The 71,317-nt window shown below is 48.3% G+C and overlaps 1 protein-coding gene across 4 annotated transcripts; it reads right to left on the minus strand.

Annotated features, from left to right (window-relative positions):
* Positions 1-12,617: 12,617 nt before the first annotated feature.
* Positions 12,618-54,003, minus strand: SNX19 (sorting nexin 19). Of its 4 annotated transcripts, XM_090027135.1 has the most exons (12): positions 53,771-54,003; positions 51,668-53,418; positions 50,930-51,068; positions 50,064-50,164; positions 49,278-49,397; positions 48,022-48,152; positions 46,387-46,483; positions 45,395-45,581; positions 41,423-41,552; positions 20,161-20,345; positions 18,775-18,862; positions 12,618-18,090 (listed from the first exon to the last, which is right to left on the minus strand). In XM_090027135.1, the coding sequence occupies exons 2-12, from the start codon at positions 53,363-53,365 to the stop codon at positions 17,955-17,957; spliced, it is 3,012 nt and encodes a 1,003-aa protein (XP_089883261.1). In that variant the 5' UTR covers positions 53,366-53,418; positions 53,771-54,003; the 3' UTR covers positions 12,618-17,954. The 4 variants fall into 4 exon arrangements, with proteins under 4 accessions (XP_089883261.1, XP_089883263.1, XP_089883262.1 ...); XM_090027137.1 differs by lacking the exon at positions 20,161-20,345 and having other exon boundaries at positions 17,954-18,090; XM_090027136.1 differs by lacking the exons at positions 12,618-18,090; positions 18,775-18,862 and adding an exon at positions 38,292-38,433 and having other exon boundaries at positions 20,211-20,345.
* Between the last annotated feature and the right edge of the window lie 17,314 nt (positions 54,004-71,317).

Raw genomic sequence — 71,317 nt, forward strand, 5'->3', positions numbered from 1 at the left:
CACTTATATGACTTTCATTCGCTCCTGGGGGAAAGGTGGGGACTGCTCTTGTGTTTGCCCTGTGGTTCTGGTTAGATAAAGAGGATGACATAATGCAGCAAAAGCTGAGACTTGTCCCATTTCCACCCCAGCCCAGTCTCTGTGTCTCCCGCACTTGGTTTTACACAAGGGGCCACAGGGGAGTTGATGAGACCGAGAGAGGAGCAGCGAAGCACTGAGTGTGGAAGTTTGTTAACTCTAGCTCAGCACCAGATTTTATTGCTGTGCTGTAATTGCACATGTAGATGTGCTCAGTGAGACCTTTATATACAAAGCACCATCACAGGTCGGAGAGGAAGGTGAGGCATATATCATGTCACGTTAAAAAACAGAGAGGTGGGATGCCTTGCTTTGCATCCTCCCACACCCTGATGATGTCCCTTGCCGCGGACCCATTGGCCACTCTGACCTCACTTGCCCTTAGGCGCTCTTTGTGACAGACATCAAAGGTCTTAAATTTTGTCCTGATATAGAGCTGGAAATGTGTTGTAATCTCAAAAAAAAAAATAAAAAAGGCCAGGGTAACAGGAAGCGACTCCCCACCCAGCTCTAGTTCCTATTTTGCTTTTGCTCTTCTAGATATTAGGAGTTAGGACAGCTCAACTGACAAGAAGCAGCTCACACCGTTCAACCGATAAGCGAGCATCCAAGTACATTCGGTCCAACCTGGGCGTTGCAATGGCTAAGGCAACATCGCCACCTCCTGACTTCAGTGGTCGCCTCTTGAAGCTTTAAAGAGAAGACTGAAGGCTCCCTCTTGTGGTTTCTGCTGTGAGCAGGTAATCAAGTCAGGAGAACAAGCTTGAGGACAGGGTTCTTGGTTGTAGCCGTTTGGGTCTAAGGACATAGGCAGACAAGGTTCTTCGGATAGATGTGGTATGTTTTATTAGAGCAACTAAATAGTTGGAAATATTGTTCTTTGCAAGCTTTTGGGCACAGACACCCTTCTTCAGGCATAGAGTTGTGAATTGAGGAAGGGGGTTTTCAGGAGAGCCTGTCACTGAGCTCCAGTGCTCTACCGGAGATTAAGAGCTGCAAAACTCCAGAACTCTTGGTTCAGAGATCATATCTTTCATGAGACCAACTAAGAAATCGCACAAAAAAAATCTTTTTTTCTGCAAGCTTTCAGGTGCACGCACCCTTCCTTAGGGCTCAGGGAAAATTAAAGATGGCAAAAAATCCCCACAGGTAGAAAATAAATGTCATTTTTGCACAGAGGAAGCCGAAGGAGGAAGTCCGTTCCTCTGGGTCCATGAGGGTGTCTTTGTGAGTTGCTCTTTGATGTGCAGATAAGGCAGGATTTCAGATGGCAGAAAGGCAGGGAGGTGTAGAAATCTCTCTTGTTGTTCAGCAATGATATTTAAATCCCAAATTGGCTAAAATTCGGTATCTTCCATGTTTCAGGGATGTATTTGGTAGCCATGTTGGTCTGAGATGAAAAGAAATGCAAAACTCTAGAACTCTTGGTTCAGAGATGATCCCTTTTATTAGACCAACTGAGAAATCACAAAAATAAATCTTTTTCTGCAAGTTTCCATAAAAATGAAGTTTATTTTCTACTTACGGGGACTTTTCCCCATCTTTAATTTTCCTTGAGCCTGAGGAAGGGCACATGTACTTGAAAGCTTGCAGAAAAAAGATTTATTTTTTTTTGCGATTTCTACAGATGATGCAGTCTGGTTTGAGATGATGCAGTCAACCAGTAAGTGTGTTGCTGCAAGTCACACAGGGAACTAGTCCAGCTCTGGGAAGGTGAAGGTGAGATGTGCCACACTGGGGAGGAAGGTTTCTTAATGTCTTGTTTGGGAAGCTCTGGACTCGTGTCTGTTTTTCCTGGGAGCTAATGAAGCAGATCAGTGCCAACGCATGTGGTGAATGAAAACGTTGCCTTTTGTTGCAGGAACTTAAAGATGGTTTAAGCTATTAAGTACTCTTATGGCCAAGATATCACATGTGTAACAACAAGAGATTTTAAGAGCCCAGGGAGTTTTCCCCTGAAAGTGCCTTTGCTGAATGACCTTCTGCCATGCCATTGGGGCCTGTAAATAAAAAGGTCATTTAGGATCATAGTCTCATAGAAAATGAGGGTTGAAGGGACCTCAGGAGGTCACATCTAGTCCAACCCCCTGCTCAAAGCAGGACCAGCTCCAGCTACATCATCCCAGCCAGGGATTTGTTGAACCAGGTGGTAAAAACCTCCAAGGATGGAGATTTCCACCATGTCGCAATTTCACCAGCCACCTAGTGAGAAGGTTTTTCTTAATATCCAAGCTAAACTTCCCTTGCTTCAACTTCAGCCCATTGCTCCTTGTTCTGTCATCTGCCATCGCTGAGAACAGCCCGGCTCCATCCTCTTTCGAACCCCCCTTCAGGGAGTTGAAGGCTCCCCCTTGGTCTCCTCTTCTGCAGACTAAATAAGCCCAGCTCCCTCAGCCTCTCCTCACAAGTCACGTGCCCCAGCCCCCAAACCATTTTTGTTGGCCTCTACTGAACTTTTCTCCAACTTGGCCACGTATTTCAGGAATATGTCTGCTGAACGTGTTTCCTCACATAACCTTGACGTCTGCTACCTGCTTTTTAACAGGTCTGTGCGAAGCGGCTAGTTTTCGCTTCGGATTCAGATTCAGCCAGTTCGGGGGGCAGTGCTTCAATGCGGTGATTCGTGTCACCGTCCCGACTTGATTTGGCCGAATCTCCGAATTGGCCAGGCCCATCTCCTGCCTGCTCCCCCAGCCCTGCAATGGCTGCCCTGCCCGCCCCAGCTCCTGGCTCTTTGGGGAAAAAAAAAACCCAAACTCACTGTCTCCTGCCCAGTGGGAGGCGACTGGGGGAGCAGGTGGGGATGGAGCCTGGCAGGGGTGTCCCCACGGTCCCCTCCTGCCTCCTTCAGTCCCCCTCCCCTGCCCCCTACTTACCGGCGTGAAGTCCGGCTCCAGCTTCCTGCTGCGTCAGGCGGGGACTGCCCAAATCACTGAAGCTCTCCAAATCTTTTCTGAAGATTCGGAGACCTGCACTGTAGTCTTGAATTGAGACAGGGAAGCACAGTCTATTGTTTTAAGTGGTAACCTATGACGTGGAGGCCTGGGTTCTCTGCCACTGGCATCCTGTGTGATGTTAGGTAAGTCACTTGAGCTCTCCTGTCTTGGTTTCTCATCTACAAAATGGAAATATCAGCCCTGCCTACCTCCTAACAGTACTGTAAGGATAATTACATGAAAGGCCCTGAGGTGCTCAGATACGTAGCAGTGGGGCCAATAAGTACCTGCACTAAAAAGCATTTCAGCTTTTCCAGTCTTGCATCTCCACTCAGTTCTGTCCATGCAGCCAGGTAGACCTGGTTTCTCCAGTCCCATTCCCATTCTACTCTGAGATCTGCCAGTGCACTTCATCCTGATATAGGTCATTTCCATTGCCTTCTACAGACGGTCAGATGCCAGTTGCCAATAACTTCTTGTGACTTATACAGCATGGATGTTAAATGCATGAGCAGCGGCCCTTACCACTCCAACCCTCTGTGTGCATTGTTGTTCTTTAATTCATATTGGATACTTTGGTACGTGAGGAAGTTTCTTAATTCTGGCAATTCTGCCAGACTGCTGTTGCCCCTAGTGCTGCCTCCACCAGAAATCTCCTAGCACTGAACCCACCATTCAATGCTTATCATCCAATAAAGGCAGCGACAGAGGATATACTCCTTTGTACATGTTTTCGACCTGTAATCTGGCCAAAAGGCAGCTGAGCTGAGTTCCACCACATCACATAGCATCATTTATTCTCAGGCCACGGGAGGGAAATGCTGCCTTCATCCCTGTTCCCCTCCGTCTATCCATCCATAAACATCTGTTTTCAGCTCTCAGCCCCTCTGTTGCAATCTTGTCATCGTGACTCTTCCTATCCCTCCATAGCTACCTTCTCAGACTACCCTGGGACAGAGTCCTAGGCTGCCCTGCTTCTACCTGATATAGAAACTTGAATGAGGCTCACAGCCAGGACCTTATCACATGTGGTTTGCTAACTTGAGTTAGCGTGACTAGTTAAATCTCTGTTCTCACTTCCTTCACCAGGCAGCTTGAACTTTCCAGGGAATATCATACCTGGGGGCTTGCCAGCCCTGTTCACTATCTATGAGATAATGTCTTTTCATTTTGGGTCTGTGACATAGTAGCATTCAGCCTCATTTTCTCGGTGCTAGCATTCCAACCTCAGGACAGAAATTACTGGAGAGAAATGTGAGAAGTTAGTGACATTCTTGGCTCCAAAATCAGCAGCCCATCGTGGAAAGGAATGCGATCAGGAAGAGATACTGGTGGTGTTTATTTTAAAGTCCTTGATGTGTGATACACTTTAATATACCCTGTTCTGCTGAAGCTTTTCGGCTTCAGGTGAACCTTGCAGATGGGACATCAGTAAGTTATTTTTGTTGGAGGAATGTATCAGGTCACGTACAGGCCATAAAAGGACCACAGGATCTCATGCCTATATATACTCTGGATACAATATTCCACAAGACAGGAGAGTCAACTAATGATGAGACATTGAATTCTTACTTTCAGACATAGGTGGTGGCAGAAAGATTCCTAAAACATTGCCAAATGAGATTAGCAAGTGTCTGTGTCCTTGCATAAAAAAGCCTTTAGATGCTCCATCATGGCAGCTTCCAAGATGCATGTGATTCCAGATTGGAGATTTCTTCCTGAAGAAGGCAATTGTGTGGATTTGTGACTGGAGCATGTTCTACAAGTCATGCTAAGATAATTCATTAGAGCTCGTTTCAGAAAGTGGGGAATGAGGCTTGTATGGATTTGGCTTAAAAATGGACATAACATATTTTGGTACAGAGTTGCGGTGGGAATTTTTTCTTAGCCCTAGCACTAGAGACAACTTGGTGCTCCCCGTTTGGATGCCCAGGAGGCAAACGTGAGGTGCAGATGAGCAATCCCTTTTGTGTCAGAATTTTTCAATGATCCCAGCAGCATCCCCTGATGGGACTCTTTTTTACTTTCAAGGCTACATCAAGGCCAAAGCAACCAAAAGTGCTTTGAATCAGACATAGCATATTGTGTTTTCATTCTTTCTTGGTTGCCTTCAAAGTGTGTGTGTGTGTGTGTGTGTTTGAGGAAGGAATCCATCTTATCACTAATGAGACAAAAATGTTGATAAGATCTCTGAATATTCAGAAGCATACTCAATTAACACACAGGAAGTCCTTAAGTAAGGCTTAGTATGCATGGTATATACCAGCAAAGTAGCCAGTCACAAGTGGAAAGTCGCAAGGGATAAAGAAATTGTTCATGCTGTGGAAAGGTCTACCTGACCTGAGCTGTTATAATGGCCAGAAGCATGTGAGGAAGGGAATGCATGGCCAACACTCAATGCAAAAGCATCTGGAGTGCCACTGCTTTGTGTGTTTCTGGCTACAGGATAATTACAGGGCTACTAGGGTGGCCATCATAGAGGACATTCTGGTTTTCTGCTACTCTGTCCTCTATTTGTATGAAACCAGATGCCTTCAAGAGAAAAATAGAGGACATAAAGGCATTGGGTTTCATATCAATAGAGGACAGAGGACGACTGGACTGTCCTCTATGATGGCCACCCTAGGTGCTGCCAATCCTTGTATTTTAGGGCATAAGCTAGGCACCATCTAGGGTCAGGTAGAAATTCCCATATGATTTCATGGCTTCCCTGGAGGGCATGCGAGTGAAAGGACACTAGCTTGACCTGATTAATATTTCAACTTACATTGAACCCCTTTATTTATTGGTGCTTAAATTGTGGTAGCACCCCCAGCTTTCCTTTAGCATCAGGTCCACATTGTATTATTGACTCTAGACACAAAGGCGGGCACTGTTCCTACCTCGAAGAGCTCACAGCCCGATGTGAGACAGACAAGGGGAACCAAAATAGGAGGGAGTAAGCGAGAAGCAGATGGGGGGCCATGACCGCCGCTTTCCCAAGTCAATCGTCCGTGGGCCCCTGCCTCCTTACTGAGAGCTGATGGGATTGCACCTCAAGGTGTGGAGGCAATGTGTGCATGTGTGTCAGTGACTCATAGTCATCAATTAACGCTATTAAATATCAAGTATTTCCCATGAAGCTGACATTTCTAATCCCTTTACCGCCTTCTCCTTTCACACATCAGTGACTGAGGCCTTTCCCCACTGAGAGAGGCTTTTTCCAATTTCTCCAGCCTTATTGCTCCCTCCCACTTCAAGAGACATAATAAAGGGCCCTTTAACTGGAGGGGAAGAAAAAGCCGGCCCCTTGTTTGAGCCCGGGATTCATCTACTTCTCCCCGGGGAGATAAAGAGGCCCTTTCACCCCAGCAACCACAAGGTTCAAGCTGGATATGTGCTTACGAGATAGGTGGGAGCTGCCAGCCTGGGGCTTACTTGTGGTGACATTTTTACCTCCGATTAGACAGTACGTCTCAAAACGCATTAGAGCCAAAGCCTAACTGGTTGCTGGGGAGACAGACCCTTCATAAGGCTGCAAGTTTGAAGGAGAGCTGCTGTATCTATGAAACCAGGCCTCAGTGTGGCTTCAGTGCCTGCTTTTCTTCAGATTAAGGTTAATAACGACCATCTATGCCCACAGTCTTCTCACAGCGGAGGCCAGACCGAACCGAGGCAGGAGCCTCACGCTTCTAATATCCCCACCGGAGAGCCTGCTCCTACCCTGCTTTTGTTCTCCACTTTTGCTGAGTGATTTTCATTACAAATATCCTCTTACAATGTGTGCATGGGGAGATAAGGAGGGGCGACTGGGCCCACACAAAGAGAAGGGAAAGGCCACTCACCGGAGATCCAATAATGACGGCGCTCTGACTTTCCTCGCCAAAAAGCTGCAAGGATTCATATGGATTCGACATGGCCCGGTTTCACACGCACAGCCCCTCCAGGAGGGGCGAGTGCTTGTTTGGATTTCATTACCAGCGGCTGGGATACAAGGAGAACTTTTGCCCCCAAAAGACTGAGCTCGCAAACATGGGTTTTTTTTTTTAGTGTCTATTTCTTGAAAGCAGCTTGGCCAACTTTGGCCCATGACCTGTTTTCCCAGAAGCCTTTGTGCTTTCTGGTTCTGCTTGGGATGGAAAGACTAAAATGCTATGAATTGGGCTTGTTAGTCCTGGGGTGCAAAGAGGGTGCTTCCAAAAACTTACAGGAAATCTTACCTCTCCGGATGAAGGTGCTTCTAGTCCAGTCCATCAAATTCTAGTCCAGTCCATCAAATGCTATGTGCCTGTAGGATTCCCATGGCCACTGGACATGAACAGCTCACAGCGTTGAATGTATTTAGCATCACAGCGTTTGTGCGAGGTGGGGAAGTACTATGATCTCCAGTTTACTTATTAAAAAACCTGAGACAGAATGATTAACTGATCACACAGGTGGGCTAAGGCAGACCTGGGAATTCAATGTACTTTCTGAGCCTCAACCTAGTCCTTAATGGTCGGTCCTTCTTCCCTTTCATGACTCTGGTCCTCCTACTCAGTTCATTGCTGGTGATAGGAAGGTACTGCTTTTAGTAACTCCATCCCACTGCCCTCGACTATGAGCTATGGGTCCGGACTATGCAAACAGGGGGTCATTTGTAGAGGAGCTCCTAAAAGGTAGTATATCTTCATGGCTAACATATTTTCTGTTTAAAAAAATGTGCATCTTTGCCAAGCTACTTTGCATTTGTGTGTTTCTATATTGTGCATGACAAAACAGGTGAGGGGAATGATCTAGCTCTGTAAAGCACTTCTAAATCTCAGAAGAAAGCCATAATAGCAGTGCAAGAAATGTATGATTATTACTGTAACACCACAGGAACCACTCCTGCAGTTATAGCTTCACTGTAAGAGAGGGAGTTCTTGACCCTGAGCTCTCAAAAACTAAACACAAACACCCACAGCTATGCAAGGCTGTATCCACTAGTCTTTGGCCTACTCCACAGCTGCGAAGTTTGGATTGAGATCTTGGTCTGTGTCTCCAAGCTTCCCAACCTACCAATAACCCAGTGCCAGAGGAGCTGATCTGGCTTAATATAAAGACAGGGCTGTTTACAACATTGAGATGCAGCTCTGGAGGTCAGTTTTCCAACACCCCAAAACCTGGATGCCAGGGTCCCCCTCTGGACCCATCTCAAATTTCCCATCACCTTTATTTTCTTCCTTTTTACACCTGTTCATTTCCATGATCTTAATTTCCTGTGCCCTGAGACCTGCCTAGGTTGGCCTCTGCCTACGTGTGATCGTGCATTGCCGTCTTTTCCTCTTCAGGGAAAGGTCAAAAACGGAGGTTTAGTGTTCCAAGAAGAAAGGCAGGAGCAGAGAGACAGAGAGTGCTCACAAGGTTCTGGCTGTGAGCCTCTCTGAGAAAATGCCAGGTTGGGACGGCTATAATAGCCTTAAGCTGCAGTACAAGGGGATTAAAGACCGTTCTCACAGGACAAAAAAAAAAAAAGAGCGAGAGAGAGAAAGGAGCAGAAGCGGAAGGAGCCAAACAAGGAGGTAATGGAGGCTGCAAAGGGAGAGAAAGGGGAAGTTAAAAACTCAGATATGAAGAGCATCGGGATTTAAAGAGCTCCATCCGTTGCTATAATAAATGTGAAGTGGCCGGCGTGGAAGAGAGGCCTTGCTTTTGCTTTTCACACTAAGCACACACACTTCAGCCATCTTCAATCAAGGCAGCCTGTTATGTTTGGCTCTGTTGATTTTCAAAGGCAAAGGAGTGGGAGGGGGAACAGATCATTAATGAGTTTCTGCCAGACTCAGCACTCAAGAGCACTGGTGGGTATTATTTTTAAACACCGATTTATGGTCTTTGATCCTCACCACTTTTGTTCCCCCGCTGGAATGGCCATTAAGTGCCCTGCTGCACTTGAGTATGTTAGAAGAGGAAAGAGGCCTGGGAACAGGAAGGAAACAAGCTGTATTCTGGGAGAATTTGGTCAAGTGCTGCTTGAGCAGCCTTTTGACCAGCTCAGTGAAGCAAGGAGGTAAAGGGAGTGCAATTGAAAGGTAAAAGGAAGGAAGGGACTTTAAAGGCATTTGAAAAATCATTCATGGGTGAAGATGGAAAGGCTGGTGAGTCATAAACGTCATGAACAACCTGCACTCACTGGAGGCTGGGTGCTGAAAGGTGGCCAGGACCCTCACTTTATCACCATTTGTATTTTAGTTTCCTGACTTGTCTTCTTTGACAAGCTCAGGAGGCTTGTTGGCGAGGCCCTAAGGGACCACGATTTGAAAGGGAGGGAAGTTCAGAATGAGTGGTTGCTTCTCAAGGCATTCAACACCAAAAAATGCAAGTTACTCCACCTTGGACCCCACCCCCCCGCAGGACTCTTATAGGCTTGGCAGTGCTACGCTTACTAGCCAAAAGGGACTTGGGGGGCATGATTGACCACAAGACGAATATGAGCCACCAATGCGATGTTGCAGCTGGTAAAGCGAGTAAAACTCTGGCTTGTATCCATAGATGCTTCTCAAGCAAATCCCAGGATGTCATCCTCTTGCTGTACTCCACCTTGGTGAGGCCGTGGCTGGAGTACTGCATCCAATTCTGGGCTCCACAATTTGAAAAACTTGAGCGAGTCCAGAGAAGAGCCACGCACATGAGCCACGGGACTCTTCAGCCTGGAAAAGCCTGGGGGACCTGATGGCTGCCTATAAGTATATGAGGGGTGTGCATCAGGGTCTGGGGGAATGCCTGTTCACCAGAGCGCCCCAAGGGATGACAAGGTCAAATGGTCACAAACTCCTCTAAGACCGTTTCAGGCTGGACATAAGGAAAGACTTATTTACTGACCGAGCCCCACAAGACCTGGAATAGACTGCCTCCAGAGGTGGTGCAAGCACCTACTCTGGACCCTTTTAAGAAACATTTGGATGTCTATCTTGCTGGGATCCTTTGAACCTAGTTGACTTCCTGCCCGTGGTGCAGGGGGCTGGACTCGATGATCTTCCAAGGTCCATGAAATCTTGGGATCAAGGCCCCTTCATGCTAGAGCCAGGCACACGTTAAAAGATGTGTCTATGCCTAAGTGCTTACAGTCAAAGAGCTTGATCCTTCACTGGCTCACAGATATATACTTACCTGGAGGCACTGTTAAAACTCCCATTAAAACCAGTGGGACAAGTCAAATTGCACTTAAGTCTTCTAAGGGGAAATGGCAAGGTAAAGTGTTATTCCAAGATCACACAGCAGGCCAGTGGCAGAGCTGGAAAGGAAACCTAGATGTCTCTCTTCACAGTGTCCCATCCACTTGCTTATAGTACCTCTCAGCAAGAGGCTTCCCCATGCCTTTTCACTCCAGGAAGAAGTGGGTTATACAGGTTGGAAATGGGTTATACAAGATGTACAGAGCAGCTGATCTCAGAACACAATTATGGATGACATCCATTGTCCATCCTGCTGTGATTGGGACAGGTGCCTCTGCAGCTATTTCCATCCCCCAGGTCTTTAAACTCAGCCTTTGCTGGTTAAACAAGGTCTGTTTATGGATGCAGGAAAAAAAAAATCCAGGATGCTGTCAAAAGTCACGCTGGCAGTTTGATGTTTCCTGGTAACACTATAGACATGTTAGAGTAGGAATTAGGGCAGCATGATCCAGCCGAGACCAGAAGATGGAGTAGTGCTAAGGCAGGACGAACATAATTACTAGAGCTGGATATTGCCCATATCAGAGTCATCACGTCAGCTCCACTCCCAGTAGCCTCAAGTAATGACTGCAGTGCTCACTCCCAAACACTGACCTTGGCTCATTTGACTTCACTTACGAGCTCTGTTGATTGTTCACCATAACCGGCAGGTCCATCACTTATGGATTCCAGCAAGACTATGCCGGCATGTATTGTACAGTAGGAAACTATGTCCTACTATTCATAATCCTCAGGTGTGCATTCAAATCACACTCAGTCAGAGCTACAGCTATAAGCAAGTCCTCTGGAGTGTAGCCCCTAGTTTTATCTGGTATTAATTATCCACTGTTCTACAGAGATAAGTACTTAATTCTAGGGCTGTTGACACTGGAAATGGACCAATCTACCCTGAGGTGGATATTATAGAAGGGAACTTGGCTTTACCAGCTAAGCCCACGTCATGTGCTGTGCAAATGTTCACTTACTTGTAGGTAATGGATTTCATAGACCATATGGGATCTTTCTGTGGCAAAGTTAATCTAGAATAATATATGACCCAAGCATTTAGTTGTATAAGGTTTCTCTCTCTCTCTTTTTTTTTTTTTTTAATGTGATTTTAATCCCTAACTGGAACTTTACTTTTCTTGCATTTTACCTTCTTTTCGCTGGCCTTACCAGATTCTCTTCTCTGGGGTGAAATACCAAGATAAACCTCTTTGGCAGTGACAACCCTAGGGGTTTTGAAGGTCTATGTGAAATAAGAAAGACGAGTCAGCATAGGTCCCTTCTATCACTGGACAATATTTATATGCTTTCCTGTGCTTTTTTTCACCTCCAACAGCTCTTCAAACTGTTCTGCCAGCTGTAGGGGAGGGCTCTGATTACTAGTGACCCTGAGATGTGGGGGCCAATAGATAGCAAATGAGAAGCAAAGCAATCGAAAAAGGCAGAGTAGAACTAGAACAAAATGGTATGAACATGTCTAAATCACTGGCGTCTCATATGCCCTCATTCCTGTCCAATCCAGAGAGGCTACACAATCTATTGCAAACTTTACCTGACTCAGATGGCAGCTGGTCAGGCTTTTGGCTTTGGAGGTTCCCCAGTTCAAGTCTCAGATAAGTACAGATTAGGTGATGGTCTTCCTCTTAACCAGTACGCCAGGGACTGTACCGCTAGCTGCTACCACTGCCCTTTTGTAGCAAGCACACCCGCAGTCCATCTCGCTTGTCAAGTTCTTTTACCTTCCATGCAAGTTGCAAGCAGCACTAATGTCACGCCGTGTTTTCCTGGCACTCTCACTGCAATGTTAGCTTGTTTGTTTGCAAAATAACTCAGTTTTGTCCTGAAGGACACCCTAGGGAAAAGCAGATTATATTGGGGCTAGTAAAGAAAAAGCATTTTATTGTAAGTCAACATTTAAAAAAAAAAAAAAAGAAGCAAATAACATTTGTTCTTAATGTTTTGGGGTTTTTTGTTTTGGAGGTTTTGACAAATGTTTTTTTTGTGGGGGGAAAGGTAGTTTTTTCCCCAAGAAAACTTGAAAGTTTTTATTGAACCAGAAAGCCAGCTTTGGACAAGAAATTCTTTGACAGTAATTGCTTTGGCCAGCTTCAACTATCATCACCGCATAAAGGTGCTTGAATTGGTGAACTTGGCAACCTTTTCTCTCTCTGGTCCAAGTGGCCAATATTTGCATAACAAAGGCTGGTGGTTCTGCTCAACTCCAAACTATTGGGCTCTCCTCTCTGAAAAGATTTGCTTCCTAATGATTTTACAATAAGAGCTATCAACAGCATCCTCCATCACTTCTCACCCTTTTCTTATTGTCCCCCCACCCTACCCCCTTACTTCCATCTGTCTTCATAGCAGGTGCTTTATAGGGACACTTGTTAGCCAGTATGCATTTTCAATCCAAGAGCAGAAATACATTTTAAGGCAGGGTATTATTATATGCAGCCACAATGAGAACACAAGTCAGAACTATTTGGTGCTGGATTTTATTTTACACGGCTCCTTAAGACAGCGTTGTTCTACACAAGGATTAGCTGCAGTACTTTTATACAAAACTAAGTGCACAAAGAGTTGACACAGACATTTTGTATATGGGGATTTGGTGCAGATGTTCTGTACTTAGTTTAAGTGTGCAGCTGTCATTTTTCTGTACATGAATGAGTGACTGACATGTTTCTGGGCATAGGATTATTATTCACATGACAGTAGAGCCTAGAACCTCTAACCAACATCAGAGCCTCATTGTACTAGGTGCTGCACGTAACAAGAAACCGAGCCCGCTTGTACCGAGCCTACAGTCTGAACAGAAACACAGTAGGATTGGGAACAGACACAGTGGGGTAAAGTGATTTGCGTAAGGTCACCCAATGGGTTAGTGGCAGAGATATGAACTGAACCCATCTCCTAGGTACAGTAATGTGTCCACTTGATCGCTTCCTCGTGTGGATCAAGCTGAACACCACTGCTTACTTTTTTTGTTTCTTTTACATGATAAAGAGCTCATCGATAAAGCTCCTCTAAGGTATGGTCTGATGCCTGCCCCCCCGAGCTGTTCTCAGTTCTATATCTTATAGTTTCATAGTTAGTAGGGTCGGAAGGGACCTGAGCAGATCATTGAGTCCGACCCCCTGCCATGGCAGGAAAGAGTACTGGGGTCAAACGACCCCAGCAAGGTGATTGTCAAGCCTTGTCTTAAAGACCCCCAGGGTAGGAGCCAGCACCACTTAGCTTCAAAGTTGGTTCCAGATCCTAGTTGCCCTGATATCTAGCTTAAACCTCCCCTCTGCCAGCTTGTGACTGTCACTCCTGGTCACTCCTGGCAGTGCTTTGGGGAACAGGGACTCCCCCAATGCCTGCTGGTCCCCCGACTAGTTTGTAACAGGCCACTAGATCCCCCTCAGCCTTCTCTTGTGGAGGCTGAACAGGTTCAGGTCCCGTAGTCTCTCCTCGTAGGGCCTGCCCTGTTGTCCCCCTGATCATGCAAGTGGCCTCCTCTGGACCCTCTCCATGCTGTCCACATCCCTCCTGAAGTGCGGCGCCCAGAACTGGACGCAGTGCTCCAGCTGCGGCCTGACCAGTGCTGCATAGAGGGGGAGGATCACCTCGCTGGACCTGCTCGAGATGCGTCTGTGGATGCACGACAAGGTGCGGTTGGCCTTCCTGACCGCATCCCCACACTGCCGGCCCATGTTCATCTTGGCATCAATAATGACTCCAAGATCCTTTTCTGCCTCTGCCCTGATGGGAAGGGAGTTCCCCAGCCTGTAGGGATGGGGCTGGTTCTTCCTCCCCAGGTGCAGCACCTTGCACTTGTCAGTGTTGAATCCCATCCTGTTCTCATCCGCCCACCCCTGTAACCTGTCTAGGTCTGATTGTAGCCTATTCCTCCCTTCTAGCGTGCCCGCATCCCCCCACAGCTTAGTGTCATCAGCAAATTTGAACAGGGGGCTTTTTACCCCCTCATCCAAGTCACCGATGAAGATGTTGAACAGTGCGGGTCCGAAGACAGAGCCCTCATATGACCTCATGCAGGGCTTTTGTCTATATATGACAAAACAGTGAAGGCTTTCCTTGTCACACTTTAATTCCTACCAGTGTCCTTTTTTAGCAGACTTAGAAGTTTATTAGAGGCCTCTCAACAACAGAAGGCTGACAGATACAGAGAAGAACAGTGTGGATTAAAGCCTTTTAAAAAGTATAATTACAAAAGTATTATTTATGATTTTCAAACATAAATAAAAGAGATAAAACTTTCAGCTCAAGCCAGCTGACTCTAGGAAGCTGCTTTTCTCCAACTGGACTGCATTTGCAAAAGATGGGAACTTGAAGAGAACATTTATCTTCTAACTATGATTTGTGTTCCTTAAAGAAAAAAATACAGATTGTGGCCGGTAAGATGTCCCAACCAGCCGAATTTTTAACTTTCACCCAAAGGACAGAATATTTTGAGGTATCGTTGGTCTTCTGAAGGAGAGAAACAGGGGGTTGACGGATTGAATCTCATAGTTAAGAGTAGAGAAATGGGATGGAAACTGCATTTTGCGTTGTCCCTCTCAGCGAAAGGGGGTTATGTCTAATTGTTAAACCTGAGGCCTTGGGTTCAGGACTCCTGAAGGCTATTTCTGACTGCCACAAAATCACAAAGTGAATGTAAGCAAAGCACGTCTCTCTGCTTGAGCTCCTTCCCAAGCAAACATAGAGATAACACTATCACTTTACCAGGCAGGTGAGCTCCAGAGCTGAATTCAAGTCTGCAAAGTGTTTTGAGATCCCTGGATGAAAGGTATAAGCACAGTGTAAAGACAAAGCAGCAATGCAATACAGCAGCGAGTAGCTGACACTCTTCGGCTCTGCACATCTCAGTTCACCAAAGGAAATCTCTTGCTATTTCTATCAGGAGGAATGAAAACGAATTCACTCAAGTTGTGCCACAGCTCAAGACAGGGATGTTAGAAGTTGAACCCCTCCCTCCCCTCTCCCTGCTGCCAGACGGGAAGCCCCGGCTTACACCCTCTGCTTCCCAATTCTGTTTCTGGTGGCTTTGAGGAGGGCACGTATTAGACGCTCTTCCATGTGTAGAGTGGCAAGCCTGCTTTGCAGTTAGTGCCTAGCCCAACCTTCCCTTCAAACGGCCTTTTTACAGTGTTTTCTCTGGCATGTGGTGAGTTATGACTGAATATTCAAAAACAGAAGTCACAGTGATGGAAATGAGCTCAACGAAGCAGACCAGAAAAAAAACAGGGGAGGCACTAAACTAAGAAGCACCAAGCCCAGCACTTTTGCATTGTGCCTTGGCTGATGGGCCTCTTGTTCACTCCACTCAGGCAAGAACGGTCAGGACAGGCTGCAAAACAAACTTATGAGCAAGAGAAGCAAAACCTGGCTTAGGAGTGAGGAGGAAGGGAGAGTGGGATAGTGAAGGTTAGCCTTGTACCCAACGACCAAGAGGAGAAACTAGAAACAGAAAGGGCTTATCAACTATCACCTGCCAATCCCATTCTTCTGCCCCTGTGGGGCTGTCCTCCACAGGACCTGCTTTGCCCAAATCTCTCTCCAACAACTCAACTAAAGGGCCTTCACCCTTTCCAATTAAGAGGCCACTTTTCTCCCTAAAAGATGTTACTGATATTGCATGTTCTCATCACCAGCCCCCAATCTGCTTGACCTCACAAGATTTCCCTTTAGTTTTGGGGCTTATGTTAACCATCTCACAAGACTTCTCTCCCTCATTAGTATTTATACTTTTTCAGCACGTGTAGCATTAATCCCATCCCTCACAGCATTTTACCAGGAAGACAGACTGATACACAGGAATACACAATAAATACACACATGAGATTAGATATATGTAGGGGACACAGTGCCCATCAGTAGGGTTTGTGCCTTCAAAGATACAGGTGCTTGTCTTAACGTGGCTCCCAGTTCAAAATTTCCTACAGCGAAAATAATGCTGCATGCTCAGTTCTAACGCAGTTGTTTGAGTAGTGGGCTGCTGTGACATGCTGCTACAACCAAACCCCCCATGACATGCCAATGCATTTCCCTTTCAGCTCAGTTTCCCTGTTGTACAGAAAACAAATGTACTGGGAGATCCTGTAACAGGGACTCCCAGCTGTGATTATCTGTAGACTTTTTTCTTGCTAGGTCTCGCCCAATAGCCACATTAAACTGCAGAGAATCACAGGCAGAAATAGCCTCTTGGATGAATAAATCTGTGCTATCTACACTGTGACCCATGCCCTAATTAAAGGTGGTTTGTGAGCTGGAGGAACAGCAATTGGCTTTGCTGTTGTTCATGGCACTAGCTCACCTGCTGTGACATCAGTTCAACAGTGGCAAGCTGGCTGAAGCCTATAGTGTATTGGCAGCAGACTCTACCAGGCAATACATAGGCAGTACCATCATATGCTATTTCTATAGCATACCTGATCTCTAACCACTTTGAAAATAGTGCCTCTCTCAATTTTAGAGCAATAATTTACTCGAAGCTGATCAGAGCTGGAGACAGAACCCTGGAGTCCTAATGCCCTTTGCTCTGTTCTTCCCCTTCACAACCAGCAAAATCTGTACAATATCCTCAACAATGCTCAAAGGAGTTTATGGATCTTATGCTCAGAAGCTTGTGTACTGACCCATGTGCCTTACATGGGTCTGTTCATCTTCTGCACAAAGTGGCCTGTGCCTTCCAAGTGAGCAGCACCATAGATAACATGAATCAAAAGGAGAAATATGCTGGTGAAGGTCAGGGAAGGCCATTGCTCGCCTGTCCTGTAACCCAGGAACACTTACAGGACCCTGCAACCCCTCCCCTTGTCAGACTGGGCAGTGAGAAATGGTCTTTGAGTGATGACTATGAAACCTCCCTTACGCCTAAGACAAGCCAGGCACTTGTCATCACTTTTGAGCTCCCAGGGAGAGGTTTTTGGAGAGTCTGTGGTGCTTATGGACATGTTTTGGGGCTATGTTCATTTCTCCAGGATCTCCATGTAGGATATTCCACTTCATTATCCAGGAGAGGGGAAGATTTCTCTCTGAATCTCCTTTCTTCAGGCTAAGAGGGCAGATCAAAGCAAGAACTAAGCATGGAATGTACTTGAAGACACTGAGAACAGCAGCTTAGGGAGGGAGTCTTTATAGCCAGGCTTCCTCCTCTCTCCTGTTAATTCAGCCATCTCACCTCTTTTGGGAGATGGGATGGGGAATTCTTCCATCTCGGACAACTTTCCTTCATAGGAAGAACTGAAGTAGGGTTCCACCTCTGTCCAGTGAAGAGCAAAATGGGGGATTTGGTCAGTAGTAACAAGAGTTTTATTTCTTCTCTTTACTCTCTGGTGGGAGTCAATGAGATCTCCGCAGCAATGTGTCTGCATGTCCATGCCAGAGCCTCCAGCCATGGAAGTAAACTTCATGTGTTGCCCATCATTCCAGGTTAGGGCTGTTCAGACATGCAGGGCATGGACTTACAACTAGCAATACTGGCTGCTTAGCACACTGCCCACCCCAACAGAAATTAAGCACCTTCCAGCAGAGAGCTCCTTGCTCTCCATCATACGTGTGGTGGAACGAACAGCGCATTGCACACGGACATCTCCTCTCCGTTACGCTGGACCTAGTCACCTGGCCAGCAAGGAGAAGCCTGAAAGGAGCTCCACTTAGGACTGGCTGGAAAAGTCAATTAAGAAACTCCCAGACCTGTGCAGCAGGCATGGCATGACAATCAGCTGATGCGTGTGGGCTCTTCTCACTTTACTACTGGCAACACCGAGCTTAGCTAGCGAGGTGAAATGCCTCCTCTCTCAAGAGGGCTAGAGACTGAGGGAGCTACGGCTGTGGTTTTGGGCTCATCCCTGGAGTTGTCAAGGTTCAAAATCTCCAGCAGGATATCTAAAAAGGAGAAAACCAGGTGCCTGAAACACACAAAGGAGAAAGAACAGGCCCATCAATTGAGTCTGGCAAGTCTTCCACCACACAAAAGCAAGCCCTGAAACATGTGAGGTGCGCTCCCAGCTACAGTGTTCATTAGGGGCTAGAGCATCCATCTGGGGTATGTACACACAGCAAATCCCACTCATTGGAAGAGGAGGAGAAAATGTTTCAATGGTAACTAATGTGTTTTCTCTTCAAAGTCCTGAGCATTGGACACCGAGCAGTTTGGAAAAGCAGAATAAATCTCAAAGAAGGATAGTGGAGGAAAAACAGCAAGGGGGCTTGATGGACAGATATGTGCTTGTCTCTCAGTTCTGCAGTGCATGATATGATTATTGCTCTTCGCTTGCATGGTGCATGTGTTCATAGATGTCAGACACACTCATACACATATATACTTCTCTGGACAAAGGGACAACACATGACTTGATCTGGTTTCCTCTCAAGACATATGTGCATCAATTAAGTCAGAAGATTCATTGAGAAAACTCTGATCGCACTGACTAGTTTGTTGTTTTGAAGTTGTGTGAGAGATCCTACCAGGTTGAAGGATTCTTCCAGTTTTCCCATCTTTTCCAACTGCTGAGCCATTAAGGGCACTCACCATGTAATGTACTGCCTCACTACAGGGGAAGAAGCTAAGAGAGGCCCATGACCAACACTACCTGTTCATGATGGGTTGATGCAGAGACTCAAGTACCAAGTTCCAGCTCAGTTGACATTTGCTTGTCCCCAGGATTTCCAGGATTATGTCTGTTAACATCAGAGACAGACACAGGTTTTAAAGGTCAATATGCAATCCAGGGCAAACTTACCTCACTATGGACTTCTATGCAGTGGCTGCAAAAAGGACTTGGGTAACAGATTAATCAATTAGCCAAAGACACAGATTTGTCCTCTGAATGCAGAAGTGCCAAAAAAATAAACATGCCATAAGCTCAGCCTTAATATCAGAATGACATCCAGTTCCAGAACGAAATGTGGGAGATGGCTTCCAGGCTGCTGTGAAAGCTGCTAGCTAGTAATAATAAACAACATATGTAGAAAATGCCCTTCCTCACAGAGACACAGAGGGCTCTTGGCATTACGGTAATGCAAATAATAAATACTAATGATACAGTGTTGTATAAATTACTCACAGAGGGATTCAGCTGCAGCTGTTTTCAAGCATACAGAATCACAATATGAGATGCTGGCAGATGGTAATGTGAAAGATGACCACCTGGCCAGGACACCAGGGCTTATGAGGTTGAGTGTGAAGGAAAAGTACCCCCACACACCTCCCCCTGAAATTCTTAAAAGATAAACAGCAAAGACCTCTGTTTTCAGCCTCCTCTGAAGGATGGTACTTTCACAGCCCAGAATCCTGCGACACCAATTCATTAATGAGTAGCTCAGAGGGAAATGCATCACCTAGTAAATCACCAATACAGAGGGCACAAAACCAGATAGCTCATATCAAGGAGATGCCAGACTGGAGGCTCTCGCATCACTGCTGTTTCCTGAGGAGCTTGTGCGAATTATCTAAGGTGACTGGAGTCGCTCAGGGCTAAGACTAACTGAGAATACCTCTGGCACTAGCAGCAGTTTCATACATAGGCCATTCATAACATCATGCAAATTTGCCGGGACATGAATTATAGTGTGGTGGATAATGGTGTCAAAACTGCAGAGAGAGGTGCTATTTTTCAAATGGTTTAATGCCAAATGCGATGAGGGCAGGGAAGAGGAGAGGAGAGGAGAGGGAAAGGGGTAGTCTCTGCCTGGTTCTGTTCCCAATGGTGGCTGTCAAGTCTTCAAAGCTCTGCTTCATTTGGCTGTATCCTCCTGCAGTGCGTAACCCCCCACACAGCGTACAACACCCACAGTACAAAAGAGACCGGCTCCAGGCATCTCCTTTGCACCTGTTCTTTGAGTTAATAAAAGGGAGGCTTTAACAAGAGATGCAACAGATTCCTAAGACTAACCCTGCCTTATTCAAAAGAGGTTGTGGCTATTAACCTGATGCTGTGGCTAGAAGCCCTTGGTTATTTATGCTGCGGCAAACTCACCAGGCAGTATTTCCATCAGGCTCTGCAAGGCCTGTTCGGCTGCTGCCTTCTTCTGCTCCTGGGTCCTGGCTGGCTTAGGCACCACCGGTAAGATTCCTCCTGGCCATATGGACTCCTGCAGCACCCGGAGGTACTGGACCCAGTGCTGAGTGCAGGTCAGGTTGGCCACCTGCACTTCTAACCATCTATAGAGAAAGAGAGGGGTCAAACAGGAGAAGACTAGGCATTCCTCCAGACACCTCCTGCCAGTCCAAGACTCCTAGACAGGGGAAACAGGCTTCATAAGATCCTGTGCTCTTTGCAGCAGTGCCCTAGAGCATATCACAGCTGCTTCCTCAAGTGTTAATTAGCTCAGCCTCCTCACCCCTGCAATGCAGGTAGAACTTATTAATTCCATTTTACAGACAGGCAAATATAGGCAGAGCCAGTCACTTTTCAGTGATTTCTGTCTGAGGGAGCACAGGCTGTGCATTTCATGTCATCAAATTAGACAAGCATAATGCCTGTGTTTGGAAAGCTGCAAGCAGCCCAGGTCTGGGGTTGTGGCAGGCAGGGAGAGCGAGCATTCAGGGATCAGTCTGCCTGTGCCCAAGGCCAGCTCTCACTTGGGGTGGAGTGGGAAGAAAAGCCAAGGCAGGTACAAGAGAAGGTGCTCAGGGGTGAAACTAGCTTGGAGGCCCTAGGGAATTATTCAAGGTCCTTCTGGAGATCAAAGCCATAAACACCTAGGACAGAGAGGGGTAAATGACGTGGTTCTTTTTATCCATCTCACTGGCCTGTTCCCCACCCCCTGCATCTCTTACAGCTCAACTCCATCACCAGAAAGTCATGAAATCATTGCATCTCGCATCCAACACTCTGCGCTGCACATCCATTAAAAGCAAAGTATGAACCTGCCAATAACATGTCTTGTCGGCCCTCCTGCTGTGACAGGACTGCGCCCTTTATACGGTAACGACCTGCAAATCCTGAGACTGTGCCCGGGGGAATGTCACTCCACATAAGGGCTGAGAGGCATGTGCAGCCGCTGCAAAAGCAGCCATTGGCACCAGCCACGCTGGCCAGGAAATGTTACTAAATCAACTGCAGGTACCCACCAGCCAAGACATTAAACCACTCTCTCAAGTAACAGCAGTTACCACTGCTGTCAATCAGACATGGACTTCCAAGCTCTCACTGCCTCTCAAAATGTTTCTGTAGCGTGTGGTACACTTCAGCACTGGGGGAATTGTAAGCTGAACCCCGATACTACTGAAGTCAACGGCAAGACCCGCTGATTTCAAGGGAACCAGGTCTCAGCTCCACTGCATTGAAGAGAAGGATGTAGTATGGCTTGATCTGGGAAATTTGCAGCCCCATCTCTACTCTGTCCCTGTCTCTACAAAGAACAGTCAAGTGTTATCCGGGGTGGGAGAAGAAACTGCAGTTTCTCCAGTCCTTCAAGAGTCCCTGCAGACAGCAGCATCCGAAGAGCCGGCCCACTTGGCAGCTCACGCTCATGCTTGCAATTCCGTCACCACTACGCCCCAGCGGCTCGTAGTACATCCAAGAACACAGGCTCTGCCAAGGCAAACTTTATTTAACCTGCACTCTGCCAGACTGTCTGCATTCCTCTCAGGCTGGGCATTCAAGCCAAGGCCTGCTTAGCCTGCTTCCCCGTGCAAATGTACTCGCGCTAATAGAAACACTGCAAGGTAAGAGAGCAGCAAGAACTACAGGTGCTACTAGTGGCTGTCAAGAATAAGGCTATAACTCAACTGTTTCTCACTGCGCTTCTTCCTTAATGTTCTAAATAGTTTAAATGCCTGCCTATAAATTCCTAGGTACTTTTCAGTATGTGCACATGCAGAGAGGAAACCAAGAAGAAAATAAAAGAAAAATCAGTAGGGTGCTAGTGCTAAGAAGCAGGAAAGGTCTCTGGAGCTTCTCTCAATACGTCCACACAGCAGCACAAAGATGGGACTGCAGTGCATGCTAGCTTAATAGCTAATCACGCTGAAGCCCCTGCTGACACATCTTCACTGCTATGAGTACCCGTTGTAATGAGATTAGCGTTAATGTGGTTATGTGAATGTCTGCCACAACCCACACCTTCATTTGCTGTGGGATTGTATGCTCAGACAGAGCCGGTTTCTAGGACTCCTTTGGGCAAATGGGGTGGCTAGATGGCTGTCACTGATTTGAGGGAATAAGGATAGAGAAACGTCTAGTAAGTAATGCTTTGGTTTGTATTGCAATAAGATCAGGGCTCTCTTATGGAAGTGCTATACGAGTATGTTCTTGGGACCAAAAGCCAGGTTTCTATCATCCTTACAAAGCAAGATAATATAAGCCCTGCCTAGACTAAATGGTCCTGTTTGAAAACTTGTTGGCTTAAACACAGGTCTTGCTGTAGCAAACTGCATGGCCTTACCGTCTTTAAACTCGTGCTAGCTGGTCATGCTAAACTAACCACAATCAACACATGCACTTCTTACGGTGTTAAACTTTGCCTATTCTAAGGACAAGGCCATGTTTACAACCTATTAACTAACACATACATCCTAGCCTGGACATTATCTCAGTGTGTGACAGAAGTTCACAGACATAGAGTTAAAACTCAGTACACGCTGCAAGAATATACCTAGAGGTACTAAATTGAATGTTTAGTCAGACTTAATTTTCTCTACTATATTCACGGACTGGTGTGTGCTTGTGGAAAGGCAAGCACAAATGAGTGTGGACTTATGCCCCAGATAGCTACTTTTTAACTTAATGTTTGAGAAATGTGAATGTGGAGTTATAAGCATCAGCACCAGACTTTTCACTTTCAGAGGTGGAAGTACATTTATGCTGAACAAAAAGCATGTTTTGAACTTGGGTCAACTAATCCAAGTTAACTAAGTGACCGCATTAACGTGAAGGCAAGGTAACTTGGGTTTGCAATCTGAATTCAACCTCAGGCTTGTTCTTTGGCTTGAACTTACCCTGCAACCTCAAATTAAAAGTCAAGTTGCCTTGTCTTCTCTGTTATTTTAACCTGAGTTAGCTACTTCAGTTTAGCCAACCTGAGTTAAGATCACAAGATTTTTTTTTTTTCCAGCGCAGGCATACCTTTCGTTCAGTCAGCAGACAGAAACACAATATGTGACTCCATCCAATTAAAGCAGCTTGAATTTCAAATACTGATTACTCTCACTGAACTGGCGGCACCCTGTAAGTATCCAAACAGCAAACTGGACATAACAGAGAGCACATTCATGAGCCGTTTGAAAACAAAACAAGAGGGGAAAATCACTGGATTGTTCAGTGCAAATGACCTGGCTCATCCCTTTTTAGGACACAGTTCATTTATTGCTGTAACAACCCCATAATCAGGCAACAGTGCCCAAGTAACACTCATAAATCTCAGGCGTACATTTATTTGTTTTGATCATTCAAATGGTTACAAGGCATAGCTCTTGTGACTGCATAAACACAGGCTTGAGGGCTTTTAATTCATTATAGGCTATCGCTGCTTTCCAACCTGGAGGCTGAATGCAGGGGCAGAGGAGAAGAATGACCCAGACTCACTCCGCTCCCCCTGTGCCAAGGTGCCTCTTCAGCTGCAGAGAAAGCAGCAGACCGATCTCGAGAAGGTACCCAAACTGTAGCCTTATTCGTGTTGCAGGAACAGCTCCTGCGTGCCTGCTGCTCCCATCTCTTGTACTGGGCAGTGCCCATCTGTAAGACTGCACGTGGCATTTTATCCTGAGTGGTTACCACCGCCTCAATGAACACTCTTCGGGGGAGCTGGGGAAAAGCAGGGAAGCCACAGAGAAAGGGGACACAAAGTGGAGGAGAGGAATAAAATGGAAGTCAAATCATATCAGTTATGCTAAGAAGAGCCTTCTACTATCCCAGAATGAGCGGCTCCACTAAGGATTGGGAAGAACTGCCCAGCTGGACCACACCAGGACCCATCTAGCTCACTGCTCCATCTCAAAAGGGCCAGTACTGGGTGCTTCAATTGAAGACAAAGAAAACACCCAATAACATACTTACGGGGGGGAAGCCTCTTCCAACTTCAGAGGTGGTACAGTCACCCACCCTGGCGATCTTCAAAAAGCATCTTGGCACCCATCTTGCTGGGGTCATTTGACCCCAGTGGTCTTTTCCTACCCAAGTGCAGGGGGGCTGGACCCGATGATCTGTAAGATCCCTTCCAGCCTCAAACAACTATGAAACTATGACATTCCCATTAGCAGCTGGACAACTGCTCTACCCACATCGGATCTCTGAACCAGGGTCTGCTGAAGTCAGTGAAGAACCTCTCATTCCCTGACAAGCACGCTTGTTTTTGCATACAATAATTCCACAGTAGAAACCTGAGAAGGTGGAAATTATATTTATCAACATTAAAAAGCCAGGAGCCAAATTACTTTGGCTTTGGCAATTTTATTCAGTGCTTGAGGCAAGACAAATCAATTAATAGAAAATCCCAGATGATTCAAACCCAAACTGCTATGGTAAAATAGCATTCCCATCAAGCAGAGTACTGCACTAAATATATAACCAATGCCACAAAATGGTTAAGAGTTAATATTTCTTATGAATAGATTTTATTGCCCAAGGCTGCCAATGTGGCACCTGAATTCAGTTGACACGTACTTTTTTTGTGCTGCCAGAGGACTAATACTTCAGCACAGACCCCCAGAGCAGACCAGACCAGACAAACACACACAGAGGAAACAAGGTAGAAATATATCCACTTAGAAATACAAACAGAGCTGGTTTTATTTTGGATCGCTGATAAGTTGCTATTTCCACACTGGTATTTCATGCAGAAATAGCACCAAAAAGAAAGAAAAACAAGCCCATCACTGAACCATCTCCGCATGCTAGAGAGAAAAGCAGAAATAGATAGTAACTGCCCTCCTGCCCAGGACTCAGATGTTAAAAAGCTTTGATGATGCCCAGTGCAGAAAGACAGACTGCAGAGGCAGTGGGTCCTGGCTTCTCGTCTGGAGGTGCATAACTTGTCCATGCCGTAAGGGTCCTCTGTTTGAAATAGCTGCTGATGGAGGAATGAAGTGACTGCTAAAAAGAGCCGGTTTAATACCAGGGCTTAAGATGGAACTCCAAGGTCAGCTGAAGGGGCCCATCAAGATGAGAGGAGCATGAAAGCCCTGGAGATGAGGATCAGGTTGGATGGCACAAAAAGCAACAGGGGCTACTGGTGTGGGAAGGTAAGTGCCTTGCAATGAAAGCCCTGGACTAGGGGGAAGATTTGGGTAAGTAATGGTGAACAGGTCCCAAGGTTGCCTGGTTCTTATGGACTGGATGGTCTGCTGGGACTAGTTTGGTGGACCACCTGTTGTATTCCTTGCAGGTGGAAAGGACCAGGCCAGGTGAATGAGTCAAGCTTCCTTTCAAGCTTGAAGGTGAGTAACGAAGGCCTTGTCCACACACAAAGCTGCACAAGTGTAAGCCAATATAGTTAAGCCGGCGTAACCTTTGTATGGATACTCTCATTTCAATTAACGAGTCACATATTCATAGGTTAGCTTAGGGATGGTATAATTCAGTATCTTCATTAATAACATGGATGATGGAGGAGAGTGCACCGATAACGTCTGTGGATGATGTTAAACCAAAGGAGTTTTGCGAGCACTTTGGAGGACAAGATTAGAAATCAAAATGATCTTGATAATCGTAGAAATGGACTAAAACCTAATAAAGACAAGAGCAAAGCAGTACAACTCAGGAAGGAAAATATCAACTGAACTAATACCAAATGAGGGAGGACTGGCTTGGCAGCAGCTTTGTAGGAAAAGAGTGATGGATTACAGCAGACAACAAACTGAATACAAGTCGACAATGTGAGGCTCTTGCGAAAAAATACATCACTCTGGGAGGTATTCACAGGAGTGTCTTGTCAAAGACACAGGAGGTCATTATTTTGCTCTGCTTGGCATTGATGAGGCCTCAGCTGAAGGACTGTATCCAGATTTGGACATCACACTAATAAAGATGTAAACAGATTGGAGAGAGTCCAGAGGAGAGTAGGGAAAAGGATAAGAGGTTTAGAAATCATGACCTTTGAGAAAGGTTGAAAGAACTGGGTTTGTTTAGTCTATAAAAGAGAAGACTAAAAGGACATGATAATGGTCTTTAAACATGTAAGAAAGAGGTGGTTATAGGGATTGGTGATCAACTGTTGTCATGGTCATCAGGAGCAGGAGAAGTAGTAGTCACGAATCTGCAAAAAGTCAGGCTGCAATCAGAGATTACAAAAAATCTTTTTAACTTGAAGGATAGTTAAGTCCTGGAACAGGTTATTTCAGGAGGTTGAAGAATTCCCTTCATGGGAGATTTTAAAGAATGGGCGAGACAAATATCCATCAGAGATGGTTTAGGAATAGTTGATCCAATCTCTGGAAAGGGAGATGGACTACAGGTCCCTCCAGCCCGAACAAAATCTGTGATCACGCTTTGATTTAAACCACTGCAACCCTGCATGAGGCAAGCCCCAAGATGACCGACAGAATTGCATTTCTGAACTCCAGTGGGATTCTAATCTAGGTCTGCAAGAGATAAAATGAAAGCTTTTGAACCCTGAAGTAAAACTTCATCCTTTCTTTCCATGAAGTTACTGAGTACTCTGCCCAGAAGTGGAGACCTGAACCTCTTGGGACAACTTAAATACATTTCAGCCAATGGGAATTTAAAAAGGCAGATGAGACCAAGGTAGTCAAAGGGGATGTCCAACACATGGAGATGCAAGAGGGCCACAAGCATATCTATGCCTCCCAGGTAACGATGCCAGGGTCTCCATGAAACCAGCTGAGACTCGCCTGGGCAGGGTCCCGGCTCGGTGGACAGGATGGGGCTGCTTAGGAAGTTTGGGGAGCTGTTGCATGAAGAGGGTGGGGAGAGTTCTGCCCCAGCCCAAGACAGCTCACCAAAACTCCCTCTGTGGCCCATGGGCCCAAATAATTGCCCACCCCTGATCTAGAGCAATAGGTCAAAACCACACTTCCAAAGCATTGAAAACTTTAATTGCAGAACATTTTCGAGAGTAACTTGTACAGCCAAGGAAACGACCGCTAGAAGAATGGAAAATAAAAACAGAAAATATTTTTCACCCTTGGCCTCAGCTTTCAGCCCTGTTGATGCTTCAACTGCCTCAAACGTTATGTGGTTGCCTTTTCTCTTATCCTGTCATACATTTCTGCTAACATTCAAAAGCTGGCTAACTTGGATCAGACACCTTTACACAAACTGTCCTCTGCCCAGGTCATTGCTAAGTTGTTTGTAGAGGCAGGAAAGGGGGGGGAAACTTCTATAAATCACAGAATATGAAGCATCCTGAGCCCTTTTAAAGTTCTGGCCAAGAAGAGGGGAAAAAGAAGTAAACCATCGCCTTGGCTTACTGGAAATGTTTCTCTCTCCCTGCCCCGTAAAAAGTTTACAATAGTATAAATTCTGAACAACGTGTTCTGTACCCCCAGCCCAAGCACATCCTGATGAAGTGCTCAGTCAGCGCAGCGGCAACCTCCACACTTTCATGCTGGGTGTTTTTCCCCTGAACAGCATGTCTTACCAATTTCACACCTGTTAAGCTAAATGCATAGGGACTCCGCTAAAATCAGTGGAGTGGCGTTACGTCAATGCAAACGAGGTGAAGCAAGACTGGGAGGTTATTAAGATGTAGGTTAGATTTGATGCTTTCAAGTCATGCCCTGTGTAGTGTTGGTTCTACCTGGGCAAAAGGAGGCAGAGAAAGGCAGATTTTACTCCCACTTGTCTTTGTTGTATACGTGGGACAGAGCAAAAGAACATCAGCTTTCATTTTACTCCTCCTTTCTGACCGCAAGACCCTCGCTGGCTGCTTTGTGGCATTTGCTACAGAAACAGAGAAAGAGAGGGAGAGCATATACACATGTAGTGACTATGTAGCTGGAAGAATTTCTCTCTCTGGGGCCCTAATCCAGCACCCTTCCCCAGCACTAATCGCAATCACAAAACAATAAAACATTTTTTTTTCTAAATGATCAATAGCATCAGAGCTGAGACCAAAGTGCTCCCCACATCTATGGGGACTCGGGAAAGCATGGAAAAGATGCAATAAAACATTGTCCCTGGCCCTTGCTTTAATGAAGCCGAGAAGTTCCCCAGCTTTCGATAACATCTTCATCAAGTATTTATTGAGCCAATTAAAGCTCTGGCAGTGCCCTGGGGAGAGGTTGGTCTCTGTTAGCCAGGACCTGTTTAGAGTGGATTGCTTCATTAGCCTGAGTTCAGTAATAAAATACAGAAAATGCTGTTAACCCCTTGCAAGCCAGGGCAGGAGGACTTTCGAACCCAAGAGAAATATTATTTCCCTCAAAACCTTTTCTTCCCTGCCTTGCCAAATGACAGCCTATTCCGTTCTCCATACAGAAAAGTCAGCCGGTGCTTATTTAATCACTGCATCTTAAGTGCCAAACCAAGGACAGATATGGTTAAAACAATCCTGTAACTATAATCAAAGCATGGAGTTAGCTGCAGCATAGTGGCCAATGTTGGAAGCATGCTGTTTCTAGAGGAGAAATTGTTTCAGACAGAGTCACAAAGTCAGGATCCAAAATTCCCAGGTGTTTGGAGACAACTGGATTGGGCCAACAGCCAGCACTATTGTTAATTTATTTATTTTACACACACGCAGCCCTGAAGATTGCTTTTGCTGATGTGTGACAGAGCATGTGATTTCTACTGCTGGGAACCAGCTCCTTCTGGGTGACGAATATACATGGAGTCCAGATTCAGAGATAAGGGATGAGGTACTTTAAGGTTAACTCCCTCTTACACAAATTTCATGACGTGGTTTCAGATCAACTGACACTCCTGTGCCACCCCATGGCAGCCTGGTGGCCTGTCTACACCTACCAGGGCTTACAGGGGAAACCATATTGCCCTAGAGAAGATGCAGATTTCTTGTGCTGGGGCAGCTTAAACTAGGTCCTAAGGAAGGTTAAATGATGATGGCAAGATGCTGGGTACAGCTATGCCAGTTAGGAGGGTGACTTTTTTTCCATGCAGTGCTGCCTCACCAAGCCTGAGGTGGTGTAACCTATAAGCAAGGTGCTTACAGCATCCTCTTAGTAGCTTTTTCAGTCTCCTGGTGTCCAAGAGCATGAGGTGTTTAGATGTACTTCAACTCTGGGTCCAATATAGAGCCAACGGATCAGCAGGTTACACAGACACAGGTAAACAGGAGAGAATCTCAGGATGCATCTTGCCTGTGGGTATTTGCATTGGTGTCACCATAAGTGCCATGAAACCTCCTCCCACCAGTATAGGGGCGCTATACCAGTAGGACTCAGCCCGGTTTCAAACTGATGCAAGCCCCTTCATTGGTGTTTTACAGATGGGGAGACTTGCCCCAGATTCGCCGCAGGCTCCTCAAAATTCAGAGTTCCAGACTCAATGGACGGGTGGGCAAGAACGGAAGATGCCAAGGCCCAGAACAGCCTCCACCCAGTGAAACAAAGGCACTGGGCAGAGATCGATCAGAGATGTGCCCAACAGTGGAGGTCTACATCCAAACTCTCTCCCATTCCCTTCTGGTCCATTGAGAGAAAAGAGGGAAGATCTGGCTGGCCTCCAGCAAAGAGGTGGCCACATTGCAAAGAAAAACCCACAATCACAACTGTCCTCACCTCTTGGCAACCTTGGTAAAAGCTAATAGATGGGTCAGGGAGCCATGAGTCCCTTCCTTGCCTCTAGGGGCAATTCCTTGGTGCCAGGTGGAAGCAATGCCTAAATGCCCATACCACTCTGCCCCTCTGGTCCTGTTCTGAGGGTTTCAGGGTTGTTATTCAAGAGCTGAAGTCAAGCAGAAGTTAATAAACTCACTTTCCTACTGCAACACCAGCCCATCTGTGTGGAACAGGGCAGCCATTCTGCCCCAGAAAACAGCACAGGCCTTTAGGATAGGGAGTAAAGAACATCTCCAATTAAATCAACTGCGAGGGGGAAATGTAGGGAGGAAGAATGTCAGCCAGTTTATTAGCAATCTAGGCAGGAAACAAGAAGGAGCAGCCACCTCTAGAGGTGCCATGGGGTATTCAAGAGCCATAGCTGGGAAGCCCTTTTGCTGTGCATCTCATCCAAGGCAAGATCTCTCATCCTGCCACTGGGTATTCAGTCCCTCCTGCCCCCGTGCTCTGGAAGGTGAACATTGGTTTGCCAAGTAACCTGCCTTGAGCCATTTGTCCCTGGCCTCCATGGATCTATAAGGAGCAGGTGCTGTGAGAGCCGGAGGCTAGCTGAGGCCTGGCAGGGAGAGCAGGCAGGTCTGCACGCCGATGGCTAAGAGGGCCAGGCAAAGTTCCAGGTCTGTGGCACTTTATAATGTCAATAGGAGCAAGAAGGCTGCCAAGAACCTTTGTTTTTGCCAGCTCTGTTGGCTTGAGGAGCAAATGAGACTGAGTGACTGAAAAACAAAGCAAACCTCTGAAGTTATGATGAGCTCCTTGAATCATGCTCGCCTTTTCCAAGATGCCTGTGACAGCTGGTCTGACATCAAACAATTCCAGTTCTGGCTCTCCAAATCCAGGGGACAGGGAGAAGATGCAGCCACCCCTAGAGCGCAGTCCACGTGTAGTCTGTAGTCAATGCGGAAGACCAGCAAAGCGGGACACTGCATTCACAACAGAGCTCGCAGAGGGAGGCAGAGAGGCTCCAATATGAGAGTAACTTGGGGGTGGGGTCCTGTTCATACAAGTGGTGTGAACTTTAATGCCACTGTTACTATAAGGCCACAGCTATGCTTACCACCCTCAGGACCAACTTACACTGCCCTTTCCTGCTCTCCTCCTGAGCCCACGCAGCACTCCAGGGATGAGCATCACCCCTGAGCTGCACGGCTCCCTGCTATCCCAGCATGGGCTGGGTCCATCGCTGCTGATGGGCAGCCCCCTCCTACAGTGCGAATCTGAGCCTTGAGCGGTGGCTTTCCAGTGATGGGCAGCATCCAATGGGTTGCAAGACGTCATCATCCTTTTTACCTTGGCCTACTGCAGTGCAGCATCCTCTGTCCGTTCTCCCTCACCCTGCATTTACATGCGCTCATGTGAACAGCCGCTTGATCCTGTTCTCATTCGATAGGTACTGGGGTGCCAGCAGGCTGGCTTTCCCGATGCAGAGCCCCTGGGGGGAGGGCTAATTAAACTGGCTACAGTGCTGAGCTAAAGGAAAAAAAATCCCATCTGAGACAAGGAGGTAGGGATGTGAAGTCTGACAGGATGGAGAGATGGGGAAGGGGGTAGGGGGAGTCTATGGTAATTTAATGGTTGTCCTGGAGACAGAGCCCCATTGTTCACAGTGACTTTGCCTCAGTAGGAAGCAACCTCCATCGTGGCCAGTTTGAGCCGAGCTGGGGGTCGGAGAAGAGAATGGAGCAGGGCCTTGCTGGAGCGAACAGCCCTGAAGCAGAGCCTCTTTGTATTCACCTAAGGCTGCAGGTGTAATGAGCTCAAGGCCTGGTCTGGACAGAGAATAGCCAAGGCTGGAATAACTTGGAGTCATGCATGGCTCCAAGATGCTAAAGCTATACCTGCCAGCCTGATGAACCTGTCCTAGAAGTTAGATTTAGGCGGTTAGGAAAAGCCACATGGGGCAGGTCACTTGTGTGTGTTGGTAAGGTTCACCACAACCCCTTAGGAAAACACAAGTGTCCAGTAGATTCAGGAGGAGGCTACCAGCGTGGGAGGGAAGAAGGGGTCATTTTGTAAGTCAGGGTCTATTAGAAAGACAGAACAACTGAGGGCAACAACCTCATCGCTGTGAACATCAGATCTAATGGCTTTGGTGTAGGCAGGCAAGGACAGAAGTCAGGACCCTTCACTTCTGACACATGCCCTTACCGGCTGGCCAAAGAGGTGGCTAGCTACTTTAGTCTGGAGTCAAGCAAAAGGCAGGGCAGGGTGGCACTGTAGAGACTTGGGGCCTTATTACACAGCAATTTTGGCTGGCTCCTAGAGCTCTTAACCCCTCGATTGGTCCTATACTAACACCTTAAAGTGGTTTTAAGCACTCGTTATGAGGCTCAAAGTTATGCAGGAGCATCTCTGATTGATACTACGCAGCTCCTGCTCCAGATGTGCTGCCCAAGTTGAAGTCCTCCAGTATCCCAGGACCTCTCACACCCCATACATACATACATGCATACATGCATACAGCAGGGACAGAAGCCTGCCCTGGCTCACCAGCCCTCTGGTGGCAACTCCCAGCTACAGCTCCTAGTCCTGCCCCTACTCAAGTGGCAAGTCACAGCTGTGCAGGTGGGGGAGAGTCAGAGATGGTTTTTAGCCTTAAAGTGCAACTGCTTCAAGCACTAACTCTGGATTTGTGCAGCTCACAGCATGAAACATAACTAGGCCCTAACAGGTTCAGAGAGGCACGAGCTTTCATAGGCAACAGCCTACTGTGTCAGATGCTGTGAACAGTGGAGTAGGCTGTTGCCTATGACAGCACCTGTCTTTCAACCAGTTTATCTCTAAAGTGCCACCCTGCCCTGCTGCCTTGTACTCAGCTGGCCAAGGAGAGTTTCCGCCAACGAGCCTAATGACAAGGCTTTTACCTTCGGTGAATCTCATGCCACGAGAAATGATGTGGTTATACATGCTGGTACTGTAGTCAGGAAAAAAGGCAAGGCTGAAATACCCTTGGGGCCTGTTTCTGCCTCTTTCATCCCCTCTTGAAGTCAATGGAAAGTAGATGGCCAGCAGGTAGCAATCACACCTGTGAAGCGGACTTTGTCTCAGCCCCCTGCAGCAGCTGAACTGTGTACACCAGAGCTGGCTTTTCTAACGCATCTACCCAGAAGGCATGGGCAGGGCCATATTAAGCACTGGAGTTTGGGTGGGTAGAAGGGTCGATTTATTGGTGGAATCGCAGTTCAGAAAATGTTCACAGAATAATCGAAGGGCTGGTAGATGTGGAGGCCAATGCTGTAGCTCTTATGCCATGCCTGAACCTCTGTCACTCAGGCATGGCAAAACCCAAAATACCTGAGGTTGGCAAAGAGGCCCATGTGGATCTCCATACCAGACCACTCTGCCAGCCTCTTGGCTGACACAGAAATAAATCCATCTCCGCAAGTGGAGCTCAACAGCCAGAGTCTGTAACAGCGCACATTTTTTATGGGCTGGGCAGAGAGGGAGACACACTAACGGGGTACTGGGAAGAGATGGGGGTCTATAGCAGGGGTAGGAAAACTTTAGGAAACAGGGCCCGTTGCTTGCAACCTGGACACCTCATGGGCCACCAATCTCCTCCACACCTTATCTACAGTACTTCAGCCCTCCTTGCTCTGTGCTCTTCTCTTGCTCTCTCCCCGTGGTAGCTTGCACTGACCTTTGCCACTCAGTGCTACCAATTTCCACTGAAACAGCAACGTGGAACAGCAAATTTGGTGGCAAAAGTAAGTGAGGCAGCTGGGCAAAGCAGACGGGGGAGCTGTCTGCTGGCTGTTCTGGAGGGGATCAGTGGCACTTGTTACAGGAACACGTGGTGCAAGGCAGAGAAGGTGCCTGCCTTGCTGCCAGTCCCCTCTGCTACCTGCTGCTGCAGGCCAAAGTCAATCTCTTCATGGACCAGATGCAACCCCTGGGCCATAGTTTGCCAACTCCTGAACTATGGTCATACGAAGGTGGAATCAGGAGCAATTAGACAAGACTCAGCCGAAGAATGACAAAAAAGTTTCTTGATAACCGAGAAAGAGGCTTGTTTCTTTTCCACAAAGGAAAGGAGATGCATCTCATCAGCTGAGACAATGCCAAAAAACAGATCAGAGCTCCAGCCTTGTTAACAACAGGCTGCACTTCCCCAGCACCATCCCAGCCGCACCTCGCACACAGTGGCAAGACAAGTTCTCGGCTGTACAGCTCTTAGGTCCTCTTTAACCTACCGGACAGTCTTTGGCTGTCCAGCAGCTCCGCCTTGTGCCCACCACTGCGAAGTGCAATGGCATTGATACTTGCAGTTGGCCCAGGCACAGGATGGTATTTAGAAAGCAAACCTGACTGCAGTAGCCCTGGCACAAGCAGGTCAGCAACCTCCCTGCTGCACAGAGGTTAAGCCAGCCTCAACCCAGAGAGCGAGGGAGAAATATTGCAATGTAATCACATCTCGCTCACACATACGATTTCACTTTGCAGCAGCAAAGGGCATCGTGCCAGTGCTTTTCATCTATCCATGCAAGAGGCAGCACCCACCACCAGCTTGCCTGGTTTGGAACATTTACACAGATCTAGATGGGCTGAGCTGGCTGTGATCTGGATTGAGACCTCTCACAAGGAGGAGTATCCAAAAAGCCAGCAGATAATACCACCTTTCTGCCATCATCAGCTTGGCCTGGAGTCAAACCACTGACATGGAGAAAGACTTGACAGCTTTGGTTGATCTTGTAAGCCCAGGCATAACAGGAGATAGACCATAATGCATCTGCTTCAGAATGTGGAAGACTAACTATGGTCCCAATGGACTGCACACAGTATTGGGACTCAGGACCCCTGGGCTCTGTTCCCTGCCCCAGCACTTCTCCCTTCTGCACCTGTTTCTCCCCTGTCCTTCATCTTCCCTACCCAGATGAAACCCTGTGCAGCACCTGGCACAGTGGGGCCCTCACTTCACTTGGGGCCTCAATGCAGACTCGTAACAAAACAAAAAGCCTGTCCTGGGATGGACACCCCTCAGCTCCCTGCACCGTCACTTGTTGGCTCTACAGACTTTTCAGTTAAAGCCCTGAAGCACTCGAAGCTCCAGTTCTGCAGCAGCTAAACTACAGGGGCTCATACACAGCTTTGGCTGGCCTGGTACACTGCACACACCAGAGAGTCCCCGAGCCCCCCAGCCGCCCCGCAAGCTCCCAGTGCTCCTCTATGCTACACCCGAGACTCCCAGAAACTCCCCCGCCACCCCACACTGGAGACTCGAGAGCAGAAGTATTAGCCCCCAGCTACTCTGAAGATTTGGTTAGAGGATGGATCCAAATCCACCAGGTCTCCAATTTTCTCGTCCTGGCTCAGAGGCTGACAAAATCTGAGGAGAACCAGAAACAGTCAAAATAACTGATTTTATGAGGCCTTCCAGTGGCCAAGATGGCAGAGAGCTTGGGAGACCAGCTGGCGTCCGGAGCATTGCTGGAATAGATCACAAAGCATCACTCCTACATTTGTAGACCCGAGTCTCAATTCAGTCTTGGGCCTGAACTCTAATCCTCAGTCCAACTCACACATACCCAACCACCCCAACTCATCTACATCTTACTTTTCCCCTCTTTGCTGCCATGCTGTGAACAAGGAGGGGACCATTAATTAAACAGGGAAGATAGCATGGCCCCTTTGCATCCACTTCATTTTGTAAAGATGCTTAACAGAAGCATCTGGAGGGGGAGACCTGGAAAGGCTGATGAGCATGACCGAATGAACAGGAGGCCAGGCAACGCCAAGTTCTTGTCTGAGGCAGGGATGCTTTGCATTTATTTTAACTCTTGCTCCAGCCTTGAGGAACCTGACACCATCACAGCTCACTGCACATACACACATTTCCCTTATATATATATATATATATACACACACACACACACTTCCGAGCCGGGGCCTGGCGGGTGCGCTCGAGCCCTGCTCAGGTTACTGAATGCAGGCAGCCAGGATGTGATGAGATGCAATCTCTTTCTCTTTGGATTAGCAGTTTGGATAAAAAGCAACTCTTTCTGGTGATGCTCAGGACCTGGGGGGAGAGGGACGAGAATTGGCTAGAAGAGCTTACTGCGAAAAGCCAGTGTGAGAGTGCAAGTGAGCCTGGGGGAAGTGTGCAGAGTTTGATCTAAAGCTGTCCCAAATCCAGGGGTATTTGGATCCAAAGTTCTGGCTTGGGCACAGCTCCAGGGTCTTATACTTGAAGCAGACGCACCGTGCAGGAGTGAACAAGCACTACGTTAGCTCAGGATGGAACAAGAAAACAGCAGAGAGGAAAAACTGGGGGAAGAGGGTGGACTCTAAACACATTCAGGTGTTATAATAAAGCATCACTGCAGCCGGGGCACTTGAGGGCAGCATGAGGAACTTTAGGAGACCCACTCAGGTGAGACAAAGTCTTCAAGCGGAGCAGCCAAACCACGTAGGCATCTGACCTGGCCTCCTGACTCACCTGCTGCTCAGCAGATTTGGGCAGCTGGCCCCAGCAAGCAGCCTTGGCTCTGCTGGATCCTGCCATGGAGTGGCTGCTAGCTTTCCAGACTTTCTGGCTGCAACTGCCTCTACAGCTTCCACAACCACTCTGCTTCCCATGACCATTGTAGGACCATGCAGCAAGCATTCTGCATGTATGAACTCAGCATGCCCTGGCCCCATGCATGTCGCTGAACAGACAGTACTGCATGCCTCGTGGGAGGCATCCTTCCTGCAACCCTACCACTGCTGTGCTACCAACTATTGCCCTTTCTATCATCCCCATCACACCCCATTGCTCTTCTAATTGACCTAACACCCTGCGCCGACTGCACTGACCCTTGCACCTATTGTCCTTTGTGTGTGCCAGCTCCACTGCACAGCGTCTCGCAGATGCGTGCCCCACACCCCATTCACCCAAGTGGCAGGCACTTGCTGCTGCCACTTCCCATGCATTTACAGCCACTCACAGGCCTCAACACAAAGCCAAGCAAATTACTACAGCACTGCTGCACTTAGCCTCAGGGTGAAGTTGACAGAGCCCAAAGGCAGAGATTAGGGCCATCTGTAAAGGCAACACTGAAGTGTCAGTACAAAGAGGAACCCTAGTGAAGCAGGGAGCCTGGTCACCCAGGTAAAAGCAACGACAGGCCACCTGCTCAGGGACTTGCATGCAGGGGTGTTGTCTCACTGGCTCATCACCACCAGGCACTCTGCAGCCCTTCCCAAACCAGAACCCAACATCCTTTAAGCTCGCTGTGCCTTACAGACATCCAGGTTTACCTGAACAACACCACCCTCCTCACCCCACAGGTGCAGGGTGAGGGGCACTCTATGGCAGGGGAAGCGTTCTTCACCCTATGACCAGCACTGCCTAATCCTATGGCCAGCTGTAGTTTCTCCAAAGATGGACCAGTCCCTGGGGAAGCTGGGCTGGGGACAGGCTTTTCCAGGAAGTCTATTTTGGGGGTACATGTCAGGGTATGCAGATCAGCCTCTCGTGGCAGCCAGGGTCAGGCTTTCTCCCCACTGTGACCTGGTCCTCAAAGACTTCCACGAACCAGCGCCACATTGCTCTGGGATTTACAGCCCCCACCCCTAGCGCTTGACTCTTGGGTTGTGGGATTGATTTGATTTTGTTTTCTTGGCATCGACAGGCTGCCCTGATCTGGGTCCTCCTGCAAAGAGGACTGTTGAGCCCACATCACGTGGATCTAGTTTCCCAGACGCTTGGTTCTGAGAGACTCAGCAGACAGACACCAAGCACTTCTATGGTCTCTCCCACCCCTTTGATAAGAGCAGTCCAAACTGGTATCTCAAAAATGCTCCAGATACAGGAGGTCATACCATGCCCATCACCACAGCACCTGTGCCCCTGGCCTTTTCACACAGTGATGACCACCGCCAACGAGGACAGATTCGGGGCATGGTGTGAGGTCGCAGCCACTGCCTGTTCTGAGCACCCAGCCTGAGCTTTTATTGCGGCACTGACTCACCCATTCAAAAAAGGACTTTGATTTTCTAAATGCTTCTAGTTCCTTTCCCCAACACTCTGGGACCCAAGAATAATCCGCTCCATCCCTTGCTCCCCTTTGCAAACAGGTTCCCAGATAACCCCCAGCAGCGAGAGGAAGACAGCCCCGTTTCCTCTCCTTGGGGTTAGGCAATCTCAGTCTGCAAAGCAGGGAGGGCAAAGGCATTTTGCTAACGGAGGGGGTGTGGATTTGGAGCAGGTCTGTGGGTTTGTTTACGGACATGAGCCCAGGGAGCGAAGAGGCTGCTCAAGCTGGAATCTCTTCTTGGCTCGGGGCCGTCTCCGCTCCCCACGGCCCCCAGCGCCCCGCCCAGCTTCACCCTTTGGCTCCTAAAAAGGATCCCTCCGTGTTACATAATTGGATGAGCGAGGCACAGACGTGGACATGCACACATGGCCTCCCTTTTACTTAACAATACCTTTTTCGGTCATCCAGTTTTTCTCCTTCAGCCTCCAGCTGCCACAAAACTGACAATCAGGGGAGATTTACAGCGCCTGGCTCCCACTACAACTATTCCAGCCATAGAGTGAAGGGGAAAGATGGCCAGAGCAGGATATTTCCTAGACAGACAGGGTTGGGGAAAGAGGGGGAAGAGTCATGAGTAATTACCTACAACACATGACACAAATAAGAACCAGGGGATGCTACAGCCATTGGTACCAGCTACTACAGCCAAGCACGATGTGCAGGGAGTCAGTAAGGAATGAGGAACTGCAGCAAATCAAAGAGTGGGGGGTTGAATTCATTTCTCATAGAGTTTCATAGCTTTTGATACCATTGTGCCAGGCAGGAATCTGCCTCACTGCTTCCCACTCCGAGGTGCACGGCTTCTGCAAAGGGGGAATTTCAATGCTCGCTGGAGACTAGCTGGAGCTCCCATGTAGCTGTGCGCATCAAGACACCAGGAACAGCGCATTCCTCAACAAGCAAGAGCAGGATGAGAAACCTCCAGCCAATGCCTCCTTTTGCCATTGTGGTCCAAGTGCTCAACTGAAGCACAACCATCCACAGGCCTTACTCCAGATTAACCCCCACACTGTAGGGCAGCAATTCTCAACCATGGTGCGGCAGCACCCTGGAGCACCTTGAAACCCTAACAAGGGTGCCATGCGGTGCTGCACAATGTTAGCACTGCTAGGTGTGAAAACATGATTCACGAGATATAAACCCAGAGGTTTCAAATAAATCCGAGTCCTTTGCAGTAGAGGTGGAGCCATTTCTCCATCCTTGTTGGTTCCTGAGTTAGCACGAACCCACTGGATGGGGGGGTTGGGAGAAAGGTCTCACCCCAGGCCTCTATGTCTAGCAACACACGCCTCTGCTACTCGAGACAGACGACTCACTCGGTTAGCCAAGGCTGCAGCAGGCTCTGCTTCCTGTATCTATGGTTCAGGCATAACGCTAAGCAATGGGTGCTCCCACCAGTCCCTTCTGGAGGAGTCTGGCACCACAGTGAATGCGGTTCATGCAGACACACCTGAGCTAGCTCTGAACAAATAATGGAGGCAGCTGCAAAGCATTTCCCTGCTTGCCAGGCAGACTCCACAGCCTGCACTGAGCTGCACAGTGTTGCTAGCAGCACCCAAACCAGCTTGGGATGAGTGCATGAGTCACCAAGCAATGTGGAGCAGCGCTGACTTCCCACAGAATTAAAGAACAGAGGTGGCAGCTGTGTCCCCCACCTCTCATCCCACTATCTGGACAGTCCCAACAACCAATGCAGCAGAGAAATGAGAAGTTAGAGATTAACTGCTGCTCTAGGCAGCAGATCAGCTGATCTGGTAGAAATTCCTTCCTCCCCTTCTTGGAAGGGATCAGAAACACAGGCCCCTTCTCATTCTGAACCGTACCTGGAACAAAAGCAGCAGCTGGTTTGGATCTGGGGGGTCTTGCCCAAGTACCTGCAGTCCTGAGCGGGAGGGCAACTGGATGAGAAGCTTTAATCTGGCTGCAGGGGAAATGGAGAGGAGCACACTGCCCTCAGTACCCAAACGGGCCTTGGGCATGGGGCAAAGCTCCACTCAGTCACCTCACACTTTGCTTTGAGACATCACGTGCACTTCAGCAGCAGCCTCCAAAGTAGGGCTGCAGGCCACGCTTCCTCTCACACACTGCCAGAGATCCTCAGCTTCGCAGGGAATCGCAGCGCTGCAGGTCAGGTGCCCAGTGTGTGGCTGCTTCTCTAGTAGAAAATACCAAAGCCACGTGTCAGTGCTGCCGGCTCCCTGGGCGACTGGGACGCAGCCTATTAGTAGGTGATGATGTTCAGCTTTAAGAGCTCATGCCTCTGTTCTTACACACAGATCAGGCTCCAGCTCATTTGCCGAGATGCTTCAGCTTCTCCGAAATGGGCTTTTTGTAACACCTTCCCCCGCCCTTCCAAAGATGCTGATTTGCGAGTGGATGCCAACGGCCCCCTGACCTCCGAGCTCTTTGGCAACCTTTGCTGAGGGCAACTCAAATTAGCGTCTTCACAAATGCGCTGCCCTGGATGTTCTGACACTGCCCTTGGGGAATGTCTGTTGCAAAAACTTGCAGGCATGTAAGTCTCAGACCTGCAGAAAGAGCTTTGCATTCCTTGGTCAGGGCCAGATTCTCAGCTGTCGCCTGGCAGAAAACCTCTGTTGGCTTCGATGAAGTTACACCAACTTGCACCAGCTAAAGACCTGGCCCCAACATCTCCTGTTGAGACGGTGCAAACAGAAGATGAGTCAAAACACAAACCCAAGAGAGCAGCCAAGGAAATGACTCCCCGGTCTCCAGTGCCCGCCGCTTGCGCCACCCTTCAGCCACACTTCTAAGAACGCAGGACTGCAGACGGCACCGGAGCTTGAACCGAACAGTTACCAGGGCCCAGCAACACAGGGCAGTTGTACATCTGGGAGGCACTAATTCACTACAGATGCCAGCTCAGGACCTGGCCCCCAAGTATAGCAGCATGGGGAAGGCTGGGAAAATAGGTGCATGTCATGGGAAAAGGGATGTGCGTGTACACAAACACTAACGTAGCACAACAGGTGGAGACTGACAAACACAGCCCCATTAGGGATGGTGCACGAATTCCTGTCTGGAACATCATGGAAGTCACAGCCATTCCCCTGGCCACGCTGCCCGCACACCAGCGAGACTTCGGTTCTATTCCTAGCTGCACTGCATTGCTAAGTCACCCCCCAAACTCCCTCTTGTTCCTCATTTTCCCATGTCACAGAGCTAGGAAAGCCATCTTTGCCTCAAAAGGGCATGGGGAGACCAAATTCAATGCTGGAGGAATCTAGCATTGATCCTCCTCCACTTAGCATCACTCATATTCCACTCTTAGCTGCCCAAATGCATGCATGACCTGTTAAGCATTCCCACTGGGGACCCAGGAAGCAGCCTTCACTGAGCATGCTGTCCTTCCACCCAGAGCCAAAGCCTTCTACTCCAGTTGGGGCTTGGCACTGGGAACTCAGTCCTGCCAATGTCTAGAGACAACCCTGGGCTATGTGCATATGCTTAATCCAGGTACCCTCTCCTCCTTGGGCATGTGAAGCACTGGCCAGGCTTTACCTTTGGATCAGGGTGCTGAAGAGCAGGTGCAGCACCTTCTGCATGTTTTCTGTGCACAGCCAGCTCCAGTGATCCATCATTAGCAGGCGCAGCAGGTCCAGGGCAATGTCTGCCAGGACTGTCTCAGAACCTGTCAGAAGAAAGGTATCGTGTGAGAAAGCCAGCTCTGCCTCAGCAAACGAGGGCATGAGATGGGGTCCAGCCCTACAGGCACAGCAGGAAGCCTAGCATGCCAGGGGCACAAGCTCTCCGCCCTATGGACTCCCCAAGCAGCAGTAGGAGGGGTGGCATGAGCTCAGCACAGTTCTTCCCTGAGCCAGCTGCCTCAACATCCAATCCATGCCTATCTCCTGTGATACTTGTGTTTGCTCCCAGTGCTGCCAATGTGGACAGCAAAGCATCCTTTGGCCTCATAGGATGCGGTCATGGTGGGATGGACATGAGAAGGAGAGTCTTCCTCCCCGTCATGTTCCTGAGGAGACACAGCAATGCACCCAGGTCCAGACTCCCAAATGCTGCAACCTGGCATGAGCTCCACTAACTTCCCTGGCGGTTGCACATCTGGGACTCGGGCTGCCCTTTGCAACTGGTGGGTCCAGTTCTTGGCACAATGAGGCCCTCACCTGGGCTGAGCTCTAGATGCTGCCACAGCATGAAACAATAACCAACCTCAAACACCTTTCAGAGTATAGTTGGTATGAAACATGGCTGGGCAAGGAAACCTCTGATGTCTTATACATGTGCCCCTTCATCAACGCAGTGCCACATCTCCTTACAGCCCTGGTACAAATGTGGTGCCTAAGGAGATATGGACACACACCAAAGAGGGGCAGGAGGTCGGGAGCAGGAGGGGAAGGGCGAGTCAGAAAGAGGAGAGAGGGCAACTGGCATACGGGACGGGGGGACAACTCCGGGTGGAGGTGGAAGCAGGGTAAAAGAGCATGAGGCTGAAGATGGGAGAGGGAGGAGAACAGAGAGGTGCTGAGGGACAGGGAAGCACAGGAAGGGCTGAAGCAGAGGGAAGCTCACATTTTGAAGCAAGAAGGCAGGCTCTGCAGCAAGAGCCATAGGTAAAGAGGGGAGGGGGGTCTCTCAACAGTCCTTCTCCGCTGCTTTCAACCTGCCCTTCCCAGCTGGCCAGCTCTCCGGTGAGCGGAGCTGGGCTGCCATCTCGTGGCCAGCCCTGCTCCCAGCAAGGAGATGAATGCACGAGGACTGAGAGCAAGCCTGCAAACAGTCCCAGCAGGGCCTTGCTGCTGTGAAATGGTCTCTGCGCCCCAGGGTCCTCACAGCTGCAGCCTGTTAGCAATTAGTTGTAGTTCTCCCACCTGTGGCTGGGCCCTGGAGCATAAGCATGTCTGTTGTCACAGGCTGAACTGAGCACTGCAAGAGGGAGCAGGGCAGTGGGAAAGGGCCAGACTCCAGGCACCTGGCTTCCCTTCCCCTGCTACACCCAGTGGACTCTGCACGTCACCTGTAGGACATCTGCCCTGTTCCAGGCCCAGGCACGGACGCATCTCACTTATAAAGCAGGCTACTTCATTAAAGTGTTGCAACTAGGTCAGGAGCAGCCCCTTCACTGCAGGGCCTTTACTTCCCACCCGTTTCCTGCACCACTTAGCATCCATCTAGCTCCGCCAACATCACTGAATTTCCAGCCCTCAGCTCTCCTAGCTACCCCAGTCCCTCCTCCCTCATCTTCCAATACAATGTGCATCCTATGCTGCCTGTGTGGGCCTTCCCAATACTGCTCATACTCCTCTCCCACAGTAACTCAAGAGCGTGAAGGACTTTTGCTTCCATGCCTCACTCTGGGACCTGCTCCCTCTGCCCCGTCAGGCTGGACTCTGCTGCTCAGATTCTGGTCCATCCTATCAGACAAATACACAGTGGGATTTAGATGTCTAAGTCTGCTCCAACTCCACACTGAAAAACTGGTAAGAAATCTTTTTTTGTAAGTCTTCAGGCTAAGGTGGCAGCATAAGTCACGAACAGAGTTAAGGAGGGAGAGGACTCGGCCACCGCTGGCATAAAAGTCTCTCCAGGGGCATAGTGGAACAGGATCATACTTAGGTCTCTAATAACTGACAGAAGACAGGTGGGCTTTCAGCACTGCTGGTTCCTTTAATTCTGGACCTAGCAGGAATTGGTTCCTCTCACTTACTTCCATTCCCCTGGGACTTGCACTCACTCTGCAGAAGGCTGTAGAGCAGGCTGCTCAGATTCACCCCAGCCAAAACCCAGGCAAGACTGCACTGCACAAAGGGCTGTGCAGTTGCATCTACCTTTCCCTCCTCCCCAGGCACTTACTGGCCAGCCTTCCTCTGCTCCACGATTGAGGGGTCACTTGGTCAGTAGATGCAGATTCCAGTTGCCTTTGGCAAGCCACATCCCAGGTCATTCCCCTTATGCTCCTGGACCACCCTGCCCCGTCTCTGGTGGCAGTTGTCGCAGCCCTGGTGGCATCACTTATGTAAGACTTCCATGAGAATTTGGCTATCTTGACCCCTTCTGTGTTCTTCTTCTGCACTGCTGACTACAGACACTGTGCCTGAGAGTGCTATGTATTTGCATTAAAGCTTTAGGCACAGCTGGCAATGCTGCTTGTACTTAAGGATCACAGCACCTTCACATCATAAGACAATGTTAGTGCCACGCTTGAACCATTTAGCCTGACATTTTCCAGGATGCATGTCTACCTTAAGGGTCCAGCTTTTGGAAACAGGTCAGCTGTGAGAGAGATCTGGAGGGAACTTATTTTGCGCAGGCTAAAAATATTCTAGCAACTGGGTTACTGCGCGGCTCAAGAGCTCAATACATTTTGGAGAAGGGGCCTGGCATAAATTGGAGGTCAGAACAGCAGGAATGTGAATTTGCTTTCCAGTAAAATCCATTCAAATTCAACTGTGTTATAAGCTTCAAAAAGCTATACCACCACACAAAGTTGCAGGAGGGGGGGTGCTGCCCAAATGTTGCTTTATTTTGCCATTTCCCAACTTTGGAATGCTTCACTTTGCAACTTGAACAATCTTGGAGGATAGTTTTTTTTGTTTTTACTTTTTTATTTAACATTGAATCTAAAAATCTCTCTCCTTGTCACCAGGAAACACATTTCAGCAGAGGACCCTCAAGCACTTTATAAATGTTACTCACATCTCTAACAGCCCAGCAGGGAAGTATTATTTCCTCATCTTAAAAATAAAAGGAGGCAGGAGAGGGCACCGAGAGGCAAAATAACTTGCTTAAGGTAGATCAGGAAAGAACCCAGGAGTCCCAACTCCCACAGTTGAACTATTAGACTAGCTCGTATTGCTTTTTGTCTCTTTCTCTCAGATACTTTCTTTCATGCAGAGAAGCAGCACATACCTACTCACAGAGTGGAGTTGCAAGAAGACAGGCTATTAAAAGAGTAATTTTAGGGCCAGCAGTGTTGCCAGTGCAGAGAACATTCACAGTTTCCACTGGTTTTTAAGATTTGGATATGCATATATCAAGGGCCTGAAGTGAGTGCAATACAGAGAGACCATCACACCCTGTTCAGCAGAGACCAATGGTTCAGAGAGAGGCAGAATAGTAGTTGGGCAAGGTCATGTACAAGGAACTATTCCCTCCTGTCTATTATGGCAATCATCTTGAAGCATGATACTGGAGTCTTACACCTGAGGGGGGTATGAGGTCAGTCTTTCAATATCTGAAGGGTAGTTATGAAGAATATGGAGACCAACTAATCTCTCTGGCCAGAGGTGACAGGACTTGGGGCAATTGTCTCAAATTGCAGCAGGGGAAACTGCGGTTGGAAATTAGGAAGAATTTTCTCGCTCTGAGGTGGGTTAAACATTGAAGCAGATGATGAGAGAGGCTGTGAAATCTCCATCCTTGGAGGTTTTCAAGAGCAGGTTAGACAGGCACTTAAGTGGGATGGTCTAGTCAGGGGCAAACCTGCCCTGAGCCAGGAGCGGGAAAAGAGCTTACCGGGGTTGTCATCATCATCCTGGTGCTCCAGCGGCCGAGGCGTACATGTGGAGGCATTGTGCACAGTGGGCTCTTTTGTCTCTCTGTCTCCCTCATTTTCAGGGGCCTTGCTGGGCATAGTCTCCAGGAGCTTCTCCTGCTTCTGAATGAAGGACTCCATCCCGGCCACAGACAGGGTGTCAGAGACCTGAGGAAGCAGCAGCATGTAAGTGCTACGGTGCTAGGAAGCAGATGGATAACTGGACAGGTCAGCTCTTCCCAAGCAGCTTGCCCCTGTTACTCAGGTGCCTAAAAAGTGGCTGACTGTCACCCAGCCCCACTCAACCAAGGCACCAAGGCAGACTGTGATCTCTTAATACTCGAAGAATAACAGCTAGGTCACAGCAAGTTGCTGCTGTTGCTATTTATTATCTTGCAAGAGCTGATTCTGCTTTAAAATGAAATGGTGACTCCCTGCCCTGCCAATACACCTCACTTCTGACCTGTAGCCACCCTTGCAATTCCAGGCCTCTGCCTCCCACAAAACTTGGCGAGTTCATCTTTCTGCTTACAAGCTGATGATGTGCACTGAAGTTGCTCCTGGTGGCCAGCATCCCACTGTGCTAGGCACTGTAGAGCAGATAACAAAGGCGGGCACCTGCCCCAAAGACCTTGCCTTACCCTACAGGCCTCAGGTTGATCTGCTCTGTAGCTCTGAGAAAGCCCTTCCTCTCCTGGCTGCCTGAGACCCTCTGCTGCTTGCAATGGACTTTGTTACAGCCAGATGGGCAACCAGAAGTAGCTTCACATTGGCAGGACTACTAGACACACTCTGCTCATGATCACATCCAGCTGTAGCAGGCAGTGAAGGTGCTGTGTAGGGTTCCCATGGCATCCCTTGCCCTTACTCATCTGCTCTTTCCAGGGCAGCCATGAAACAAGGCTGAGATCAGCACCCTACAGAGCTGAAGTCGTGGCTATGTAAACTGCATCCTTCAGAGATCAGTACTTACAGCACTGCCTTCCCTCAGTGCATACAGGACCCGCTCGTTCACCTCAGGCACACTCAGCACCGGAGCAATTTTACTGGACGGGAACCTCAGCCGGGGCCTGGGGAAGAGAGAGAGAGCACCCAGGTGAATCCCCTGGTCTTAAATCCGATATGAGGAGTTTCCAAGTCTTGGCCAAGGGCATATTGAACACATGACTGGAAAGGATGTCCTGGGTCATTAAGTCCAGTCATCTATTGCAAAGGTGGAAAGTTCATCCTGCTGTAAAAGGAACCAACTCACTTCCCCCCTCCATGCCTCAGTTTCCCCCAGTGAAATGGGTATGACAATGCTTGCTTCATGGGGGGCTGTGAGGCCTATCAACTGAGACTACAGGCACCAGCTGTGCTTTGGGCTGAGCAGCAAAGAAGTGCCACAGGATGTTTGGATAAGGACAGGACAGAAGCCCCGAACCTTAGCTATCCTAAGAGTAAAAGCATCAAAACCCCAGGGGTGCACACACACACACACACACACACACCCCGCCCCGCTCTGCTTACACACTGGCTACTATACCCATGTGGGTAGTGTCTCTCAGCCGATACAAAAATCAATGATTTCTGTTCGGTACGAGCTGGTTATTTTTACAAGGGCATATAGGGTAACTTCACATGCATTTACAAAAGCCTGAGAGGTGAAAGAAGATTACCAAGTGGGATTGTGTAACCCAGTTATTTGCAGACATAAAGAGCACTGGAAGGGCTTTTTGGACAAATTAAGAGGGCCGTTCATTGCTGAGGAATGTGCTCTTCAGCCAAGAGGCTGCAAAAGCTGTTTTTTTGGTTTGTTTGGGGTTTTTTTTGTTTTTTTTTAGAAAAAAATTGTTTGGAGCAGCTTTTTGAAAAGAAGCAGCTCTTTCCAGGAAATACACACACATGCTCCAGCCCCTCCTTTAAGCCAAGGCTTGCTAAGCGGCCTAGTCCTTCCCGTCACCTTTAGCAATATAAAAAAATTAAACACTTTTGTAGCAAAACACAGAGCCCTCAGGCTGGGCACTGCCGGTGTTGATTGGCTTTAACTGGTCACTGTGTAGGACTCGCAGCAGAACTTAAACAGCAAGCCTAGGCCAAATCACGCTGGGGAATTGAAATCCTGCTCTACGTCCACCCCAAAGCCGCTTTGGTTTCATCTGGATTTGGGATTCTGTCCTAAAATGTTGTGAAGTTCCCACTTGTCATAATTGCTGTTAAAAGAGCAGCCATGTTCCACCCCAGAGGTGGGTGTACCTCAGTGGTGGCTCACCGTCATGTCCTCTGGTTATGTATCTATTTGACAACAGAAGACAACTCTACAGTCTTTAGCATCTCCTCCCAAAGACAGCACTGCTAAGAGCCGAGAGCACCACATTGCAGTGCCATCCACCGACTCGTCAACAAATCCTGGGTCTTCGTTGAGGGTCTCCCATCCAAGCACTGACCACACTAATCCCACACAGCTTGTGAAGCATAATGGAATCACAGCATAAACTACTTCTTACTAACTATTTCAAAGCACTCTTCAGTAGGCTTGGTAGTTAGTGCAGTGCTTCTCTCAGTCAGCTCCTTTATAGGGTCAATGCTTAGCACCCAACTTGGGGTGAAACCTGAAAAAAGCCCTTACTTATTCGACTTCTTCCCATCTGGCTGGGATTTCCCATCCACTTCAGCTTCACTGAGGTCCTCTGTAGGGCTTTGAGGCTCTGACTTGGGGAATGCGGTCTTCAAGGTGTCCACAATGGCGTTGACCATGATCTGTAGGTGTGGAGAAAGGTGCTTGAATGCTCATAAAAGAGGAAGATACCCCATGCTGCAGATGGGATGCTATCCAGCTTCCCCCACCGCCACACTGGCAGCCAGCTTCTGCCTGTTGACCCCTACAGAAGAGGAAAATGCTCATGGCTGAGCCAAATTCTGCCTGTGCTTCTGGATCAAGAGGATGCAAAGAGCATGGGGTAACACATGAGAGACTCCTCAGTGCTCCAGGTCTAACTCCCATCAAAGTCAAGAAGACAGGGCTTGGCTCACGATACAGTCATTGAATACATCTCCCTGAACAGGACAGTTCTGGGGCAAAGGGAGAGTAAAGATGCAAAGAGAAATGGACAAAACTGGATGTGGAACTCAAGCCTCTGTACTACACCGTGCACGGCAGTAAGGGATGGTTCTTGCAGAGCTCAGGCCCCAAGAAGAGGCGTGGTAGAGGTCGCTGCACAGTGCGCAGCAAGGTACTAAAGAGTCTAGCTAGACATCCCCCCCTCCAAGATCACCAGTCTTTGTGCCCATTAACAGTGCTGGGCAATGGCGCGCAGGAGTGGGAAAACTATGGTCACGGACGGACTGTCCAGACTCGGGGTGAAGTGACCCATTACACTTAGACTACGTCCGATCTGTGCAACATTAAGCAGTATTACAGTTCCACCATACAAGCACCAGATGCTTGTATTTTAAGTGCCCTTTGTATGGCCTAAGTGTAACATGTAACTTTGCCCAGAATCATGGAGATCCAGGGGTTAAGGCAGAAGACAGGCACCTGGAGTGCACTCTGGAATCCCAGCAGGGCCACTGACTCCCTGCATGATCCTGGGCACATCATTTCCTCTGCCTCGGTTTCCTGGCATTCAAACTGAGGCTTACAATATGCCCTTCCTCCCACCTGCATCCATCTGTCTAGTGAGATTCTGAGCTCTGTGGGGTAGGGCCAGTCTCTCCCCAGCTCTGTGTGTAGCACATAGTAAAACTGGGCTTCTAGCTACTGTTGTAATACTGAGAAATAAGACAGAAAAAAGCCCAAGATCAAAGGGTGCAACATAGTAGGAGGAGATTGTTCACACCAACAAAAAAATCAGTCAACAGCAACTCCACCAGGCAGGGAGGTACCTTGTCAATCCTGGAGACCACAAAGGGCTTCTTGACAAATGCGATCCTCGCGTCTGTGTTAAGGGCGAGAAACTCCTGCACCTCCTCACTGTTGGTGATCTCAGGAATAGCACACAGTTGCTGCAAGGGAAGATACATCACTAGGCCGTCTCACATCCATCTCCCACATCACCCAGACAGACGAGATGGAGGAGACTTGGAAGAGTCCTCAGGCAAGCGATGGAAGCCCAGGTGTGTAGGGATCTGAAACCCTGGAGACTGTTGCGTAGGGACACCATCCTGTACTGGTCTGCAGGGCTCACAGGGCTATTAGGACATTTGTTTTTCTATCCATCCTGAATTCTTCCCCTGCTCTGCACAACACAGTAGTATAAAGTCATCCCTCACCTGGCTTAGCTGGAGTCAGCGTGGGAAGAAGCAGGCCTGGGGTGGGGGCGGGAAATCAGGGCCACTTCTAAAAGTGTTTTTTTGTGTTTGTTTGTTTGGGGTTTGTTTTTTTTTTCGGGGGGGGGGGGGGGGAGGGGGGTGTCACTTTGAGCCAAAACATGACACATCTGGCACAGACAGGATAAGAGCTCAGCAAGCCCAGTTTCAGGCCCTGTTCTAGCACTGATGCAAGAAGTCTTATTATGCCTCTCTTTCATATCATCCTAATTCAGGAGTAGCTTTAAATTCAGTGGAATTCCACCCACATAAAAGGAGCCTTAGGCTTAGAGGATGGGCATGGTGGGGAAACTTCACAGGCAGGTCAGCTATGCAAGGAGGAGGCTCAAGAGAGCACCTTACCTTCAAGAATGACTCTAGGAGACTTTTCCGGGCCTCCACCCTATCACTGTCCATGTTTCCAAATGGGAGATCAGGAAAGAGCTTCTTTGGACCTTTGATATCTTGGAGAGGAAAAGCAGACAAGTAAAGAGTCATTAGTACCATTAATAAAGGGCTCAGCACTGCCTCACACAAAACCTACAGATTGTGGCAGTCTAAGTTACTACTCAGCAAGACTTAGGGTGGCCCAAACTGTCCTCAAACATGTAAAGTCCTGTTCACCCGAGTCTCTTGAAACTCAGGACTCTGCTGTGTCAAGGGAATAGGAGAGTGGATTAAGAGCCAAGACCATGCTGTACTTCTACTTACCGTAACAGTGCAATGCTCCGACATTATCAGAATGAAACGTGCCCAATCCAAGCCATTATGGAATTTGGGTTCTACAATAAGCTTCACTTTTGTCCCAAGCTGGGATGCCAACAGCGCTTTCAATTGTTGGAATTTCCCACCAAACTGAAATGACATTTGCCACCCAGCTCACCCAGGGCTCCCCTTTGCTTTAGGATGTTAGCATCCCAAGGGCGGGGGACAGACCAGCACCAACTTTGGCATTAAGGGGCTCCTACAGCAGTGAGAATGGCTGACACAAATGGGGTGGGATAGCAGCCGGGGCGGGCAGTGGGTGACTTGGAGAGAATTTGCAGGCCTGTCATCGCATAAAGAGAAGTTGGAGTGCACCAGGCTCTCTCTACCCGCCCGGGGATCCCGACTTCTTCATAGTATACCCACTACATCAGCCACGCAGAGCCACGCTTGGGCACGGGGCAGCGGCAGGGTGGGCAGTCGGGTGGGAAGGGTTTCTACAGAAAGCAGATTTCGGTGCTGACTTTTCAGGAATTTCCGCAGATCCGGCTTCTCCTCCAGCCTCGTCTGCAGGTTCAGGAACTCCCGGTAACGCCGGTTCACGGTGTGGTAGGCCACCTGTTGAAGGCTGCTGGCGTTCTCACTCTCCAGGGCCGTCTCATACTGAGAAGGGGCAAGGGGACCTGTTAGCCATTTGCTGGCCCTTGGAGACCAGACCCACCTCTGACCCAATCTTCATGCCCTGTGGCAGCCCCCTCAGCGAGGTAAATCCCTAACCACCTACCAAGTCAGCGGCCATTAAAACAGAGAACGCATCAGCAGTCGAGCAAACACTGCCTAATATCACCTCTACACGCCCATGGCCACAAGCCAGAAGAGGGACAAAGATAGAGGCTCATGAGTCTGGGGTCTTCACTGCTCCATGCTACTCCTCAGTGAGGACCAGGGTGCCCTCACCAGGAAAGGGCCGCAGCCAATGCCACAGCATTAATGGGACCCAAAATAAGTGACTGCTCTTATTACCCCAGCCCACAGCTAGCAATGGGGACAGGCCCGCATCAAAGTCCTCGATCCAGTCTCCATAGCCAACCCTGAGCTGTAAGCATTAGGCCGCTTGGCTCCACCACTAGATGCTCCACCCACAGGTAAAGGTTTTGGAGGAGGTGGCAGTCAGCTCCAACTAAAACAGCTTGCCTGTCCTCGCAGGCAAGGCAGGGAATTCCCTCTCCCCTCCAACAGCAACAGAGAAGCGAGGCTCCTACCTTCACCGTGTAGAGCGTGTAGGGATGAAAACCCGTCCCGCTGTGCTCCCGGGCAGTGATGGTGCCGGTTATCCGCAGGTTCTGGATGACAACCGGGCCATCGGGGCTACTGAGCGGCTCAAAGCTGAAGGTGTTGAGGGGAGCCGTGGGGGAGGAGGAGAGCAGGGTGGGCGGCTGGCTGGGGTCCAGGGGGCTCTGCGCCTGGCTCTCCGAGGACACCAGCTCTTTCCCCAAGAAGGAAGGTCGCTGCGAGAAAGGCTTCTCTGGATCGGACAACAGCGCAGTGAGAGCAGCCAGGCTCTCCTCCTTCTCTACCACAGGGTCAATCTGAATGTCAGGGCAAGGGCCCAGCATGGTGGTGAGCGGGCATGTCTTGGAGCTGGGGACAGTGCTGTCCTCCAGGTACCCATTGTTGCCTCCCACAGCATCCTCTTGGTCCAAGCCATCTGGCCCCTCCAGCTCTGCAAAGCTGTCCTGGAACGCGCCAGGAAGGAAATCCTCGGTGGACAAGAGCACCACAGAGTCAGAGTCTTTGCCCAGGTCGGACATGGGCGACTCGAGCTCCAAGTCCTCACAGGGGAAGAGCGAGCCCAGAGTGTCGGGCTGGAGGGAGCGCACAGGCGTGCTGCCAGCTTTCCTTCTGTCCATGTCCAAACTGGACTCTCCACCCGTTGAGTCTCTCCCATCTTCCCTCTCCTGGTGGTTGCACTCCACACCATCCACCTCATCGTATCTGGGGGGCTCAGAGGTCCTTGGAGATGGGTCTGCAACCTCTAGGGTGGCTTCCAACTGCTCCTTTAGCAGCAAGGAGCTTGGCACCGAGGCTTGGCAGGAAGGGGAGGGTGGAGGGGCCTCCTCTCCCTTCCCTGCTTTCACCACTTTGCTGCCCGTCTTGGAGAAAATCCCAATCAGCAGCAGGTTGATCCAGTCGGGGTCAGCCACCTTATGGATCATGGGCAGGAGCACGTTGCAGGTGATCAGCTCCACCACCACGAAGCGCCCAGTCCTGGTTTCCAGGTGAGGCTTGGGTACCAGCCCCTGGAGCAACAGGTCCACAACGCCCCGGGTGTAGTTCACTTCCATGGCAGGACTCTGGACAGCTGGGTGCGGAGGCGTGCTTGCACTGTATGCTCGCCAGAGCTCAGCTGCCCACTGCTGTGGGTCCCCCGGTTTCCCCGCAACCCCCACAGTTTCCCTGGCTTTCATGTAGCTCTGCAGGTGGCAGCCGCAAAGCAGGAGGACCTTCTGGGTCAGGGCTTGCCGGTCCACCAGCGCCATCCTCCTCTTGAGCTCTCTTGCCACCCCCGCCATGGCCTTCCGCAGCTCCTCTTCAAAGCTGCGCTCGCTGCTCACCGTCTGGTACCAGGAGGACACGAAGTCCCGGATGATCTTCTGGATCGTGAGGTCGATCTCGGCGTCCAGCTGCCTCTCCGCCTCGGGGCTCTGGGGGCAGGGCTCCAGCACCACGAACCTTTCCAGGTGGATGCGTTTGCTGGTGCTGACGACGGCCTGGGACCCCAGCCATCCCCCCAGCACGGCCAGCAAGCCGGAGAGGATGCAAAGCAGCCAGACGTTGACAAGGAGGTGGACAATTAACAACCAGCCTAGCACGGCCCCAAGAGCGATCAGCTTCCTGGTCCCGATCAGGTCTCCGAGGCTCCCGGCGCCCTGCGCTTTGAGCATCCTCTGGCTTTTCATCCCCAGAGGCGGCAGGGCAAGGTCTGGCCAGCAGCAATGCAAGCGGCTGTGCCCTGTGACACGGACAAGCAGAGCAGGGCTTTAAATCAGACCCCGGCAAATACCCTGCACAGCCAGCCAGGACTGAGGACAGGCCAAAGCTGCGAGCAACTCTCTGCCGAGTCCAAACCCTAGCACCAGTGCACCCCCACGCAGCTGCAGGAGCTGCCCGATTGCTCCCCCCTTTGCCACCGGGTCTAAGGCCGGCTGATTCCCTTTAAAATCCCCGAACTATAAGAGTCCCTTTAAAGGCATTACTGTCCTACTTTTTGACCGACAGCGTTGGGCTGCCCAGGCCCACATTCGCACTAGCCCCCTGCTCTTCCCCCCCGCCCCATGCATCTTCCTTATAAAGCCAGTGACAACCTCCAATCCTTCTGCACCACGCAGGGCTTCACTGGGTGCTCACGGTCCTACGTCACAGGGCTCCCTCCAGGCTGTGCTACGAGGCATCGCTGGGCCTTGGCTCCTTTTCTTTCCCCGGGCCCCGCTCAGCATCCGCGTCCAGCCCAGCACCTGCTCTCGGGCCTGGGGCTGGCCATCTCTCCTCCCAGGGATAGGTGGGCTGAGGGTGTTGCCTACCAGCTTCCTGATCTGCCTCTGCCGAGGAGCAGCTGGGAAAAGAGGACAGCGGAGGATGCAAAGCAACACCGAGCGGGTTTTGTCAGTGCCATCTAGTGACAGGAGCCAGCAGCAACACACAGCGTGAGAAGCTGGAAGACAGAAAGGCAAAGTCCTCTGACCATGCAGCCGCTAGCATGGCTGTGAAATTCAGGGTGCTTTTTAGTAGCAAGTAATAGCCACTATGACTGTAACATCAGGAAGGCGAGCGCCGCACGTGCTAATCCACGCAGCGCACACAGACACGTACCCAAAAAGCACCCGCTGCCTCAAAGACTACTTGCCAGCACCTCTGAGCCTATTCCCATTGCAGCCCTCGTGCTCACGGCAATAGTTTCAGTCTCCTTCATAACATTAATTAGCAACCCAGCTCTCATTTACCTACCCCTGCTGGTGCTGCTCAATTCTGCAGACAGGGAAAAATCAGGACCAGAAAGGACACAGCACAGTGAGCAATAGAAACTAAGCGCTTCCTAACTCCTCACCCCTTGCTCCGACTACAACACCAGTCTTTACCCAGGTTTTACATCATCACAGAGAAGTCCCTGATCAGAAGGACAGGAACAAGTGTTTAGAAGTAGTATAAACCCCGGGAGTTAAAACTACTTAATGTAACTATTATGTTTGACTGAAATAATTACTGTGCAGCACACCTGATGCAAAGACAGGTGAATGAGATTAGTAGATCTTAATTCCCCAATCCAGACTGAGGAGACTAGCCTGAGTCACAGCAAACAGCTGAATCCAACCCTCAGACTCCAAGCACCTTTGGCCTAGGGGGAAATTCAGGTTTTGAATCATAGGAGTTCAGCACTTCACAGTGTAGAGCCAATGTGAGTATTAAGAAACCCACCTTGATTATCTAGTATTTCCTGTATCCCAGGTACACTTATAATTGCAATAAAAACCATCTCTAACTCAGCTGGTTCACACTTCCAGATGATTTTAGATTAAGTCTGGGTGTTTTCAGGAGTTTGCCCAGCCTCCATTTTCATGATATCTAGATATCCCCTATAGTCAGCTTATCCTCTTATCCTGAAGAAAGGCAGTCTTGTCAGCAAACTTAGAGGTGATGAAATGAACAGCATAATCATTTCTTCTTTCTCTTCACCTATGAAAAAGTAAAGCACTTCTCCTGACTTTAGAAAGGTAACATGAAGCCAAACCCCTGTTTCTGAAGAGCGTAGGTGCTAGTGAGGCCTTTCATAATGAAGATGGTCTTTCATAATGAAAGTAGGAGGGAGGGGCTGTGCAGGTATAAGGCATTCTCCAAGAAGCAACCCTTAATCATGCTTGAATAAGTCCCTGCTGCACATGCAGCCTAACAGCTTTGCATCACTGTGAGTCTGAAAAGGGAGGAGGGCTTCCTGAATGAAAAATGTAAAAAGGCTTCAATTTCCAGGACTCTGCAGTTCCTATTATTGCCCAGGTCTCAGCTTGGGGTAGGACAACCACCTTTTCAAAATGGAAAGGTAGGACACATGCCTGCCTTCTCCCCCACCACCTTTGCCAGCAGCACAGGGCAGAGGGAAGCAGAGCAGGGGTGGATGTGGGCTGCTTGCTGTGGGCTCAGCATGGGGAGGCTGATGCACATGATGCTGGAGGTAGGTAATAATTACCATGCTCCAGCAGACTCGATTAATCGAGTCTACTCCAACATGCTCTAATTACAGCATGTTGGAGCAGCCTCCCTGCATGTGTATAATTTAGTCCTTCCATTTGGTTCTGCTTCTAATTAGATCAAAAAAGAGGATGAGTTTGGTGAAAGAGCTGCCACAGTTCTCAGGGAAAGACAGCTCAGAAGCTGTTGATAAGGTCTATATTGAGGGTCCCGAGTTCAGTTTCTGCTGTCATCTGTGATACAGAGGCTGCCTCTCTGGGTTTGGGCCGTCCAAAGAGTTCACTTAGCCTGAATGCTGGGAAGGTCTTTTTGAGCAGATGCTTGTAACTGGAGGGAGGCAACAAGCACAACTGAAGGGGTTAAAGTGACTAACCCTAAGTTATTTCTGTACGTTTTTAATTCCCTTTCCTAAATTACACATGAGGGATGTATATGCTGCTGATGGTGTCTGAAGGACAGGTGGGAGAGAGCAAGTTCCTGTCCACAGTGTTTTCTGTGGTCCTTCCCATAGTTTCTGTTCATTGCCATAGTAGCACATGAGGATGACGTGCTCTCTCCTAGGGGCAGTAGTAGATAGAAGATCTTCTTCTACTTTGCTGACCATAATCATACTAAGCAGCACCCTGCGTAACTGGTGAGAGCACAGATAGATTAGCCGCCTGGGTTCTGCTTTCATTTGTACCAGACGGTCATAACAAGTGACCCCCAAGGGGTTAGATCCATCTGGGGATTCCTGGGGCAACATGCTCTAGCTGGGTCTCCTCCTAGCTCACTTTGATATAACCACTTCACCATGCACTGGGGCAGGTGTTGATGTGGCCTTCACCTGTGATGGCTTCATAAGCCTGCAGAGAAGATGCTCAGCTTGCCCTTCCCTTTGTGCCATAGAACAGCTCGGGGGAGATGCCCTGGAGCAGGCTTAGCAGGATCTTAGGGCCAGGTTTCAATGCAAATGTCACTGGTGTAACTGCAGAAACCCCACTGACTTTAACAGGGATGCTGATGTTATATCAGTTTTGGTGAAAGGAAGGTTTGGCCCTTCAGTCAGCAGCATGGTCCCTCCATGAGCCCGTCACATGGCTGCTAAATGATCCCATAACTGCTTGTCATGTTTAAAAAACCTCTGAAAGCTAAATGGGAACTGACAGAGAAGCTGGAAAAGTGGCTGTGAAGCAGGGTAACATGATGAGGAAAGTGAAACTTGGAGCAGCAGACCATCAGGCTACGAGTGGCAGGCTGGGACAAGGGGGACATGTCTCCAAAGTGAGGACTAAGTCTCAAAGAATACCCTAGCCTTTCCCATTAGCTTCAGAAATGCTGATCCCTGCCTTGGTGCAATGTTCAGACTAGAGGCTGCTATTCACCAAGGCTAGGGCCTGGATCATTGACTGGTGTGAGCTGGCAGTGCTCCAGGAAGACAAATGGAGCAGTGATTTACACTAGCAGAGAGTAGGAATGGCAGTGTTCCCACAGCCACCAGGATGCCACACCTAGCTAATAAGGTGATAGTTTGACCACTTAGAACATATGCTAGATTTGAGGTCACCGAATTGCTCATTTAGCCTGAAAAAGAGCAGCAATAGCAGGGCATGGGGAGGGAGGAAGAAATGCCCTAAAGCAAGTCTTCCTTGCTACTCTTTAAATATACCCTCTCCCCATTAACCCACTGTGGGCCATCCATGCCAAAATTCCCCCTGGCTTCCAAGAAGTGTTAATGATACTCATGTTAGGAGTGTAAAGTGAGAGCATTGATACTTGCTGAGAGACAGCACCATTTCCTGCACCCTGTCGAGGAAGTGAGACATGAGACGAGCTGGAGACTTGGGCAGCTGAGGCTGGCATGGGGGAATAAAAGGTAAGAAACTGGTGCTGTTCTCCACATGTAGGTATTTGAGAACAAGATGGTTTGTATGAGCAGCAGCTGTTCCCTTGGCTAATACACCAGGGACCCTTACAGCTCAAAGCCAGAGTGGTTACAGCTGGAAGTTGTGCAGCCAGGTTCCCTGGCTGTATCTTTAACTGGTCATAGCTATATAGTAATTCCCCCACATAGGTAAGCATGTCCAAGAAGCAGTGTGGCTAGGTCTGGTGGTGCTGCAGGTGGGCTAATTAGTTACTCAGCAGTGCTGATTAGGCCATGGCTGCACTGTAGGGCACTGGAAGCTCAGGAATGGCAGCAATAATTGGGGGTGTGGGGTAGACAGTGACCTGCAGCAGCAGCTTCAGCCAGGCTCCTTGAGGTAAGACTAACTGCCCTGCCGACAGTCATCTCTTCCCTTGCCTGCTCTCTCCTCAGTCCTCCTGTGTGGAGCTGCATGGTCTCCTTGCGGATGCTGCTTCCAGGCATGGTCATTTGACCAGACAGGTGTGGCCAGATTTTCTCTCTGGTGGGTGACATGCTCACGTGCCTTCTTACATGTGTGTGGGGTTGTGTAGGCCTGCATGTGTGCTGTTTCTCTCATGTTTATTCTGTCTAGGCATATCTGGCTCTTTGCTGGGAAAACATAAGTGGGCAGAAGGCTTGATATATTTTGGATTGAGTTGTTTGGGAGCAGAGGCTACAAAGCAAGTTCCCTGGGGGAATGCTAGAGCGTGTCATGTTGGTTGCTTGTTCCTTTCTGTTCCTTTTGAAAGTTTGACTTCACTATCTTCAGTCAAAGTCTCCGGTATAGATCCAAAACCTTTTGCGGGAATCAAACTTTCTCCATAAACAAACTCTCTCCCTGGAAAAGGAATGTTTTAATCGGAGCCTAGTTTTTTCCACCAAAAAATATAGTTTTGAAAGAATTGGTGACCTGCCCAAATGAAAGTGCCTATTTCTGTGAGAGCTATGGAGAATGGAAACACCAGCCATTGGTTCTCACCCATGGGCCGTGATAGCATAGTGACATCAGGAAGCTCAGATGCAGCCCCCACCCCCCGTCAGCTCATGGCATTCAGTCACAATTCCCTGTTACGATGCTACGGCAGCCACACTAGAGACAGCACCTTTCGTTGTCCAGGTTCTCGGTACCATTTCAGAACAAAAGGCCTGCCAGTGCCTCTGATCTCATGCAGGAGTAAATTTGGGGTGACTCCACTGGAGTATGTTCATTGTGAGTGCAGACGTGGACAGTATCCCTGACTGATGACGACACACCAGTTCTATACCTATGTTAAGTTAGCAGGGTCATTCCTGATTTATCCTATTGTACATGAGATCAGAGTCCAGCCCATCATTTGCCAAGTAAGAAAACCCCTGCTCATGGGGCATGGCATTTGGGAGATGAGGGAAAGGTCTTGCTTCCTTTCCTGTTCCATGCTGGTATAAATAGGATGCAACTCTTCTGCAGTAGATGAGTCAGTTCAGCGTAGGCAAGAGAGGATGAGGTCTGTTCTTCTCGTGTTCAAAAATGATCCGGTTTCATCCCTGAACTGGTGACGGGTCAGCAGTAGATCTGGAAATCTTGTATGGAAGGGGTAGAGCGCATTTTCACAAATCAGTGTTAACTCCATAACCATATGCATTCATGCCAGACATCATCCTCTGCTACTCTCCCGTGAAACCTGCAATGACCTCTATGGAGATTACTTGGAAGCAGAGCCTGTTAAATAATATAAAAGCAATATTTGTTGCTCATTCTCTCTTGTTATGAAATTCCTTAACTAAATTATTTAGGACATGGTTCTATAGCCAGCATTTTTCCCAGTGATACTGCCCATATCAGAGAGTGGCTTTATCTGAAAGATTCCTCTCTGCAGCTCTTCTAGCAGCAAGTTGCACTTAACCTTGCAGGTTAAGTGCCCCATTAACTTGATTGTTGCTGTCAACCCAGGTTTCATTAGCAGCATAGAAGTAGTTGGTCAGATCATGGCCTGTTTGGTCAGAGGCAAGGGACAGATTCTCTTAGGATGTGGGAGATGCGAATTCACTCCCTGGCTTAGACACCAGCCCTCCCTGCTACCTGGAGCCAGATTTCCAAACCTTTGTCTGTCAGGGTTGGGTTCTGGTGCTCCAAAGCTCAGCTTTCCCCCTGGCACCTAAAAATTGCAGCAGGATTTGCAAATGTGTTCAGACCCCAGGGTTTCCCATAGCTCTTCTCAAAACCATCGTGTCTAAATGGGAGCTGTGGAGTACAGAACAATATTGAAAAGCTGTCTGTGCCTCAGTTTCTCCATTTCTAAACTGATAGAGAGGGTACCACTGGCTACCTCTCTCTCAAGAGTATAGCAAGGATAAATGAATGGCATGAGCCAGGATTCATGTTGCTCCTTATTCCAGTAGGTGCCTTTATAATAAGTTGCAACAAACCTGGGATCATCAATTCTTCCTTCCCCCTCCCCCTGAAATATAATCCAGTGAAATGACTCCAAAGCAACAAGCCATTAGTGGGAGTGAGCTTTGATGTGGACTCCAGTCTACAAGAAGTGAGAGAGGGAGTCTGCAGCTGTCTCCAATCTGCACTGTATCCATCTGGGGCAGGAGCCCTATCATTACTCTTCATTTGTCCTGATGCTTCAGCCTGTCTGGGCCTTTGATTCCAGGGCTATTACCAGGCCTCAAAAGCCTTGGCCTCAAGGTGGGAAAAGGATGATGTTTCCAAGCCTGATTCCTACCTCCCTTATGCCCATAGAAATGGGGAGTCAGTCTGTAGAAGTGAATGGTCCCCTCCCAGGGCAGAAACCTAGGGAGAGTGAGAGCAGAATCAGAGGCGAAATGTTTACTGAAATGCTGCAGTAATTAAAGAAATGATAATGGATAGAGAGAACGGGAAAAGGGGTTGCAGTGCTCGTGTTATCCATCTCTCCGAGTTTCTGACTGCATCAGAAACTGCTGAAGTAGATTAGTGCCCCACCAGAGACTCGAGATGGATTGACTGCCTGGGCCATCAACCCCTCCAAATGCACTTTTCTTTTTTTCCCCAATATATCATGTGAAGAAGGGAAATTCTGCAAGTTTTTACACTGGCTGAGCAGGCATTTCTTATGTTAAGTTATTTCAGTGGAAGAATGGTGCATTGTTGAAGCAAATGCCAGGAGGGCTGGAAATACACTTTGATCTTGACACCAGAACTGACAAATGACTTAATTCCCATGCAGAGCACAGACTTTGTATCGCTAGATGGGAGGGGGTACAGTACTGGTGTATGTTATCAGACTGTAACTTTTCTCTGTATTGTATAACAGGGTGGTGTAAAAGACCCATTGGGAGTCCTAGTTCCTACCTTGTGAATGTTGGACTCAAAAGCAGGTCAATTAAAAGAGATTAATTTATAACCAGTACAAATCATGAATCTGACAGCTTATTATTAATGGATAAATGCAGCGAGCTTGGTGGAACCTGGCTGAGTTGGGAGAGCAGCATCTTGTTGCTTTGAGCTAGAAGGGCAGTGTGTGGCCTTACTGCCCTTCAGCTCCTGGGCACTTGAATTCAGGCTGGTTTGATTGCCCAGGTTGGCATGTCAAACTGAGATGATGTGCCTTTTCAGAAGCTCATCCTAAGAGAGAATGTCCCTGGCAGGAACTACAATTAAGAAAAGCAGGGAGTTCTGGGTATGGGGAGGAGAGGGGAAGAGTAGGGGGGGCAAGCCCCTTGATGTAACATTGTGAAGACTGCTAAGGCTACAATGCACCAGCTCAGCCTGTGATAAAAGCCACCTGACATGTCCCCAGGTTCATCACGTAGTGAATGCGATCCGGTAGTGCAAATTGATCAGGGGAATTTTCCTGGAGTTCTTAAATATTTACTCCCAGCTTAGTTAAACAGGGCTTTGTTTGGAGGTTGGTAGGGCTGTGTTTTCTCAGAGTTTGCCACCTTTGCTAAGGTTACAGAAATTATTTTGAAAGTTGTTAGCTGGCTGGCACTGTTAACTGTGGGGAGATTTCAGTAAAGCAGGGAGAAGAATAAATAGATTCAGCCCCCCACCCCTTCTCCAGAAGCTCATTTTGAGGTGGTAAGGCTGCGTCTGGCTGCCCCTTCACCTTCCTCTCTGGCTTGTGTGCTATGGTCTTGCATGATGGAGAGGAAGGATGGTTCTGTGGCATTGATGGTAGGCTAGAATTAGGAAAGACTCCCCCAACCTGCTTGACTCCTTGCTTTGGCACAGATGTTTTATATGGCCCCTGGCAGATGTGCAAGTAATAGTGTGATGGGATCTGACATTCAATCCCCACAGCCATGGTTCTTGCCACGCCACGTGCGTGGCGGAGGTGTGATTGTGGGTCAAACATGAGATCCCATTATGGCTTGGTGTCAGTGCACAAGGAACCTGGGGTCATGGGTCTGGGCTTCCCCTCCAGAAAGTAGCAAGTTCCTACAGTTGGGAGCCTGGACAGCTGATCTTTGCTCCCAGCTGCAGGGGTGCAGCCACCCAAGGCTAGGAGACGTCAATTGATGGGGCTCCGAGTCATGAAGTGGACCCCATAGCTGGAGCCTCAGTCTGGCCACACATTTAGTGAATGGTGTGATAGGAAGCAACCCCAAGGCTATTACACATTTGTAAATAATTTTGTAGCTTCTTCTTTCATTGTGGCATTAATTCTTACATTACTGTCCGTCTGGGAAACAACGGAAGATGCGATTCACTGGCTGATACTGAGAAAATCACTTGGTGCATTCTCCTTCTGTAAAATGGCCTAATTTTTGTATCACAGGGGTGCTGTGAGCTGTCTGGATACTAATGGGGTGGATATGTGGATCTGTTCCCCTTTTTGAAGGGCAGAGCTATGGGTTATTGCAAGCTATGATATTTCCCACTTCCCAGTACTTTTCTGTGCGTTTTGAGAGCTCCAGAGCAGGGAGCTGTTGTGATTTGTGGTTAAGGCTGTAAGACTGAAATCAGCTGTTCTCAGTCCTGTTCCCTGCTCTGCCACTGCCTCCCTGTACAGCCTTGGTCAAGGGGATGGATCCTCCCCCCTCAAAGGTATTCAGCCTAAAGGTTCAGCTAGAGGCTGGCATCTCTTTGTGCTGAACCTCTGCTGCCTGGAGCAGAGCACATCAAAGTCGCAGAGGTTATGCTTGTATCCTTTTGGGATGGTTTACTCTGATAAGCTGTTGCCTCTTAGGGGGTCTATCAGGGTATAGGCTGAAGCTGAATACAAAAGCTCTGCCTACAGTGTAGTTTAAGGCAGGAGGAAGTCCAAGCTGGCCTGTCTCTGGGGGCATTCCAGCAGCAAGAACAGCCCCCTTCCCCAACTGCCCCAGCCATGCCAGGCAGGGGTGAGCGTCCAAGAGAAAGTGTAGAGGCTTTCAGTGCCCATTTGCGCAGCAAACTGTTGCATCGCATATCGCAGGAATCACTGGAAGGACCAGGCAGAGAACAAGCAGAATCCCATACTCATGGTGACTAATAGACATAGCTCTGATCTCCGGGCCATGGACATGAACAGTTACCTGTGGTCCCTGGGTAATCTGTCACGGCTCAGAAGATGCCCCTTGATACTGTAATAATTGCACCTGGATCTGCCTAACTTTAGGCACATGGCCAGTCCCATTGCAGTCTGTGAGTGTTAAGTAGGTACTTAAAATAGATGCCTGAGTGCATATGAATGGGGTTATGTATGGGCTTAAAGTTAATCATGCACTTAAGCCCTCATTCAGCCAAGCACTTAAAGAAGTAAGTTACCAGTCTGAACAGATACAGTAAATTTCTAGTATGTTAGAGCTGTTCCTCAATTAAGCCTCTCCATACTGCTGCAAGCAAGGTGGCATTATCTCCATCTTACAAACATTTGCATGATCTTATGCAGTGGTAAGGGGCTCTACCAGGGTCACCGAGCAAGCCAGGAGCACAGAGCAACAGAAGCCAAGACTCCTATGTTTTATAGTCTCTTGTTCTAGCCACTAAACATACTACCTCTAGTCAGGCATGTAGTTAACTATTGCCTAAAAATCTACAGTCTCTGACTGGAAGGAAACATCCCAGCTGAATTCTGCACTATGCTTTATTAACATACTCCTGGCACATAAATCTAAGAAAGCGGAATTGGGAAAGAACTTTTCTGCCTCCAGTAAAACTTGCCTCTAAATTATTTAACGAGATTCTTAAGCAACTCAGCCATTTTGCACTGAATTTGTCAGGACTACATCAGCTGTATACTGCACAATGTGACAACCATACTTTTATTATGAGCAGTGTATTAATCTTGGAATAGTGCTATTTGTTTTCCTCTCTTGCTTTTATGGTGCTTAAAAGCATGTATCTTTCCCTGAAAATCAATAACTAAAGCTATGAATAATAAAAAACGCTGCAGCAAATGGCTTATAGCGATCCTATGGATTGTGAGTTTCAGCCATAATGACTCTGTTTGCTATCCATTAACTATGTGAACTAAAAAGAATTATGCAGATTATAATAGCTGTATCAACATAAGTATGTTTTGCTGATAGACTTTCTTGATTGGATTCTCAGGATATAACACTGCTAATCCCCTATGAAGAAGAGCTGATTATATTAGTGTATTGTAGATGAAAATTTAAAAAACGATTTTAAAAAAATAATAAGGAGCAGCAGCAAAACCTAGATTGTGGGATTTTTTTTTTTCAGAAGTATGTTAATTGTTAGTCTAGCTGCGATAGAAATTAGGGGGAGTTTTACTATTGACTTCTGAGACTCTAACCCACAATGGGTGAGACTGACTTCTGTGCTGAAAAGCAGCCTTGCATCACAGAGCCTTTAATGTATGGATAACACTTGATGCAAAGCCACGTCTGTCCTGTGTGAAGGGGTGAATTTCATGCAGTGTGTGGACAATTGCATGTCTAACTTGCCTGAGCCAACACTTCCATTGTGGCTATAACATGGGTAATTATGCATGCAAATGCTAATTCTGTTCATTTGTGCCAGTTTGCATGCATAGGCCTGGTAATTGCATGTGAAAATTAGATGAGCAATTATGCACCTTTTCTAAATTGGGCCAGGAATCAAGCCACTAACTGACATACAACCTGATCTTATTAATGTGAAAAGACTTTTACTCCGTTCTGTCAATTTGAGGTGTCCATCACTGTGGTATTTAGGTGCTATATAATTTCTGTTCTCTTGATGTTTACCATCCATCATTCATAATCTTGCCTGACAATGCTGGGACCTGGGTGCAAACTTCCCCTGACACTGAATCTCAAATATTGGCAATAGGCTTGTAATAACACTACCAACTTCTCCTCCAGAAAAAAAAACATGATATGGAAAACTTTATCATTAGCCCTACTTTACTTTTGGAAAATCTGAGGCATAAGGCTGTGGAGACTTGTGCAAAATCACCCAGCAGGTTAGCAGCCTGGCAAAGAAAAGACCAAGAGTGTCCTCCATCTGATAGGCCATGCTGCCTCCGTGAAGTAACATAGTGGATACTCCAGTTTCCTTCAGTATTGGCAAGGGGGTCGGACTAGATGATCTACCTAGGTCCCTTCCGACTCTAGCTACTATGATACTATGAAGGGCATGTGTGTGTACCATTCAATGCGTTGCTCACTGCTGCTGTCATGGTTTGATCAGTCAGCTTAGTGCATGTCTCAGGAGACCGAAGGCAACACTCCTTCAGCCACAGGGTAAAATACAGATGGGGTATGAGTGGCTCTTTCTCCATTACTGGAGAAATGAGGCACCCGCAGCAGTTGGTGCTACCCGATCTTCCTGCAGAAAGGCTGTGGACTGCATGGGCCGTGCTGGCATCGGAGAAACTTGTGTTGCTTCTGCAAACGTTCTGTGGTTAGACGAGGCGACTAACTCTCCGGGGCTATTGATCTGTCAGGAGGAGAAATAGGTGGAGAATTGCTTAATGCCAGCCCCTCCTCTAAGGGTAGATAGAAATGAGGAAGCAGTAAAAATCCCCCCCCACATTAGTGTTACATTCTCTAGCCTGGAAAGGTGTAGCCTGTCTCTGCAGCGCTAGGTTTCCCCACCCTGGCTACTATCTCATTAGCAAATAAATTTGTTATTTTCAGGGTAACGCTGTGAGGTGATGTGATGTGCCTGTCACGAAGCCTCAAATGTACGGCGCACAGGATGGGGAGAGCTGCAGTGATGAATGTGTCATGCAGTAATCCAAGGCACTAATTGAAGGTGGTTTCAACAGAATATTCAATTAATGTTCTCTTCATTGCAGATGGGTTGAAAAAGGGGCTCTTGTCTCTTGAGGATGTGTTACCGTGCAACAAACAGATGAAAATGAACCGTTTTATGGCCCTCTAATTGAAAGTCGATGCACCAGGTTTAATAAAATCTTTGTGGTGGGGGAACTTGATGCCTTGGGGCCCGGTAATGACCTGAGTTACATCCCTCCATCCTCCATCTCCACCTGCATCCTGCCCACAAAGACAGTGACTGAATGTTGCCATGTAAGGGGCCTTTTTGGAGTTAGTGAGTGATCTCAGCCCAGTGCTTGGTAGGCAGGAGTTCACTGTACTTCATTCTCATCTTCAACAGAGACTCTGGGGAATTAATTTTCCATGGAGAATGAATCAATGGGCTCTCCAGGCCAGAGCTGAGGCATGTGGGCAGAGCAGAAGAGGAAACGACTCCCCCTTCTTGGAGGCAAGTATGTATCTCATTGGAAGCTTTCACTGCCATAAAACCCCCACATTTTTTCCAAACAAGGTCTATGATGCATAGGAGAGTCTATTGGTTTCCATCCTCTTCCTTCATGTCAGTGCAACCATATCGTGCTGGAGAAGTGATGGCATTGGTCCTGTTTGGGAAGAAAGGATGGTAATTGTGAACTTTTCTGCTCATCTCCATTTTGTCTTTTCCTCAAACATCTTTCCACGTAATGTGTGTGAATGCTATTGTATTGCTATAGCAGGCCAGATTTTGAATCGTGATGGGAAGCTGCACTCCTCTCAGGGTCTTGTTGCGCATTAATTTTAGGCAACTCCTGGAGCTCTTAACCCTTGGATTGTCATCTCCAAACATTAACACCTGAAACTAGTTTTAAGCACACTTTAGATGGGTTAATTATGCCACTCCAGGGCAGGTTTATCTGGGATCTGTTACCCAGCTTATGTTGCATAAATGCAGGGGGCGGGCAAAAGATGGCCCATGGGCCATATCTGGCCTGCCAGGCCATTTTGTCTGGCTCTCGGGTGCCTCAAAAAACAATTACTGGCCTGCAGCTGCCCTTCTGAAAGGCAGTGGGAGGCAGGCTTTCAGAGGTCATGCACCATAGGACTGGGCAGGCTCTGCGCCTCTACTGCCCTGGGGCTCCCATGCTGCAGCTGGGAGCCCACATGGAAGCACCAAGCATGATGGCATGCAACTGGACAGCTGGTGAGTGGGGAGGGGAGCTACTGCCTGCAGTTCCCAGAACCACATGTGGCAGCATGGAGCCCACCCGGCCTGATGGTACACCAGCCCTGCAGCTCCAAGTTCTGCCCCTGTTCACCAAGCCTCTAGTGACAAGTCACAACTGCGCAGGTTGGGGACAGTCGGACAAAGTTTTTAGCCTTAAAGTGTGACTGCTTGAAATTTGAGCTAGCACTAACACCAATCAACATTTGAGCAGCTTAAAGCGCAACGTAAAACCTCATTCTCCCAAAGACCTGTGGTGCTCTAAGCCAAAATCTCATTCTCCTGGTATGCTGAGGAAGTTCACATTTGCAGTGATAATCTATGGCGCTAAACCATATTAACTCCAAAGGTGGCAGTGTGCACCAATAGATCAGGAGTTTAGAAGACCTGAGTTCTAATCCCATTATGGATTATTTATAGTGTGACTTCAGTGTCATAGGCCAGCTGGGCACTGTAGGTGTATCAATTTAGTTGCAGGCTGACTGGGTGCTGCAACTGTATCAGCCACTGGGCTGTCTGGTTCGGGATCGAGGAGGCAGGGCTGGGAGTAAAGCAATGGAAAATTTCTTATAGCTTACACACACACCAGTTAACAGAAAGATAAATGCGATAAGCAAATAATGCAGTATTAAAGAGCTAATAGTAAATAATAACAGATAGATAGAGCAATCTGTCGCAGGCCAGCTGGGCACTGCGAGGGTATCAGCCCCTGGGCTGTTTAAAACAACAAATAGACAGACATAAGTGGGCAACTTATCGATAGTCCCTGAATGCCAGGTGTGCGCCAGGTGATTCCAGTGAAGTCAGGCATCCCTGATCGATGCTGTTGGAGGGATTACCGGGGAGGTCCCTTCATCGGGATCTGATCCTCACTCACACCGGGAGTCTGGGGTCCGGGCGTGGAACAGCAATTGACTGTTCTGTTCCCTTAGTCCTGCTGGTCACCTTTTTATACCTAGTCTTATGATAATCTGTTGGCTTTAGAGGCACTCACAATCTTGCCCTACAGCTGTTACCTTGTGTGATTGAAAGGTGTTAAAAATTATCATAAAAGGTTACTACCCGGACCCGGGTTTATCCAATAAGCAAATTACAGTGCAGCACTTCTTAGGTTTGAAATTGACATTGCTGTGCCTAAACCCGACCCCTGTTGGGTTTCTGTGAATGAGCTTTCCTGGAACGTGTTGGGTGTGCCAGGCGGTTGGATCCAGTTTTATCATCGAGGCTGAACCCTGAGCAAAAACTGTTAGGTCAGCTAATCTTGTAGCTACAGCTTTGCCTATGGGGCCCAGTCAGTTTCACAAACAGTTAATTTATCATTTTGGTTAAACTTATGACAGACGAGTTACATTTGCGGGTTACGAACTTACAAGCGTTATATTAGCTAATATTACCTGTTTAGGCAAAATACCAAATGCCTCCAAGAAGCACATATGTATTGCTTATGACTCCCTCTGGTTGTGGCTGTCACACCTCAGGGAACATATTTCCCTCCTCATTCATTGTCAATGTTGCCTACTTCAACTGTAAGACTTTTGGGGGAGGGTCTTTTGACTTGTAACGTATAGGTACAATGGTCAGAAAGATTGGACCGTCACTTCAGTGTAGGCCTCCAGGTACTATTGTAATGTTAGTAACTGAAACAAGTGAAGGGAGTTCCTGATGCAGAATTCAAATATCATAATTTAGACCTGGATGATGAATTGAACCTATTATGTAAACGTAAAGGGCGTACATGGCATTACCTAGTGAAGCACTAATTTACACTCTTGCATCCAAGTATGATTTAGCAATTTTAAAGCATTATTTATGATAAGAGCTTAGTTCCATTTTGCAGTGGTAAAAGTGTTCTGATGATGGGAATTTACAGTTCTCTCTGACAAGCAACCATAAACCAACTGCCTGGATGTTTTTCTATTGCTACAGGCTTAATTTGTAACATAAAGCACTTAATAATTGTTATTAATGAACCCTCCATGGCTGGTGTATAGACACAGCTGGAAATCACATCTGTTATCAGCTTTGTAGCAAACTCTTGCAAGTTGAGTGAAAAACATGCACTGTGGGGAGCTGATAGCTACAAAAGGAAATGACATCAGTTGGGCAAAGGAAGTGCTTGAAGAACAGCTGGGATTATGGGGGTGGGCCAGATGTGGCCTGCCAGGCCATTCTATCTGGCTTGCAGGGCCCCTAAAATATTTAGAAAATTAATATTTATCTGTCCTCAGTTGCCTGTCATGCAGCCCCGATGGCTTGCCAAAACTCAGTAAGCGGCCCTCTGCCCAAAATAATTGCCCACCCCTGTTTTAGACCATGTAGTTTTGACATGGGTTCTTGCAAATCAGCTTCACCCTGGTGCAATGGAAATTTTTTCTTTGGCTGCCATAACCATGATGAAGATAAAATAATGTAAGGATAGTCTGCTTCTATATATTTGCCCCAGTTGGGTAAATCTAATTTTGCAAAGCAAAGTACAGTAATGATTGGGATTTAAGGGATAATGCTTATGAATCTTGCAGCTTTCACAAAGTAAATGTTTGTGGATCACGTTTGACATATGCGTGGGTGAGAGAGAGAGAGAGAAGGGGTTCAGTTCCAGTGGCCTGGATAACACACGGAACACTAAAAATACCAGTCATTGGAGAATTAGGTTGAGGTTCTTAAAGCAGCTCAGAGGATTTTACGTGGATGTGTTCCATTTTTAAATGATTGGAAGGTATGGCCCATATTTTAGAAGGGAGTAGTCATTCTTGGGATATCCAATTTTGGATGCCCTATCTAAGATATAGGTGCTAATCCTGTTCTGAAATCGGGCCCTTTCGAATACGTCTTAAGTCAAACATAAAAAACAATTTGAGGCTTAAAAAATTTATAGAACCATGGAAAATTAGGGTTGGAAGGGACCTCTGGAGATCATCTAGTTCAACCTGCTGCTCAAAGCCAGACCATTCATAACTGTATCATCACAACCAAGGCTTTGTTTACCTGGGTCTTAAAAACCTCCAAGGATGGAGATTCTACATGCAACCTCTCTGGGTCACCTGTTCTAGTGCTTTACCTCTCTCCTCATGAGAGATTTCTTCCTAATATCTAACCTAAACTTCCCTTGCTGCAGTTTGAGCCCATTGCTCCTTGTTCTGTCATCTGCCATCGCTGAGAACAGCCCAGCTCCATCCTCCCTGGAACCACCCTTCGGGGAGTTGAAGGCTGCTATTTAATCCCCCCTCAGTCTTCTGTTTTGCAGACTAAATAAGCCCCGTTCCCTCTACTTTTCCTCAAGTCATGTTCCTCAGCCCCCAAACCACTTTTGTTGCCCTCCCCTGGACTCTGTCTCCAATTGGTCTACATTCTTCTGTAGCGAGGGACCCAAAACTGGACACAGTACTTCAGACGTGGCCTCACCACTGCTGATTTAGAGGAGGATTCACCTGTCTTGATCTGCTGGCAACACCTACTAACGCAGCCCAGTGCCATTAGCCCTCTTTGCAACAAGGGTATTCTGTTGCCTCATATTCAGCATATTGTCCACTGTAACCCCCAGGTCCTTTTTTGCAGATCTGCTGCTCCAGCCAGTTGGTCCCCAGCCTGTACTAGTGCATGGGATTGTTCTGACCTAAGTGCAGGACTTTGCATTTGTCCGTATTGAACCTCCATAAGATTTCTTTTGGTCCAATCCTCCAATTTGTTGAAGTCTCTCTGAATCCTAGCCTTACCCTCCAGCATATTTACTACTCCCCCCAGCTTGCTGTTATCTGTGACCGTGCCTGAGAGTGTACTCCATCCCATATTCCAGATTGATGAAGATATTGAACAGGACAGGCCTCAGGATTGAGCCCTGGGTCACTCCACTTGATACCAGTTGCAAGTCAAGCCATTGCTTACCCTTTGAGCCCAATGGCCCAGTTGTTTTCTATTCACCTTGCAGTCCATTCATCCAACCCATATGTCATGCAAGAATGCTGTGGGAGACCATATCAAAAGCTTTGCTAAAGTCAAGGTATATTATGTGCATTGCTTTCCCACATCCACAGAGCCAGTTGCTAGGCCTGTGTGAAGTGGCTAGTGTTTGCTTCGGATTTGGCCCTTTTCAGGGGAGAGTGATTGGATTCAGTGATTTTTTGAATTGCTGTCCCAAATGGATTTGGCCAAATCTGATTCGGAGATTCAGCTGCTGCCGAATTTCTGAATCACCCAGGCCCATACCCTGCCCACTCTCCCAACCCTCCCGTGGCTGCCCCACCTGCCCCAGCTCTCAGCTCTTTGGGTGCTGCTGGGCAGGGAGGTGATTCCCAGCTGCCCTCCACTATCCCATGCTACATAGGGAGCTCTGTTATGAGCCCCCTGACCCCTGCCCACTCTCCCAGCTCCCCTATGGCTGTCCTGCCCACCCCAGCTCTTGGCCCT

The sequence above is a fragment of the Crocodylus siamensis genome, chromosome 14 (assembly GCF_052110815.1).
Source record: "Crocodylus siamensis isolate JL-2025a chromosome 14, ASM5211081v1, whole genome shotgun sequence".
In the NCBI taxonomy this organism is placed as follows: Eukaryota; Metazoa; Chordata; order Crocodylia; family Crocodylidae; genus Crocodylus; species Crocodylus siamensis.

Bases quoted from the DNA above. Each gene is read 5' to 3' on its own strand.
- SNX19 (XM_090027135.1), bottom strand. From the start codon at position 53,365: ATGAAAAGCCAGAGGATGCTCAAAGCGCAGGGCGCCGGGAGCCTCGGA. The intron at 48,153-49,277 runs GTACCTCCCTGC...CCACACCTACAG, and splicing joins TGGTCTCCAGGATTGACAAG to ATCATGGTCAACGCCATTGT. The intron at 18,863-20,160 runs GTGAGTTTGCCG...TGATGTTAACAG, and splicing joins CCTGATGGAAATACTGCCTG to ACATAATCCTGGAAATCCTG.